Here is a 71,336-nt window from a genome sequence, read left to right on the forward strand (position 1 = left end):
AGGACCCTTCCCCTGTGTCACTTGAGCCGCAGCTCCACTTCCAGCTTTTTGTGGTTAATAAGAGATAAGAGGTTCATGAATTTTCTTGCTTGAGGTGGCTTTGAACTGTAATCCATACATCCCAACCCCCTGAATAGCTGGAATTACAGACATGAGCCACTAGTGCCTGGCTTTGAGTCATTTATTTATTTATTTGATTATTTATTTATTTATTTATTTATTTTTTGCTGGTTCTGGGTCTTGGACTCGGTGCCTGGGCACTGCCCCTGAGCTTTGTGTTCAAGGCTGTGTGCTCTACCACTTCGAACCACAGTGTCATTTCAGGCTTTTTTTTTTTTTTGGTGTGGGGGGGTAGTTAATTGGTGATAAGAGTCTCATAGACTTTTCTGCCATTCTGGCTTTGAGCCATAACTCTCAGATTTCAGTCTCCTGAGTAGCTAGAATTACAAGTGTGAGCCATGGATGCCCAGTTCTTATTTACTTTTTGCTTCTAGTTTTCTACTGCTGTATTTTATCTCCGTGCCAATCCCCTCCTCACCCTCTGTGTGTGTGTGTGTGTGTGTGTGTGTGTGTGTGTGTGTGTGTGTGTTGGTACTGAATCATGAGCTCAGGGCCTCACTTGGGCTTTTTGCTGGTTAATTGTAATTAGAGTCTCACAGACCATCCTGCCTGAGCTAGGTTTGAACTGTTATCCCCAGATCTCAGCCTTCTGAAAGTTAGGATTACAGGTATTGTCCACCAGTGCTCATCTTTATAAAATCTTTTCCTCATGGACACTAAACTCCATGGATGTTTATGAAGTTGTACTGAATTTGTGTAAGAAACTGTGCATGTTCTCCTGTGACTTTTAGCTATCTAATGACACCAAATACGATGTAAATACCATGTAAGAATTGTTTACCTGATAGGGACAAGAAAAGCCTGCACTTGGCACTGATGTAATTTTCTTTCTGAGCATTTCTCAGAAACATTTCTGTGTCTCTGGGCATGAGATTGAATTCTTGAATACAGAACCATGGATACTAGTGGATGTCGGTGGCTCACGTTTGTCATCCTAGCTACAGAGGAGGCTGAGATCTGTGGAACAGAGTTAGAAGCCAGCTCAGGCAAACAAATCTGTGAGATTCTAATATTCAATTTATCAGCAAAAAGCCAGAAGTAGAGCGATAGTTCAAATGGTAGAGTACCAGCAAGAGTGTGAGGCCCTGAGTTCAAACCCTAGTACCAGCACACACACACACACACACACACACACACACACACACACACACACAGAGTCAATGTTAAGCTGGAAATAACAAGTTAAACATGTTACCTGCTGGGGATAGAGGCATTTCCCTAAGTAGTGAATTTCTCAAATGTTGAAAGACTCTACTGCAAAATAAGCCTCCTGTTTCAGTTAGGGAGGAAATAAAAACAACAAAGCTGTGCTGTGTAACCTCCTCCATTTCTCCAAGAATCTTCTTTTGTTTTGCTTTGGGGGGGGGGAGGGATGGCTGTAGAATTTGCATTCAGGGCTCAGACTGCCATTTGATGTTCTTACTGGATGAAGTGGGACCAGAAACTCTCTATGTCCCTTGAAGACAAATTTAATTTCCTGCTTATTCAAGATTCACTTTATTTGATGTGCAGGGTTAGTTGTGTTTACAAGTGGTTAGTGATGATTAAGAATTTAGAAGGAGCGGGGTGCGGTGGCTCACACCTGTAATCCTAGCTACTCAGAAGACTGAGACCTGAGGTTCAAAGCCAGCCGGGGCACAAAAGAACCAGACTCTTGTCTCCAATTAACCTCTAGATAATGGGAAGTGGGGCTTGGTTCAAGGGTAGGGTGGTAACCTTGAGCTGAAGAGCTCAGGGACAGTGCCTAGTCCAAGTTCAAATAAACAAAAAAAGACCCCCTCACACACAAAAAAAGAATTTAGAAGGGTTTCATTTTCCTTACAGATAAGAGCATCCAACGCTCTTGTCACTTTCTAGTAGGATTCCTCTGTGGAGTGCCCAGGGCACAAACACAAATGGAAAAGTCCCATATATGTAGATTTCAGTTTACAAACACCAGAATACCTCCTCCTTCTTCCTTTTTCTCCTCCTCCTCCTCCTCCTCCTCCTCCCCGTTTTCTTCTCCTCCTTCTCCTTCTTCTTCTTCCTTCTCCCTCCTCTTCCTCCTCCTCTTTTATTATTATAGTGTGCTGGTATTAAGGCTTGAATTAGGGCTTCATGCTCTCACATGCTTTTTTGTTTTGTTTTCAAGGCTGGCACACTACCATTTAAGCCACACTTCCAAATTCAGCTTTTTGCTGGGTAATTGGAGATGAGTCATACAATCTTTTCTACCCCAGCTGGTTTCTAAAGAAGATTCTCATATCTCAGGTTCCTGAGTAGTTAGGATTATATATGTGAACCACCAGCACCTGGCAACTAGTTTATAATCCATCAATGTGAATAAATACCTAACCATCACCATCAATTCACTAAATAACCAGTGGGCAGAAGACCTTGACTTTTCCATGGGATTTATAGTCAAGAAGACATTTGTTGGGACTTGAACTCTGGGCCTGGGAAGTGTCCATGAGTTCTTCAGCTCAACGCTATTGTTCTACCACTTGAGCCATAAGCCACTTCCGGTTTTCTGATGGTTAATTAGAAATAAGAGTCTCAGAGACTTTAGTGCTTGGTCTGGCTTTGAACTGAGATCCTCAGATCTCAGCCTCCTGAGTAGCAAGAATTATAGCTGTGAGCCACTGGCGCCCAGTGGTGGCTAACTTTGTAATCTTAGCTTCTCAGAAGGCTGATATTTGAGGATCTAGATTTGAGCACAGGAAGGAAAGACTGGGAGATTATATCTCCAGTTAACCACCAAAAAGTCAGAAGTGGAGATGTGGCTCAAGTATTAAAGCACACACACACACACACACACACACAGAGGTCCAGAGGTAAATACACAATGAAAGATGAGGTTAGAGTACAGATTGGGGATTATGGCCCTTAAATGACAAGCCAGTAAAAAATAAATTTATTTTCTGGGTAGCTGAAGATTCTTGAAGGATCTTCTTCATCATGAATATCCAGTCTCTAGGTGTTGGCCTTCTCTCTGAAGATGAATTAGTTCTGTCTTTTTTCCTGGGGTCTAGAAGCAATAAAAAAAGGACACTAGCTGGTTGCTGGTGGCTCAAATCTGTACTAAGATCTGAGGATCCAGGTTCAAAGCCAGCCTGGGCAGAAAAATCCATGAGACTACTATTTCAAATTAATCGGTAAAAAGCCAGAAGTCTCCACTTTTGGCTGTGACTCCATTGGTGTGACTCCAGTGGTAGAGTACCAGTCTTGAGCAAAAAGCTACAGCAGTGTTTAGGATAGACCTTGAGTTCAAGCCCCAGGAGTGGCATGAAAAGAAAGAGTGAACGAAAGAAAGAAAGAAAGAAAAGGAAGAAAGAAAGAAAGAAAAGGAAGAAAGAAAGAAAGATCTTGCTCTGTCACCAAGGCACAAACATTCGAGAGAGTGAGGATGAGTCAATGTTCTGCTATGTAACTTGGAGGTGAGCTCAGGCAGAGGCTTGCGGCAGTCTTAGATGGGCCGTAGAAAATATGCATGATTTGTATAGATTTCCTGGGAGGGGCAGGTACAGCAAGATGGAGTGGTGAGTAATGTAGTAAGAGGAGAGGAATGGACTTGCAGAAGTTTATGAAGGTTACTGAGGTGAGTCCGGATCAAGCAAAGACGGGCCAACAGATGGGAAGAATGGGCTCAAAGGTGCTAGGTAAGGAGCTGAAGCTCATAGTCCCCTTTCTATTGCTTTCATAGACTATTTGGGGCTGGATGACTTAGGAAGTAAAATATTTCTATTGACTCATGTTTCTGGAGCCCGGAGAGTTCAAGTTGAGACACTGAAATCTGATGGCCTCATGTTTCTCCATGCATGGTAGGCCGGATATGGAAGGAAAAGCAGGTGATTAGAAGAGAAGGAAAGTGGACCAAACTCTTGAGATAGAGGAGAGAAACTTAATCTATGCACAAGAATAGAGTTCTCATGCCCCCAGTCCAAATGATTTATTTATTTATTTATTTATTTATTTATTTATTTATTTATTTATTTGCTGGCAGTGGGGCTTGAACTCAGGCCTTGTCCTCTCACTTGGCTTTTTCCACTCCAGGTTGGTCCTCTACCATTCAGCCATACTCCACTTCTGGCTTTTTGCTAGTTAACTGGAGGTGAGTCTCATGGCTTTTCGGCCTAGGGCTGGCTTTAAACCTAGATTTTTCAGATCTCAGCCTTTGAGTAGTTAGAATTACATACATTGGTTCTTGGCTCCAAATGACACTGTTACACTGGGAATGAAGCTTCAACATGAGCATTGATGAGACAAACCATATCCAAACTGTAGTACCTTCTTCGGTCAGAATGAAACAAGAGGAAGACAGATGACAGGTAAAAAGAAATCAGAATCCAAGCTTAAAAAAATCCAAGTTAAGGTGACTTTTGCTTATGCTTTGAGGTAGGACCTTGCCATCTAGCCAGCACTTCTGAGTGCTGGGATTAGAGCTGTGCATTGCCAATTCCTGGCCACAAGATGACTTTTGAAACTACCCCCACCTCTCCCAAACAGATACTGCCTGCTCAGGAGTGCTGGCCTCTTCTGAAGGGCAGACCAGATCTACTTTTTTTGTGTGTATGTGTTTGTAGGACTTGAACTCTGGGCCTGGGTGCTGTCCCTGAGCTGTTCATCTCAAGGCTACTGCCCTATTCTTTGAGCAACAGTGCCACTTCTGGTTTTCTGGTGGTTAATTGGAGATGAGAGTCTCACAGACTTTAGTGCCTGGGCTGGCTTTGAACCACCATCCTCATAGTTCAGCCTCGTGAATAGCTAGGATTATAGGCATGAGCCATCAGAGCCCAGCCACTTCTTTGTGTGTGTGTGTGTGTGTGTGTGTGTGTGTGTGTGTGTGTGTGTTCCAGTACTGAGGTTGAACTTGGGGCCTTGTACTCTTTCTTGGCTTTTTTTGCTTAAGGCTGGCACTCTTACCACACTTGAGCCACTATATATATACACACACATATATTTACATGTAAGTATTTATATGTAAATATCTAATATATACTTATATATAAATATATTTTTATTTTATTGTTGGGGTTATGTATAGAGGGGTTACAGGTACATTCATCAGATAGTGGGTGCATTACTTCTTGAACATTGATACCCCTTCTCATGTTTTTGTCTTCCTTCCCCTCCCAATCATCTTGTTTTCCCTGATTCCCTTCCCTATTTCAAATAAACAAATAAATGTATATACAATACACCAGGTAACAAAGTCAGATACAGTTATTTGGATGTAAGAGTCTCCACAGATTTTCCTGCCCAGGTTGGCTTTGAACTTTGTTCCTCAGATCTCAGCCTCCTGAGTAAGCCTGGCTACTCAGCCACCAGTGCCTGAGAGATACACCTCTTAATCTTCACACAGTGCTATACTGGGACAACACTGAGTCTTGTAGGGCCCATTCTATCTCCTGGACTCAGCATGAGTGTAGTCTTTCCTCTTCTTGTAGAAGAGAAGGAATGATGGATTTGGATTCTGGTGGAGGAAGATACACAAGGTAGTGACTGGGTACTTTTCAATCATGGAACCCTTATAGAAGGATGAATGTAGAGATGAAGCCACTTGGGGTTAAGTGCTTAGCGCTTAGTAGATGTTAAATTAAGTGGAGTGGGAAGGGGACAGGAAGGTCTCTTTCTACATTGGAGGATCCTGAGAAAATCACAACCAGCCTAATTTTCTCACATCTGGAGCATTCTGATAGGTATATTTCTGTCTTCCTGCTCACTGGCCATCTCATCTACCCCGTATGTTTGCTCCTAGCAGCAGGTCCCCCTCAGCTCATGCTAATCCCCTTTGGCCATGCTTCCCTGTGGTCTGGACCACACCTGAAATCTGGGTTTGTTGTCTTGCCTGGCTCCTCATTCACTTCCTGGCCTAGTTGGAGGACTCAATGTTATTTGCCAGGGCTCTTCTTCCTCCTTGAATGTTGAAGATGCTGCCCCCACGCCCTTAAAAAAAAACAAAAACCTGTCCTGACCTGGTTTTGGCACTGAATCAGAGAGAAGTCAAAGGCTTGCAAACCATCCCCACTCCTTGGCAATTTTATTAATTATGGCCTCCCTTCTACAGATTGAATTCCTGAAGTCTCAGATCTAAAATTAGGGGTGCCAGGTGCCAAGTGGTATTTAAGAACAGGACCGAGTCCTCTTCCCCTGGGGCTCACAGCTGAGGGCCTTGACTGGTTATGACAGTGTCTGCACAAGGACGAGGAAGTAACTGAATGGAATTAATGTACAATCACTGTTTGTTTTGGCCTAACTATTTCAGAATTCAAACACTTGAGTGGTTGCGTGTTTTCATTCTACTTCAGTCTGACTGCTTAAATACTTTCTCTCTTCAAGAAGTTTTGGTTAAAGTTACTGACCTGATACTATTTTATTTTAAACTATTTTTGCCCATCTACCACTCCCCTACCCTCAACGCCATTTTGAAAACAAAGAATGCATTTACCTAAGATTGAGGGCCAGCTGTTGAAATACTAGGGAAGTTTGAAATAATTTACTAGTTATATAAAAGCTTTCTTAGGCACAACTTGAACTGTGAAATTAATAATATGTTCAATTTTATTAAATAGAAAAGGTTTTCAAACTCCCTAGCTTGGAGCTTGGAGCTCATAGCTATAATCCTAGCTATTTAAGACACTAAGATCTGAGAACTGTAGTTTGAAGCTAGCCCCTAGGTAAAAACATTTATGAGATTTTGTATGTAATTAACCAGCAGAAATGTCACACTGGTCTCAGGTAGTAGAGTACTATCAATAAATGAAAGTTTATGGAAGAATTTGAGGCCCTGAGTTCAAATCCTAGTATGAAGAAATTACCCATGTGCTGGGGAAACTGCCAGGCTTTCTTGTTTTTTCTCAAAGCTGCCACTCTACCATTTGGCCACATCTCTACTTCTGGCTTTTTGCTGGTTAGTTGGAGATAGAGTCTCTTGGATTTATTTTTCTGGACTGACTTCAAAGCACGATTCTTAGATCTTAGCCCCTTGAGTAGCTAGGATTATAGACATGAGCCACTGGTACCAAGCTCTGATATCTTTGTTCCTGTGTGTGCGTGCATGTCTGCCCTGAGGTTTGAATACTGAGTTTGGATACTGTCTCTGAGTTTCCTTTTTGCTCAAGGCTAACACTTGACCAGTTGAGCCATATCTCTACTTTAGGCTCTGTTTTTTTTTTTTTTTTTTTTTTGGTAGTTTAGTGGAGATAAGAGACTCAAGACCTTTCCACTCCAGGCTTGCATTGAACTGGGATCCTCAGATCTCAGCCTTCTGAGTAGCTACGATTACAAGCATGAGTATAAACATTTTATTTATTTATTTATTTTTTTGCCAGTCCTGGGCTTGAGCTCAGGGCCTGAGCACTGTCCTTGGACTTTCTCAAGGCTAGAGCTCTACCACTTGAGCCTCAGCACCACTTCCAGCTTTTTTTCTATGTATGTGGTGCCAAGGAATCGAACCCGGGTCTTCATGCATGCTAGGCAAGCACTTTAACCACTAGGCCAAACTCCCGGCCCCGAGTATAAACATTTTAAAATTTGTACAAATGTTGTTTTTCTGGTGTAGTAAGTCAGAAATCTTGATGGATATAAAAGCTCTTTGAACTCAGTTTATAACTGGAAATTTGGAATAATATCACCAAAGAGTTATTATGAAACTTCGAGAGCTGAAAGGAATAAGCAAGAGTGAGAAGGCAGATTACAAGCTTTAGATGTTCTTGTTGACAAGGATGACACATTCTTTAAATTGCTGCTTGATAATCATTTCCAGACTTTTTGACAAGAATCTCGCTTTCCAACCTGGACTGGCTGTAGAATTAAAGATAATTTGCTAAGATACTTTTGGGCCCTTCCATTTTTCCCCCCCTGATCCAGTAAGTACAATCCTTGATTAGACTGTGCTGTCAATTTCAAAAAGGGCTCAGAATCAAAGCCCACAGAGCGTGTTGATTATCCTGACAGCTTCTAATTCAAATTCTGGAAGGAGTTTGCTATTCTGTGCAAAATGGTTTGATTGGTTTTTAGTTTATGTAATACTAGCTACTCAGAAGGCTAAAATTGGAAAATCAATCTTCAAAGCCAATCCCGGGCATGAAACTTTGTGAGACTTTTGTCTCAAATTAACTACCAAAAAGCTGGAAGTGAAGCTGTGGCTCAGGTGGTAGAGCAACTGCCTTGAGTGACAAAGCTAAGAGAATGTAGCACTCAGGTCCTGAGTGCAAGCCCCAGCATAGGCCCCCAAAGCTAAACAACAGTGACAATAAACAAACAAACGAAAACTAAAAAGGCTTTGGGACCTTTTTCCCCCATCAAGATTCCTTTTTTTCCCCCCCCAGTCCTGGGCTTGAGCTCAGGGCCTGAGCACTGTCCTTGGACTTTGTCAAGGCTAGAGCTCTACCACTTGAGTCTCAGCACCACTTCCAGCTTTTTTCTATGTAGGTGGTACCGAGGAATTGAACCCAGATCTTTGTGCATGCTAGGCAAGCACTCTATCACTAGGCCAAACTCCTGCACCTCCCCACCCCCGCCAAGATTCTTAATGCTTGTGAGTGTAAAGCAAGCAGTGGTGAGGTGATTTCACTCTATTGTGATTTATACCATATGAAAATTATCTGAAGATCACAAAGCTCTTGGGTATACCTGAGATCTGGCAAATAAGCACAGAAAGGAGGGGGTGAAGAGTCGAGTAGGGTCACACAAGCCACAGGTTCCTTAGGACTCAGTGAAAGCGATTACTGGTGGCAAACCTCACCTGATTTCCTGCTTGAACGTTTGGGGAGAAAAGCTAGGCACATTCCTGCTCTAGAGACTCATTCTTGAAAATCTGAGAAGAGACAATACTGTGTTCTGGTTTCTGGCATCTTCTTTGTCTTCAAGGGTGACCCCAAGCAGATGTTGTGTACATGGCCTAGACCCTTCCCTGACCCTGTCCAGGTGGTAAGTGTGGTTGAACAAAGCAAGTCCAGGCAATCATAATGGTAAATAGTATGGGCTTTGGTCACAAAGAAAAGGTTTCTTTTTGGGTACAAACTCACCATGCTTTGGGTAGCAGATTAAGAAGTTATAGGTATTTCTGACGCCCAATTGTAATTCTAGCTAGTTAAGAGACCAAGATCTGAGGATCCTGGTTTAAAGCCAGCCAGGGCAGGCAAATCCCAGAGATTCTTATCTCCAATTAGCCAGCGAAAATCCCAAAATGAAGCTATTTGCTCAAGAGAGAAAGCCAAGTGAGAATGTGAGGCCCTGAGTTCTAGCCCTACCACCAGCATACATACACACACACAGATACAGAGTTGTAGATGTCATTGAATGAGTTGACATCAGTATCCCTTGGCTTAAAACAGCTGTCTAATTTTTATATGCTTCTTTGAACAGCTGTTACTTTTTCTAGGCTGGTGAAATCAATGTTGTTATTTTTTTGTGTGTGTGTGTCCCAAGTTCTGTGACTTGAACTCAGGGCCTGGATGTCCTTCCTGAGCTTTTTCCACTCAAGGCCGATGCACTACTACTTGAGCTCCTTCCTGAGCTTTTTCCACTCAAGGCCGATGCACTACTACTTGAGCTACAGCTTCACTTCTGTTTTTTTGGTACTCAGTTGGAGAAAAAAGTCTCATAGTCTTTTCTGCCTGGGCCTGCAGAGCTCAGTTTCCTAAGCAATGAGGGTTATAGGTGCTTAGCTAAATGTTACTTTTCCCCAGAATGGTGAGATCATTGTTATTATACTGTAATACATATCTATATATATATATATATTTTTTTCTTTTGGCTGGTTATGGGACTTGAACTCTGGGCCTGGGCGTTATCCCTGAGCTCTTCAGCTCAAGGCTACCACCCTACCCCTTGAGCCACTTCTGGTTTTCTGGTGGTTAATCAGAGATAAGAGTCTCATACAGACTTTAGTGCTAGCGCTGGTTTTGAACCATGATCCACAGATCTCAGCGTCCTGAGTAACTAGGATTACAAGTGTGAGGCACTGTGCCTGGCTTGTATTATATTTTTTAAAGTGTACTATGTAGCCCCGTCTGGCCTCCAAATGGGAATCCTCTGCATCAGTCTCCCAAGTGCTGGCATTGTAGGCTAAGTGCCAGTTTGTGATCAGATGTGACAGGGTCTGTGTGTTTCTCTGAAACATCCAGGACTGCAGCTTGGGGAGAGCTGCCCTCAGGGTCAAACAAGCTCCCTCCAGAAGTGCCTAGACAAGCTGGGAAGCAGGTAACCCTGTGTCTGACTTGCACAGGTTCCTGCTCCTCCCCTCTCCCTCTTCCCACAAGAATGTCCTAATAAGTAGCCTTATTGGCTGGCTCAACTAGAAATAGAACCTCCCTTTGATAATCAGAATCAGATGTGGCTGTCCTGTATACTCAAGTCAATAAAGGGCCTCTCCCTGGGCCTGTGGTCACTTCACTCACCTGGCACAGGAGCTTGCATCTGTGGGCCTTGACAAACTTAACAGAGCAGAAAAAAAACAGGTAGAGCCAGGTCATGGGGCAGCCAGGCTGCCGGAGGGACCAAAGAACTTAGAGTGCAATCTGGATGCTCACAACAAACACACGCAGCTGCCAGGACCTTGGCTCCCACCTTCAGCCGCCAAAAACTACTTGTTTTTTTTTGCTTCCCAAAGTCTTTCTCTTTGTGTTGGTCCTGAGGCTTAAACTCTGAGCCTGGGCTTTTGTGCTCAAGGATAGTGCTCTACAACTTGAGCCATAACTCCACTTCTGGCTCTTTGCGTGGTTAACTGGATATAAGAGCCTCATAAGGTTTACTTCCTAGGCTGGCTTTGAGCCGTGATCCTCAGCTCTCAGCCCCTGAAGTAGCTAGGATTCCAGGTATGAGCCGCTGGTGCCTAGCTCCCAAAGTTATCTTTTCTAAAAAGGGTACTAATGGCTTTTCTTTAGGTACTCAGTGGTAGGATTGCTGAATCCCATGGCTGTTCTGCTTTTGCTTGAAGGGCTCTGCTGGTTTCCATAATAATTACATTGGTTTACATTGGTTTACATTCTTCTCTCACTTCCTCCTCAGCCTGGTGGCTTTTGTATGGACCTACCCTTTTTTATTTCTGGTCATGGGGCTTGAACTCTGAGCACTGTCCTTGGGCCTTCTTAAAGCTAGAGCCCTACTGCTTGAGTCAAAGCAGCACTTCTGGCCTTTTCTATGTATGTGGTACCAAAGAATCAAACCCGGGTCTTGTTGCATGCTAAGCAAGCACTCTATCACTAGGCCAAACTCCCAGCCCCCTTCCTTCTTTCTTTGAACTTGCTGCCTAGTGCTCTACCACTTGGGCTGCTGGAGCCAGCTGGCAGCAAGGTGGGATTCCTGATTTAGGGGGTGAGGATGAGAAAAAAAGAAAAAGACAAGTAACAGATGGGATTGGGAGGGCTACAGCCGAAGACCACAGCCTAAGGCTGTAAGCTTAGGACTGCAGCTCCCATTTATTTCTAGCTCCAGTCTTAGATAGTCTCTTCAAAGCAAGGAACGGTCAGGTGTTACATTTGTAATCAAATCTCAGCAGAAAGTGATAAAGAATAACACATTTGTACCTAATGGTAATCAAGTCTCAGAAGAAAGTGATCCACAATACCGATGATATAGCTCAAAGTTCATAGGCAAGGCGTCATACAAGACAGCTCATTTCTTTGTGTGGTTGTCTTACTCAGTGATGCAGATCCATGGGCCAGCCTGACCCCGCACTTGGCTCCCAACATTTAGGCAACACCTCTGTTCTGCTTTTTGCTGGTTCTTTATGGAAATGGAGTCTAGTAAATTTTTCTGCCTGGGCTGGCCTCTAATCCTGAGCCTTCAGATCTTAATCACTTGAGTAGCTAGTGTTACAAATGTGAACCACTAATTCCTGGATGCCTAGAATCATTCCTCTCTCTCCCTCTCCCTCTCTCTCTCCTTCCTTCCCTCCCTCTTGTTCTCTCTTTCTCCCTTTCTCTCTCCCCCCCCCTCTATTAAGCCATCCTTAGATTCAACTGAGTTTTCTTATAAACTTTCTTGACTTTCCTGTTTTGTTCATCCAGAGATTAGAACAGAAAAGGTCAGAAGGTAAATTAGGCCATTTTACAAATTCCTGAACTCATATAAGTAACTCACTTCTAATATGTTGTTTTTTGAGAGAGGAACATAGCTTCAATCTCTAAAGACACAGACCTATGAATATATTTATTTATTTTCCTATTAAGAATGCAGAATGAGCAAAGAGGAAATCATTTTTTAAAAAGGTATCCACTTCCTTTTCTTAATAGACTTAATTGGCCACTTCCTGGAGCATAGGAGTGTGTTTTTATAAACTTAAAGTTAGTCGATCTGTGTGTGTGTTTGTGTGCCACTAGTAGAGCTTGTACTCAATGCTCTGTGCTCTCCCTTAGCTTTTATTTTGCTCAAGACTTATGTACTACTTGAGCCACAATTCCACTCCTGGCTTTTTGTTGGTTAACTGGAGATAAGCCTCTCACAGAATTTTCTGCCTGGACAGGCTTCCAACTTTTATCTTCAGAACTCAATCTCGAGTAGCTTGCCTGGGACACCAGCACCGGCTTGTAATGAATTGTAACTGGAAATGAAGTCTCTTAGACATTCCTGCTCAAATTATGATCTCCACAGTTTCAGCCTCTTGAGTAGCTAGAATTACAGGCGTGAGATACTGGCACCTAGCCAATGTTTTACAATGCCATTTACACAGTTGATAGTTTGCTGTTTGGAAAATTCTGCTAATAATTTATATGCTTCTCTATATATAGGGTTTTTTTTTGTTTCTGAGTAGGGTATAAATAAAAAATCCTTAAATAAGATAACTGAAAAATTTGTGAATTTATACCAGTGTTGGGAACTCAGTTTCCAAGGGGATTAACAACCCTGGAACTTAAAGAAATATAAAATTTGAGGAACTTTCCACAGTTGCCATTTTTTCCCCAGTCCTGGGCTTGAGCTCAGGGCCTGAGCACTGTCCTTGGACTTTCTCAAGGCTAGAGCTCTACCACTTGAGCCTCAGCACCACTTCTGGCTTTTTTCTATGTATATAGTACCGAGGAATTGAACCTGGGTCTTTGTGCATGCTAGGTAAGCACTCTACCACTAGGCCAAACCCCAGCCGTTGCAAAGACTTTTTTTTTTCCATATATTTTTTATTGTAATTAATAGAAGGGTTACATGATATTTGCCAGATAGATGGTGCATTAATTCCCATACATTGATACCCTTTCACATGTCTTGGTCCCCATTTCCCTCCCCCCAACCCCCACCCCTCATCTTGTTTTCCCCTGTTCCCTATCCAATTTCAGATAACCAAATACAAATATATCCGATATATCAGGTAACAAAGTGAGATAGCGTAACAATATGAGATAACCAAGGAACAGCAAAAGTGATCAGAGATAACATAGTACCTTAAGAACAGCAATCATTCATTATATGGCTTATGTTTACATCATATTTTAAATGACAAGTTTAACAAACAAGTGTTCAAGGAGGAAATCTCTAATTACAATCTCTGGAACTTAGTATTTAGAACTTAATCAAAATTAGGCTAATGGTTGATATGTCATAGAAATATATCAATTTATGAAATAAAACATTATGTCTATAGAGTCATAGGTTTTTATGTCTATATAGTTATGTTTGTATTTTCATTACCATGTCCATTGCTTTGGGTATGCAGTTATTGAGTCCTCGCTCTTGTACTCTTTGGATTTAATAGCCGCATATTAAGGATACCATGCACCTTTTGTTCCTTAGGTCTTGACTTGTCTCACTCAACGTGATTCGCTCTAGATTCATCCACTTCCCTGCGAATGCCATTATTTTATCTTGTCTGTTGGCTATGTAGAATTCCATTGTGTATATATACCACATTTTCTGTATCCATTCATCTGCAGTAGGGCATCTGGGTTGTTTCCATCGCCTGGCTATTGTGAATAGTGCAGAAATGAACATAGCTGAGCAGGTGTCTTTATAATATCCTGGGTCATGCTGTTCAGGATAGATGCCCAGAAGTGGTATGGCGGGATCATAGGGAAGGTCTATTTTCAGTTCTTTAAGGAACCTCCACACTGCTTTCCAGAGTGGCTGAACTAGTCTACATTCCCACCAGCAGTGTAGTAGGGTTCTTTTTTCTCCACAACCCTGCCAGCAACTGTCATTGTCTGAGTTCAAAATCTTGGCCATTCTTGTTGGGGTAAGGTGGTATCTTAGGGTTGTTTTTATTTGCATTTCCTTTATGACCATAGATGAACATTTTCTCATATGCTTTTCTGCCATTTTAATCTCTTCTTCTGATAGGTCTCTCTTTAGTTCCCTTGCCCATTTAGTGAATGGTTTATTGGGTTTTCAGGGGATTAGTTTCTTGAGTTCCCTGTAGATACTGGATATTAAGCATTTGTCAGATGTATTGTTGGTGAATATCTTTTCCCAGTTGGTTGGCTGTCTCTCTACTTTTGCAACTATGTTTTTATCTGTACAGAAACTTTTTATTTTTAGGTAGTCCCATTTATTGAGTCTCTCTCCAATCTGTTGTGACTCTGGGATTCTGTTCAGGAATCTTTTGCCTGTGCCTATGAGTTCCAGTGTCTCTCCTACTTTATCATGTAGCAGTTTCACGGTTTCCGGTCTGACGTTGAGGTCTTTGATCCACTTTGAGTTAATGCTTGTGCATGGCGAAAGGCTAGGGTCAATTTTTAGTTTTCTGCATGTGGCTGCCCAGTTTTGCCAGCACCAATAATTGAATAGACTGTGTTTGTTCCATTGTATATCTTTGGCTCCTTTGTCAAATACAAGTTGCCTATAGGTATGTGGTTCTATTTCTGGGTCTTCTATTCTGTTCCACTGATCTTCTAGTCTGTTTTTGTGCCAGTACCAAGCAGTTTTTGTTATTATGGCTCTATAGTAGAGTTTGAAGTCTGGTATTGTAATACCACCAGCATTGCTCTTTTTGCCTAAATCACCTTCCTTTTTTCTAGTACTTGGCCTTGAACTCAGGGTTCATGTGGTGTCCTTTAGATTTTTTGCTCAAGGATGGTATTTTATCATTTGAGCTATATCTCTGCTTCCAGCTTTTTATGCTTAGTTGGATACAAGTCTCATGGACTTTTATGCCTGAGCTGGCTTTGAACTGTGATCTTCAGATCTCAGGCTCTTGAGTAGTTAGGATTATAGATGTGAGCCACCAAGGTACTGTTTTATCATCTTTCTTGAGAATAAGTTTTATTTCTAATATTTTATTTGGACTATCCTCAATATTTTTGAAATTAGGAAAGATCATGTCTGGAATGCCCTGTGAATGTGAAACAGATAATTCTCTGGTATTTCTCTTCTAAATAACTTGACCAAACTTGAACATGGTTGTTTTTCAAGAGGCAGGGTAAAATTCAACTCTATGCTTAGACTTGTCTTATTAGTTTCATGTTTATGGGTAATTTATATGGGCTTTGGAATTTATTTAGGTGCATCATAGTGCTAATAAAAAAGACAGAGATGTTAACAGTGTTTGATGTGTGTCTAAGTTCAAAATACATACTATGACGAGAAACACAGTTAGTGTCTTCCAAAGCATACCCTTTTGGTCTCTTGTGTTGAGAAAAGAGATCCTTCTTTCTCTATTAAAAAATTATGCAATAGTTAGTCAGGAGACTGAGATCTGGGATCATGGTTTGAAGCAAGCTGGAGCAGAGAAGGCTTTGAGACTCATCTCCAATTAACCACCAGAAAACTGGGAGCGGCACTGTGGATAGTGGTAGAGCATTAGCCTTGAGCAAAAAAGCTCAGGGAGGGCTGGAAGTGTGGCATAGTGGTAGCATTCTGGCTTAGCATGTATGAGTTCGATTCCCCAGACCACATACACAGAAAAAGCCAGAAGTGGCTCAAGTGGCAGAATGCCAGCCTTGAGCAAAAGGTGTTCAAGGACAGTGCCTAGGCCCTGAGTTTAAGCCCCAGGACTGGAAAAAAAATGCTCAGGGACAGTGCCTAGGCTCTGAGTTCAAGTCCAATGACTGACCTAAAAAATTATGCAAGGGGCCGGGCATGGTGGCTCAAGCTACTCAGGAGGCTGAGACCTGAGGATCAAGGTTTAAAGACAGCCTGGGCACAAAAGGACCTGAGACTCTTATCTCCAATTAACCTCTAGAGAACAGGAAGTGGGGCTTGGCTCAAGGGTAGATTGGTAGCCTGGAGCTAAAGAGCACAGGGATACTGCCCAGGCCCAGGGGTAGGGTGGTAGCCTTGAGCTCAAGAGCTCAGGAATAGTGCCCACCCAGGCCAAGTTCAAGCCCCATTACACACACACACACACACACACACACACACACACACACTCAAAATTATGCAAGGAGGGGTGGGGGGAGGGGGGAATTGGGACAAAAACATGAGAAGGGGTATTAATGTGCGAGAAGAAAGGCACCTAACTACTTGACGATTATCCCGGCAATAAAAAAAAATATAAAAAATTGGGCCAGAGTTTAGCATAGTGGTACAGTGCCTGTGTAGCATGCATGAAGACCCAGGTTCGATTCCTTGGTACCACATACATAGAAAAAAGCCGGAAGTGGTGCTGAGGCTCAAGTGGTAGAGCTCTAGCCTTGAGAAAGTCCAAGGACAGTGCTCAGGCCCTGAGCTCAAGCCCAGGACTGGCAAAAATAATATATATATATATAAATTATGCAAAAATATACATAAAAAGGGTCAAGAGTTTGACCTAGTGATAGAGTGCTTCCTTAACATGCACGAAGACTAGGTTCGATTCCTCAGTACCACATACATAGAAAAAGCTGGAAGTGGTGCTATGGCTCAAGTGGTAGAGTTCTAGCCTTGAGAAAGCCCAAGGATATGGCTCAGGCCCTGGGTTCAAGCTCCAGGACTGGCAAAAATAATATATATATATATAAACATAAAATATAAAATTTTCTATCTTAGGTATTTTAAGTAAACAGTTTAGTTCACATTATCACCGTGCAGTCATCATCATTATCAACAACTTCCAGAACTTTTTGTTCTTCCCAAACTGAACTAAAACTTTACCAGAACCAGTATTCTCCCATGGAGTGCAGGTGGCTCACAGCTATAATTCTTGTGACTTGGGTGGCTGAGATGTGAGTTTGTGATTTGATGCCAGCTGGACTACACAAATCTGAAAGATTCTTATGTCCAATTAACCACCAAAAGGCTGGAATTAAGGTGTGATTCAACTGGTAGAGCACTAATGCTTAGCAAAAAAGGTGAGTGTGAGACTCTCAGTTCAAGCCTTAGTTCTGCCACACATATACACAAAATTAAAACAAAAAAAATCTCTTTTCCTCTAGTCCTTGCAACCATTCAGTTTTCTATCTGTAATTTGGACAATTTTAGTTTCCTTTCCTCCTGTCTGACTTATTTCATTCAGCATAGTGGCCTCAAGGTTCCAGCATGACATAGCATGTGCCATAATATCTATCTATCTATCTATCATCTATCTATCTATCTATCTATCTATCTATCTATCTATCTATCTGTCATCTATCTACCTACCTGCTTACCTACCTACCTATTTATTGCTGGCGTAAGAGTTGGACTCAGAGCTCTTGCTCTCACTCAGCTTTCTTTATTCATGGCTGGTAGTCTACCACTTAAGCCACTCCTCTAGTCTAGCTCTTTTGTTAATCTGAGATATACTATTGGGAGTTTTTCTGCCCTGGCTGGCCTCACACAATGATCCACCAGCTTAAAAGTGTGAGCCATTTGTGCCTTCTTTGATATTCCATTTTATGGATAGAATGAACTTCATTTTTCCCTCTATCCATTGTGGACATATAGGCTATGGTGAATCAGGCTGCAAAATTGGGCTTAGAAAACTGTTCAAATATATTTTAGAAAATCCTATTGTCTGGAAAATGTACAGCAAGTAGAAAAAAATGCCTTCTTGAACTATTGTAATTCAAACTTTCCCCCAGTTCACCTTTAAGTTTTGAAAACCAGGGGTCAGAATTTGTACAATCTGACAAAAGATCTGATAAATTAAAACCAAAATAACTGAGTCTTTAAAGAGTGCAACATTAATGTTGGATAACAATTTTTGTGTGTGCTGGTTCTGTAGTAACCTGTTGGGAATAGTTGTCTAATTCTTTTTTTGTGTGTGTGAAAATACTTAAACTGCTTGACCACCTGTGTGTGGTGTTTTCCAGTAATCAGGACCACCTGTGTGTGTTGCTCTTCTTTAAAAGCTCAGCCCATGGAAGGTGGGGGCTGTTCTCTCTCAGCCCGAAGGTGGACAGTAGCTGCTGTGTTGCTATTAAACTGACTCCTAGCTCCGTTCCCTGAGTGCTGGTGATTCTATTGCTGGGGCTGGGATATTACAGTACTAAAACTTGAACTAAGAGCTTTGAGCTCTCCCTTAGATTTTTCCTTCAAGGCTGGTGAGCCAAAACTACTTTCAGATTTTTGCAAGGTGAATGGGAGATAAGTGTCTCATAAGCTATTCTGCCTGGCCTGGCTTTACTTGTAATCCTCAGATTTTAGTTTGCTGAGTAATTAGGATTACAGGTATGAGCTGCTCTCACCTGCCTAACTTTTTTTTGGCATGGGGTTTGAATTCTGGCCTGGGCGCTGCCCCTGAACTCTTCAGCTCAAGGCTACTGCCCTACCCTTGAGCCATAGCCCCACTTCCTGTTTTCTAGTGATTAATTGGAGATAAGAGTTTCTCTGCTTTATATTGCCCGGGGTCCTCAGATCTCAGCCTCCTGAGTAGCTAGGATTACAGTTGTGAGCCACCGTGCTAGGCTACTTTTTTTTTTAAAGAGATTTTTTCCCACATGGAAGTCACTTGACCTTATGGAATTTATGGTCTGAGATGGCAAGATTTCAAACAAGCAACAGAATTGTTAGTGAAGTCCAAAGAAAAGCCCAAATAAGATCCTGTAGAAAGCCACTAAATATAGCCCTGAAAGCCACTAAATATAGCCCCGAGATTATTTGCATATGCTACTGTATTGTTTGTGACAGGAAATGGTGTACGTTTGTGTTTTCTTTTATATCCTTGCTCTGATAAAACAAGAATGGAAGTACAAACCCCAAAGTAATTGGAGGTTTTTATGGAGTGATAAATTGGTTGTTCAGCTGAAGAAACTGAAGTTGTTGGTTGTTGGCTAATGCCCCAGGGGATTAGAAGAGGCACTGCCCTGAAGTTACTCGTCTAGACAGCAGATGGCAGAAGAGTGGCTTTCTAGGTCACTGGCTAGAGGGACAAAGGTCTTTCATGAAACTCTATCTGGTTACAATATCAGGTGTCCAAAAGGATATTTGGCAAGTCATTTCGATTTTTAAAGAAACAGAAAAGAGTAAACAGTAGTCTCAGATCTTTTCCTGGCATGGATTTACTTTTATGAAGTTCCTGAAGACTAAATATTTAAAAACAAACCAAAACAAAAACTGTATTTCATGGGCCAGGAGTTTGGCCTAGTGGTAAGAGTGCTTACCTAGCATGCACAAAGACCCAGGTTCAATTCTTTGGTACCACATATATAGAAAAAAGCTGGAAATGGTGCTGTGGCTCTAGTGGTAGAGTGCTAGCCTTGAGAAAGCCCAAGGACAGTGCTCAGGCCCTGAGTTCAAGACCCAGGACTGGAAAAAAAAAAAAAAAGAACACGAGGAAGTAATGCACCTACTATCTGGCCAATGTAACTTTAACCCCTCTATACATTGCAATAAAAATAAATTTTAAAAAAGTGGGAGTAGATGTGTGGCTCAAGTAGTAGAGCACCAGGCTTGAGCAGAAAAAGCCATGGAGGGATGGAAGGCCCTGAGTTCAAGTTCCAGTATCAGCATGCACACACACAATTAAAACAATGAACAAAATAGTACAGTGTGAAGCATCTGGATATAACAGGTACACTGAACCTTATAAGAGACTAGCACATGAAATACAGTTTTATTTTTCTTTTTTTTGCCAGTTCTGGGCTTGAGCTCAGGGCCTGAGCACTGTCCTTGGACTTTCTCAAGGCTAGAGCTCTACCACTTGAGCCATAGCACCACTTCCAGCTTTTTTTTTTTTTCTATGTATGTGGTACCAAGGAATCAAACCTAAGTCTTCATGCATGCTAGGCAAGCACTCTTACCACTAGGCCAAACTCCTGGCCTCACTCCTCATGGTTTTGTCACCATTTCCCTCTCTCCACTCCCTCTACTCCCACTTTTTACTAGTTAATTTAACAGTCTCATGGCCTTTCTGCTCTGACTGGCTATATGACCCATGTTCCTAAGATCTCAGCTTCCTGAGTAGCTAGGAGAATTACAGTGTGAGGTGTTTTGTATAATGATCATTTTATATATATTTACCCTCTGCATGGTAACCTTTCAAAATTGTCTGTGTTCTAGTGGCACATATGACAATTTCGTTAAAGAATGGCTAATGAGGCTGGGCTCTGGTGGCTCACCCCTGTAATTCTACCTACTCAGGAGGCTGAGACCTGAGGATCACCGTTCCAATCCAGCCTGAGCACATATATCCATGAGACTGTTATCTCTAGTCAACCACCAGAAAACTCGACGTGGAGCTGTGGCTCAAACTGGCAAGAGTGCTAGCCTTGAGCTGAAGAGCTCAGGGACAGAGTTCAAGCCCCATGACTGAAATGGCTAATGAAATGGCATGTAGGCTTAGATCTTTTCACAAGATACTTGGTCAAATTTGCAACAATCTCCTTATATGAAAATGGAAACTTGAAAATTAGATGTGACTGAACACATTGATCCTTAGAAATCTAAAATTGTATCTTGTGAATAAAAGAGTAGAGGTGAAGCTAGAAGGAAGTCTTTGGTTTCATTCCATATTCAACTTTTGGGTGTGTATGAGTTGTGGGGTTTTAATTCACTGTCTGGGCACTTTCCTTTAGTTCTGTTGCTCTCTACCATGCCTCCAATTCCAGCTTTTTGCTGGTATATTGAAGATGAGTCTCATGGGCTTTTCTGCCCAGGCTGGCTTTGAACCTTGATCCTCAGATCTCAGCCTCCTAAGTAGCTAGGATTACAGGTGTGAGCTACCTTGCCAGCTTATAGTCAACATTTTTTTTTTTTTGCCAGTCCTGGGCTTGAGCTCAGGGCCTGAGCACTGTCCTTGGACTTTCTCAAGGCTAGAGCTCTACCACTTGAGCCTCAGCACCACTTCCGGCTTTTTTCTATGTATGTGGTACTGAGGAATTGAACCCGGGTCTTCGTGCATGCTAGGCAAGCACTTTAACCACTAGGCCAAACTCCCGGCCCTATAGTCAACATTTTTATTGACTGATATGACCATAGAGAAATAATACTCAGTAAACAGATGCTATAAAGTTGTAAGGAAATGCTGAAAAATTAAGTACAGGGGTTGAAAAGACCTGTGTGAGGGGCTAGGAGCCTAGCCTAGTGGTAGAGTGTTTGCCTAGCATGCATGAAGACCTGCATTTGTGGTTCAAAGCCAGCTTAGGGAGAAAAGTCTGAGACTCATCTTCAATAATCCAGCAAAGGGCCGGGCCTGGAGTTTGGCCTAGTGGTAGAATGCTTGCCTAGCGTGCATGAAGACCTGGGTTTGATTCCTCGGTACCACATACATAGAAGTGGTGCTGTGGCTCAAGTGGTAGAGTGCTAGCCTTGAAGAAAAAGCCCAAGAATAGTGCTCAGGCCCTGAGTTCAAGGCCCAGGACTGGCAAAAAAAATAATCCAGCAAAAAGCTGGAATTGGAGGTGTGGCTCAAGTGGTAGATTGCCAGCCTTGAAAAAAAAAAAAGCTAAAGGACAGTGTCTAGGTCCTGAATTCAAGCTTTAGGACTGGCACACACACACACTACATACCACCTGGATAAGCCAGGAGGCTAAACCAGAACTGAAGAGATGAGCCCAGACTTGCAAGGTGAGACTAACCAGGGATAATGGACAGCCCTTCATATAGAATAGAAAAATCTATTTGAGATGGGTGCTAATTCATGCCTGTAAATCCTAGCTACTCAAGAAGCTGAACTTTGAGAATCCTGGCTCAAAGCAGCCTGGGGAAGACAAATCCAAGAAACTCTTATTTTCTATTAACCAGCAGTAAGCTGGAAGTGCAGCTGTGACTTGAGTGGCAGAGCACCAGCTGTGCACAAAATAGCTAAGGAGAATGAAAGACCCTGAGTTCAAGTCTCAGTAGCTGCACAAAGAAAAAGAAAAAAGTTTATTCTTTTATACATATCAAATCATCTATGAAAAATTAGAGACAACAAATTGTCTCTTAACAAAGAGGTGGTTATTGACACAGACAAATATGTATACTGACCTTGAAAGATTTCCAAGGCATATTGCTAAGTAGAAAACTATCACAGAAAAAATAAGGTAAGAAATGCAAACAGCCAGGTACCAGTGTGTCGGGGTCCTTCGTCCCCGGTCCCTCTCAATTAGTAGCAGGGATGGGGAAAACACTCCCCGATCAGGGCAAGCCTCGAGAGGAGAGGGCCCACTGTCCTCCCGCACTCAGCCTTCCTTCCCCGGAGCATGAACAGAGACGCCATGCAGCTTCATCAAGGCAGGAAAATCTCTCTTTCCAATAAACCCCCCTCTTGAGGAAGTCCCTCCAGCTAATATCCCCTCACTCTAGGTCCCAGCAGAGAGTGATCAACAATAACACATCTGTAACCAATGGGAATCAAGTCTTGCGCCCTGCCTCTTGCACCTTGCCTCATCTCAGCAGAAAGTTATTAGACATGGCCCCCAACACCAGTGGTTCATTCCTGTGATCCTAGCTGCTTAGCAGGCTGATATCTAAGGATTTTGGGTTGAAGCCAGTCTGGGCAGACAAATCTGAAATTCTTATTTCCAATTACTTAGCAGAAAGTTGGAAGTGGAGCTGTGGCTCATGTGGTAGAGCACCAACCAAGAGAAGAAAAACCAAGCAAGAGCTTGAGGGCCTGAGTTCAAGCTCCAGTACTAGCATACAAAACAAGAAATAAAACCAAAGAGAAACACAAATAACTGTTGTGTATGCTTGTGAGCATATATTAGAGAACCACGGATGCTTCCTGATTTATGATGGGGTTACCTCTTACAACCCCTTGTAAATTGACAACATCTTGGATTGACAGTCTACCCAATCTATGATAGTTTTCTCTTGTGGGATTTGCCAACAGCCTTCTCCAATGTAAAGGCTAAAATGTTGTTTGGTTCTCAGCTCCTGCTCTGTTAGGTAATAGTTGCAGGAGCTTAGTAATTGTTGGTGTTCCATAAATACTGGTTAAAGAAAGAAACCAGAGATGTGCAAGAATGGGAATGAAATTACAAGCTACAGGATGCTAGAGGTGCAAGCCCACATTCCATGTGGGGCAGGAACAGCTGCTATTAGCCTTTGAGCTTGAAATCTCCCTCAGCTCGGCCTTCCACGGCTACTTCATAGGAAAGGCCTTGTAGCAGCATACTCATTTTCATCTTTTGCTTTTTCCTCTCCCCTCCCTCCTTCCCTCCTTCCTTCCCCCTTCTTTTTTGTCTGTCATGGGGCTTGAACTCTAGGCCTGGGCACTGTCTCTGAGCTCTTCAGTTCAAGGCTACCATCATACCCCTTGAGGCACAGCGCCACGTCTGGTTTTCTGGTGGTTTATTGGAGATAAGAGTCTCACAGTCTTTAGTGCCCAGGCTGGGTTTGAACTGTGATCCGCAGATCTCAGCCTCCTGAGCAGCTGGGATTACAGGTGTGAGCCACAGCGCTCAACACCTCCACCCCGTCTCTTTTCATGTTACTGGGATTTAAACTCAGGACTATGTTTGCTAGGCAGGTACTCTGCCCATTGAGTCATGTCTCCAATTCTTTTGTTTTGGGGACAGGGTCTATTTGTGCATCTCAGGCTAGCCTTGAACTCATGATCTTTCTGAATGCTGGGATTATAGTGTGTACCACCCCCACTCAGCTTCAGCCAGTAGTTTCTAGTGTTGCAAAGGTTAAAATAAGAAAGAGCTGTGAAGGACAGCTGTGGTACCCTAACCACCCAAACATATAGCTTTCTTTGTTACAATACTTTCTTTTTCTGTTCTTTTTCTTTAATTACTTATCTCTTTTCTGTGGTGCTGGCTACAGCACTCAAGGCCTTGTGCATATCCAGCACTGAGTTACAAGGAACACAGCTGCCACTTCTTTCTGCTTCTGAGTTTACACTCAGCCATTCTTTCCTGGCTGATATGGCCAATTTCTCCTTCCTATCTCATGCTTCTTTCAAACTTCATATTAACATTCAGTTTCTCAGTCTTCTAGTTAGTTGAGTTTTGCTGGAGTCATCACTATGAAAGATGTCATCCATCATCTTCCCAGCTTGGGATTTATTAAGCAGTAACAGGCCCTAATGATAGCTTCAGTGTTGTCCTAGGTGGAGAACTGGTACACAAATTACCTCACTGGATTGTGCCAAGCTGGGGAACTATTTAGCAACCCCATTAAAGGTTAGGAAACCGAAGTTGGGATCAGCAAGGGGGCTCTCATCTATCCACTTTGACTCTCTGCATTTGCTGGAGGATCTGTAATGATGAGGGGCATCAGAGGATCAGGTCCCCTGTGGGACATTCCATGAGTTCTCCAAGTGGCTCTGATCTACTCCCAGTGGTGTTGGCCAGCTTTCAACAGCTGCGCATGCACATGTGCGTTCCTGCGCCCCCCGGCTCCTGGGTTAGTCAGCAAAGACCTTCCCCACCTCGACTCTGTTCAGCGGGCAGCTGAGCTTCCCGGCAGGCCTGCGCCTCCTTTTACAAACTGCCAATTGCCGCTTCAGAACAATCATTTCCAGACCCGAAGCCCTCATTTTCACGCATGCAGCCAGACTGTCCTCTGAGTCCTATGAAGTGGTTGTGGGTCGTCTGTAATTACTTCAAGCCTGTCTTTTTAATACCTCGAGAATGGTAATCTTCATGGCTAGTAGCAGTAAGTTCTTTTTTACGGGTGATGAGCAGGGTCACCTGGGAAAGCAGATGGTGACTCTGTAGGTGTTTTGTATTTTCTGGGTGAGTGGCTTTTTCTCATTTCAGGGTGGCATCCAGGAAAGAGCAGCGTACAAGCAGTCACTCAGACATGAGCTGACCTTGCCAGGTCTGTACCCCTTGGACCTGGACTCTGCGCACTTGTCTCCTGTATTTAGCCTTACTTACATACAAAGATACCCGAAGAAGTACCATGGGAAAGACACCAGGTAGGACTTTTGTCATGCACCAGTCAGTCTTTCACCATTTCTTAATTAAAAAAATTAAGTGGGAAGAACATTTTATTTTGCAGTATGTTTGGGACCAGACTTAAGATCTTATGTGCGCCTAACAACTACTTGGCCAACGACTTACACCCCCAGCCCAAGAACATTTTAATTTCTTCAAATTTATCATGCTGCCTCAAGGGTGCCAACCAGGGGTCTTGCACTCTCACTTAGCTTTTTTTCTGCTCAAGACTGACACTCTACTGCTTGAGCCACATCTCCACTTCTGCCTTTTTCCTTAGTAATTGGAGGTAAGAGTCTCATGGACTTTTCTTCCCAGGTTAGCACTGAACTGTCATACTTAGATTTCAGCCTCCTGAATAGCTAGGTTCCAGGTGTGAGCTACTGGCACCCCGCCCAAGAACATCTAAAAATACCAATTTCTGTGATCACTCGGGATTCCAACTCCAACAGACCATGTAGCCCTAGCTTACATTTCGTAGAGAATATGCCAAACCACACACCACACTTTTTAGAATGCTTTTCTTTCAAACCTATTTATGCTATGGATTTGGGAAGAAATCATCTTTTATTCTCCAGTCTCTATCAATTTTTCCAGTCACAGAAACTTCTGTAACTAAGTAGCAAACGAATTTCAAAATATAAAATATGGATATACACATATGTTCATATAAGTCACACTAGAGGAATTTAAGATCTGCTATTAAAAGGTATTAGATTTTTCATCGGGTGCTATTGGTTCATGCTTGTAGTATTAGCTGTTAAAAGAGGCTGAGATCCCAAGATCTCCATTCAAAGCCAGCCCAGGCAGACAAATCTGAAAGACTCCTTAACACCAATCAAGCAGCAAAAGGCTTCCGGCCTTGAGCAAAAGAGCCAAGCCAGATTGTAAGGTTCTGAGCTTAGCCTAAAACCGGCACATAAAAATATATTCATTTTTAGGGGGTATTAAGGTGTGAGAAGTAATGCAAGTACTACCTGGCGAATGGAACTGTAACCCCTCTATACATTATCCTGACAATAAAAAAAACTTTAAAAAGTATTCATTTTAAAGAATTATGATATGAGCTATTGATATTTTAATTGATATTTGAGATTTTATGAAAATGTTTAGCATGCAATGAAAGCTGTGATTTATTTACAAAATAACTTTGCAGTGCTGTTTGTGGCCAGGAACAAGTTCATTTTCACAGTGAAGTTTGTTGAGCACCATGTTTTAGAAACCACCCAAGCATGACAGTAATATTAAAGTTCTTTCCTCAAGCTGCTATTGATCTAAGTTCTACCTTTTTTTTTTTTATACCAGTACTGGGGCTTGAAGTCAGGGCTTAGGCACTGTCCCTGAGCTCTTTTGCTCAAGGATGATACTCTACCACTTAAGCTATGGCTCTACTTCAGGAGTTTTGCTAGTCAATCAGAGACAAGAGCCCTATGGACTTTTCTGCCTGATCTGGCTTCAAGCTGTGATCCTCAGATCTCAGCCTCCTAAGTAGGTAGAATTACAGGAGTGAGACACCAGTAACCCTTCTGTACATCATCTTTAGAATAGCAATAAAATATAAAAATAAAAAGGTATATTAGTTTTAGTTCCAGTTTAGAAATCGGACGCTGATGAAGGAGGTCAAGAAACTTTCAAGGAGGGGATGAGGGGAGGGAAACAGAGAAAAACAGGGGATGGGGTATCAATGTTCATGAAATAATGTACCCATTACCTGATGAATGTAACTATAACCCCTCTCTACATCATACAGACGATAAAATACAATGAAAAAGAAACATTCAGAGCAGGAAAAATCCCCCTAATTTTTAATTAACTGAATTAACAGTCTATTTTTCCATCAGTTCTTTGAAAACAGGAAGTCCCCTGCCCCCCAGTCCACTTTTGTTTCCAAACTATTAAAGTGAACAATGGCACTCAGATTCTCAAGCAGCCCCTTTGAGTCACGTACTACAGGGTATTTTATTGTTGTGTAGATGGCAGTTGGTGGTATATCCAATCTATTTCTAATGAAGGATTACACTTAATTTTTTTTGGGGGGGTGCCAGTAGTGGCACCCCCCCTTTTTTCCCTCAAGGCTGGTTTGCTACCTACCACTTGAGCTATATCTCCACTTCTGGTTTTTGCTGGTTCACTGACGATAAGAGTGTCATGAAATTTTCTGCCTGGGCTGGCTCTGAACTGTAATCCTCAGGTCCTAGCCTCCTGAGTAGCTAGGATTATAAATTAGACATGGGCTCTTGGCCTAAGCGTAAATTTTTGAAGTGAGGTCTTCTAGTTTGTCTCATTTGAGAGGCCATAATATCTTGCAGACAACACATCACAGTTAATATGGTGGGCTACCTTTCAGCCATACCAGTGATTCTAATAACCAAGGGGCCACCTTTTATATTAAGTTAGAAGATCTAATTACACATTATTTACATATCACAATCTGAAATAGGAATCATACATAAAGGTTTCTAGAACATCTTGTGATCAAAAGAATCTATTTTAGTTTTCATTAAAAAAAAAAAAAAAAGGAAAACAGCCCTCGAAGCATTAGGTCCATTGTTACAGAGTAAAACTTTCAAAGCAAATAAAAGAAACATTCTCTAGGTTTACACCAAAAAATTTAGCAAAGTGTAGCCCAAGGGAGGCACTTGAACTTTCTCAACATCCTCTCTTGGGGGTTGGGGAGAGGGGAGAAAGAGAGAGAGACAGAGAAAAAGAAAGAACAAATGCATGCTACGGTCTTGGTCTTGTGTTTAAAATATGAAAGTGTCATACAGGAATAACCCCTACCAGCACAGCACAGGGGTTGGTGGAACTAACTTTAGTGCAGACTAATAAGGCATAGAATGAGGCCTTTGTTTTGGAGTTTTGTGGAAGGAAGCCCCATGGAGACATCTGGCGACTCATGTGAGATCCACGGGACTTCAAAATGGTTGCATTTAAGATAAGAATCTTTGTCTTAGGAAATGCTGGTGACTGAGCTTTGACAGCTAAGCCCAAGTTCCCTCATCTTGTCATGCAATCTTCTAGCTGAGAGCCTGGCAAGACATTAAACTGGCTTTCTGGACTTTCCTGAACAATATCTAATGAACAAATAGCATAATTCTGTGATATTTAGCAAAATGCAAATTCCAGACACTGTAATCATGAATATAGTAAAGACAGTCTTTTCTGTGGGTCTGGAGATAAAGCAATCCACCGTATTGGGACACGGCCAGGCATTACATTTCACCAGACGTTGCATAAAGAAGCCATTGTACATGACGTAAAAGACATACATGAAGACTGCTTCAAAGATGACCCGGAAGAAGACACTGCTTGTATATGTCCACCACAGGGACCCTTCAATGCGGACCTTCTGGGTTTTGATCTCTTCAATGTCCTTATATTCATTCTTTATCTCTCCCTTTATAAACTTCCTTTTCTTCTCATGTCTCCGGTAAGCCACGTGCATGGCCACCAGAAGTGCCGGCGTGGACACGAAGATCAGCTGAAGGGCCCACAGTCGGATGTGAGAGATGGGAAAATGGTGGTCGTAGCAGACATTTTTGCATCCAGGTTGAAGGGTATTGCAAATAAAATCAGCTTGCTCATCTCCCCACACTTCCTTGGCAGCAACCACAAGGATCATGATCCGGAAAATGAAGAGGACTGTGAGCCAGATCTTCCCAATACTGGTGGAGTGCTTGTTGACTCCCCCCAGGATAGTCTGTAGTGCGCCCCAATCCATCCTGCCTTCTGTGTGGTGGACGCTGGAGAAGACAAATGAACAGAACATAGGAGTCACTGGTCTAGACAGAAGTTGGGGAATTCCTCTGGTCTGGGCCAGTAAGTACTCTTAACTCTCTTCCTGAGCAAAAACTGATACAACTCTTTGAAATAGCAAAAACCCATTTAACTTACTACCCAAATCATCTGGAACTTGCTTCTATGTGTATTCTAATAAAGATTAGCTTATTCACTGGAGTCCCTGAGTAGTGCACCCAATTTCTGTGTGTGTGTGCCTGTGCTCCTGTGCTTGGGCTTGAACTCAGGGCTTCAGTGTTCTTGCTTCACTTTTTCTGCTCACGGCTGGTGTTCTGCCACTAGAGCCATTCTCCACGCTGGCCTTCTGGTGGCTAACTGGAGATAAAAGTCTCATGGACTTTTCTGCTCAAGCTGGCTTCAAATTGGGATCCTCAGATTTTAGGTCCTGAGTAGCTAGGATTACAAGTGTGAGCCAGTGGTTCAAGGCTAATCTTTAGGACATGAGAAATGTGGGGTTCGAGGTGTACCACAGCAAGGTTCTTAACTGAAAAGTTGATGTGGCCCAAAAGCTATATGCCTTAGTGGTAGAGTGCTTACCTAGTACATACAAAGACCGGGGTTTGATTCCTCAGTACCACATACATAGAAAAACAGAAGTGGTGCTGTGCCTCAAGTGGTAGAACTCTAGCCTTGAAGAAAGCCCAAGGACAGTGCTCAGGCCCTGAGTTCAAGTCCCAGGACTGGCAAAAATAAAAGTTGTTAACTTAAAAGCATGAGAAGTCTTGATCAAAATTACTGAGTCCTGTTGATCCAATTGCTTCCAATTCCACCAGAGATTACTAGCAATTTAGAAATTTACTAAAAATTTAGAAAACTAAATTTGACATTGTTGGGTCTGCCATGAGAAGCCAAGTTCCAGGTGATAGAATTTGTTACAATGTTGTGTCAAGTCTCTCTACAGAGATTCTTCCTTAAAATTTCAATTAATTTTTTAAAATATAATTTTGTTATTCATTTTTTAGTATGCTGGGACTTGAACTCAGGATCTTACACCCTTATTTAGCTTTCTTGTTCAAGGCTGGCACTCTACTTGAGTCATACCTCCAGTTCCCCTTTTTTTTTTTTTGGATATAAGGGTCTCATGGACTTTTTTGTCTGTCTATTCAAACAAGGATCCTCAGCGCGTAATCTCCTGAGTAGCCAGAACTACATTTATCAGCCACCAGCACCCAGCTTTTATTTTTAGGCTGTCTTAGTCTTCAGAGTGCTGGAATTGCAGGCTGAGACTAGAGCAGTGAAATGGTTATTACCATTGGTTACACTTGAGTTTGGTCCTCAAGTTCCCCTTTCACAAGGGCTTTGTTTCCTTCCTCTGCATGAAAGTTGCAGACTGGATCTACTACCATCTTTCCGTGGAGAAAGGTCAGAGTGCGTGGGTTTTATGTGTGGGTTTTAAAGTATCTATTGTAAGTGCTGTAAATTGAGAATTATTGTTGTAGGCTATGGTTATAATTTAGCTTTTTTTTTGTCAGTGGTGGGGCTTGAACATAGGGCCTCAGTGATGTCCTTGAGCTTTTTCACTCAAGACTAGGGCTCTACCACTTTGAGGCATTGTTCCATTCTACCACTTTGGGTAGAATGTTCCACATTGTTCCATTTCTGGCTTTCTGGTGGTAAAGTGGAGATAAGAATCTCATGGTCTTTTCTGCCTGGGTTGGCTTCAACTCAAGAAAGACGCTCAGATTTCTGAGTAGCTAGGAATAAGACATGAACCACCAGCACCCTCTAGAAGCCTTTTAAAAAAAGAAGACACATTGTTGCACTGGTGGCTCACAAATGAATCCTAGCTACTCAGAAAGTGGAGATTTGAAGCTTGTGGTTCAAAGCCAGTCCCAGAAGAAAAGTCTTGGAGCCTTTTATCACCAATTAATCAGCAAAAAGCCAGAAGTGGAGGTGTGGTTCAGGTGGTAGAATGTCAACCTTAAGTAAAAAAGCTATGTGGGAGCTTGAGGTCTCCACTTAAGTTCAAGTTCAGTACAGACCAAAAAGAAAAAGAAAAGAGGCCCATTATTTAAAAAAATGACAGAAAGTCTGTCCAGTGGTTCCCAGTTGCTGGTGCAATGAAACACCTTCATGGGTTGTAGCTGAGAGCCCAGGCTTGCTGAACAAGTCACAAAGTCTGTATTTGAAGTGGGTGTAGGGAAGCCCAGGGAAGATCTTCCGTGAGCCAATGGCCTTGTGTTTCAAGCCAGGGTTTGAACTGTCCTCACTGATTCATAGCTGTGCCCTTCTGTCACAATCAGCCCCTCTTCTAGACAAGGCCCGGCCTCTCTGAGTCACCTACTACCCACCCCTTCAAGCTGTAATGAATCTTCTTTCTCTAGCTTAAAAGCATCCTGCTCCTCTCCTTTTAGGCAAGTTGCATCCTGTTTGCCACTGGACTCCTGGGTAGGCTTGGGATAAAGGTCTCTCATTACCTATCGGAGGCTCCATATGGGTGAGCCAAACCCACTCAATGCCACCTTGGGGAGAAGTACCCGAAAGTTAAGTCCAACTTACTTCCCTTCCTCCTATTCAGCTTGAAAACTCAAACCACTACTGGAAAAAACAGTGGTTTAGCAGGTTCAGCCTTGACCCATTTAAATCCAGACTGTTCTTGAAGCCCTTAGGGAAACTGGTTGTCCTGAGAAAGGTCTTACAACTCAATTCTAGTACTGTCCTCAAAGCCACCCAAAATAACAGACTTTAACACAACCATCTCATGGAATCAAACTTTTTCCTTCTTCTTGGGCATTTACAAAGTAGACAAGTTACTGAAAGGTGAAGGAAAAGTAAGGCTGTGCCTCTAGCCTTCTTTACTCATCAAAGGCAGTTGGGTTCTGGTGGCTCAAACTTGTAATCTTACCTACTCAGGAAGGAGGATCACTCGTGGTTCAAAGCAAACAAATCTAAGAGACTCTTTTCCCCAATTAACCAACAAAATCGCTGGAAGTGGAAAGTGGCTCAAGTGATAGATAGTATGCCAGCCATGAGTGAAACAGCAAGCCTTCTAGAACTTCAAGTTAAGCTCAAGATGCAGTCCTAGCACATCAAAAACAAAACCAACTGTAACAACCAAAAACATATTCTCACACTTTTCCACAGACCACCAGTTGAGAAAAAAAATCAGTTTCAAGTAAGCCCTCCATTGTTGTTTTTTATCTTTAATTTTGATCTGGGTCTTCTGTGTTTTCCAGGCTGGCTTTATACAGCTGGGGCTCAAGCAATTCTCCTGCCTCAGCCTCTGGAGTAGCTAGGGCTCCAGGACTACCCCAAGATTCCCTGTGTCCATTCACCTGCTCTATCCTTCCAGGAAAAGAACCAAATTAAAAATTGGCTTCTTAAAGGGATAGGGTAATAGGCTAAGATGGGCTAGGCAAGCGATTTGACCCCGGGGAGAAGGGTCAGGCAAAGATCCCTACCAGCCCCAGGGGAGAAGGGGGAGTGTAATTGCTTGGAACATTGTCCTGGTGTGGTTAAAGAGCTGGTTCTTTAGGAAAGGCGCCCGTGAATCACTCCACTCCGGAAACTGAAAAGGATCTTTTATAATCCTTCCTTCCCCACCCCTTCCCCAACGGATGGGCCACCTCCACTAGCTGGTCCCCCACCTTTATCACAAATGCCTGAAACTCCGACTGACTTCCCCACACTTTCAAAACCAAGTCCTGGGGGCAAAGGGGCTGAATGCTCTCACTCCACCCCCAAGGTCTCTGCAGAAAGATTCCAGCCCATCTTCTGAAGTTCAGCTTTCAGGACAGCTGGAAAATGTGCTTGGTGTGTGTGTGTGGGGAGGGGGGTCGCGCTTATTCCCGTCCTCCACCGAGGACCTCGTTTCTCCGCCACGCACCGCCTCACCTGTCCCACGCAGGCACCCACTTTCCAGCTGGCGCCTGGAAGGCAATTCTTTCAAAGTGCCCAGGAAAAAGGAAAAAGGGGAAAAAAACCCCCCAAACCCCAACAAATCAACCAACCCAAATCTTGTCCCAGATGGAAGCTACCCTCCCCCACGCTGGACACCCCATACCACCCAGGTAGCGAGAGGAGGTAAAGGTCGCCTTCCTCCCGTGGACGTGGACCTCTGCTTAACCAGCGAGCCGGTTTCCTTTCTAAGCTTTCGGTTAATTTAAAACTTTTTTCTGGTGGTGGCAGAGAAAGCACGGAGGTGACTGTGGGACAATCACCCCCCTCCCCCCAAAAAAGAATGAAGGCAACAGGTAAGTTCCATCGCACTGCCTGGCTGGACCCCCGTTTTCGGTTCCCACCAGGGCGTGCGCGAGGGGTGCACCGAACCCCCATTTTCAGTCCGGAGTTTGTGCTTCATGTCCCTTCCCCTGCGCCCCATGGGCATTCCCCCTCCCCTAGCCCGGGCGGGGTGTTGGAGGGCCGGGCACCCCCTCGCCTGATCTCCGCTCAGGATCTCCCCCCACCCGAGTCTCCCAGCCACGGCCGCCTCGGCGCTGGACACCCCGCGGGGCGCCGGCGCACGGACTAGGGGGCTCACCTGTGTCAGGAGGGAGTGCGCGGCGGGGCCGGAGCGCGGCGCGGGGGCGCGGGCGGCGGCGCAGGGCGCAGGGCGCAGGGCTGGGGCCCGGGCCGGGGCTGCTGCGGGCTGGAGCGCCGCCGACTGGCCTGCGATTTCGGGACAGCGGAGCGCGCCGGGCGCTGCGGGTCGTCCACACCTGTGTGGGCCAGAGGCGCCTTTTAACCGCACCCCGCACCCCGCCTCCCCTCCCCCGAGCGATTGAGAAAGTCACCGAGGGGCGGCTCCCCAAGCGCCGCGGGCGGGGCGCCCGGCCTCCCAGCCCGCCGAGCCTCGGGCCTCCAACCTCCCGAGTCCCGGGGGTGGGATGGGGGGGCTCCCTCCTGAACGCCCCGTCCAGCCGCGGGGGTCGAGCTTGCGAGGACACTGGGCCCGGGGCTCGGGATGTTTGCGTTTTGGAGGCGGTGGGGGGGGGGGAGCCTGGACGATTTCGTTATTTCTACTACTTTTCAGCGCTTGGCTGAGGTAGCACTAATGGACTTGGCTCAGGACCAGGGTCCTGGGCAGGCTGTGGGACTCAAGGTCGCCCCGTGGTGCAGGGGCGCAGGACAGCTGGAGCATGAGTTAAGGACTGGCAGGGTTAAGAAGGGGGCGACATTAATGCTGGCAGCTCCGTGCCCCCCCCCCGCTCCGTCCCCACTTGGATCTCACTGCTCTCCCCACTGAACTCATTAGCAGGTGCCCAGAGCTAAGGCTGGACCCTGTGGAGGGGGCACGTCTGGTCGCCGCCTGTCCTGGACTTGGCCGGCCACGTGCGGGAAGGGCCAGGGCCCGGCCTGCCTCCTTCCCCAGGGGGAATTGCCAAGGCAGGTTTGTTTTCTGGAGGGGAGGGGGATAGGTTGGGGTGGGGGAGGGTGGACGGCATGTGCCACCTCCCTGTGCGCGCGCCAGGAGGGGACACCCTGGCGGGAGGGGACGTGGGGCAGCAGGCGCCGGGCACCTTGCTCTGGAGAGCTGGCTGCTGGGGGGCGAGGTCTCCAGACTTCCTGGGTGGGGTACTTTGATGTCTCGGGGTGCCAGTGACACAAAGTGGATCTCCACAGAGCAATGGATGGGGAATCCACAGGAGAAGAGGAAGCCGTGTTTGGGGACATGGTGTCCAGCCGCGCCCCACTCTGCTCACCAGATCCACGAGTCCCACAACGGGGAACGTGCAGGCCGTGTCAGGAGCCAGAGTGGGTTTTAGGTGAGCGAAAGATGGTGATTCATCCTGACACGGCAGAGCCGGCCTTCCTTCTTGAAATGACCGTTTCATGGGTATAAGCACAAATGCGAAGATAACGACTTTTCCTGGCGAGGCTGGCGTGTTCACTGGTCAGCCTTGATTGCAGGAAGGAACGTGAGTTGCTCCCCCATCTCCTAGCTCAGAGTCTTAGGCGAAGAACGAGAGTCTGTTCCCCAGAGTCCCAGGAGCCGGCCCCTGGGGACAAAGGTGCTGAATCAGCTTGGGAGAAATTACCAGGCTGGAGCTGGGCGGTGTGGAGACAACTCCCCTGGCCTGCCTGCCCTCTGCTTGAGGTGTGCGGTCAGGCCCGTGCACTCTCCATTTAGTTTTGGCTTTAGGCTTTGCTGCTCAGGAGCCTGTTGGCATTTTGGTTGGGTTACATGAGGATTCTTGAACATTGTGAGTTGCTAGCTGGTAAAGATAACTTGAAAATTAGAAATTGACTCACATTCCCCCCATGGGGGGAGGGAGCCCCTTAAGTTTTAGTGCCCATGTTATGATAATAGATTCATCTCCCCCTTTTTTTGTGAGCTCTCTGGCTTAGTGCTACAGGTTTGCATAATAATTGTGGGTTGGGAACTAATTCTCATCGCCCTTTTACAAAAATTATAGTTAGAATAGCAGCTTTTAATTCTTATCATCCAGCACTTGATTTTATTTGGTCTCAGATGCTTTTTATTGCTCTCCTTTGGTGGTGTTTTCTTTCCAGTCACACTTGGAGGTATCTTTAGCACTAGAAGGCCCACCCCATATTACTTAATGAATCAATCAATTTAACTGTTTTAATACATTTGTGTCCTTCATAGTAGGGCAAGGTTCGGTTATTTAACATGAACTCTAGGGTCTGGAGATTTAGCTTGATGGTAGAATGCTTATCTAGCATGTTCCATGCTCTGGCTTCAATCCTCAGTGCCACAATAAATAAATAAAGCAAGTTTAAGAAATAAAACTATCTCCAAATGAGCTTAGTAAGTAGGCCACACCACAAAATTAATGTTAAAAATAAATCCTGCTTTCAAAATAAATCATTTTGTAGCCTGCACACATACACGCCTATATATTTTGTTAAAAAGATTCATTTTGTATATATATATATACATATATATATATATATGTATGGGAAATGAACCATTACTTTTCTCTCTTTGTTTTTACCTTCTAACACATGGGTTTCCTACAAGTTCAGTCCTGGTCTGCCTTCTCTCCTCCCTGCCTTCCCAATACAACAGTGAGGAGAGTCTGAGCTTGGAACAAAGTTGGAGTGTGGGTTGTAACTGATGGGCTTCCTTTGTCTCATTTATCTTTCGGGACTAACCACAAATTAAATAGTTCTTGATTCAGCTTTATGGAACAAGACAAAATAACCAAACAGGAGAGGCAAGAGGAGGGGCCTATGGGAAACTATTAATGATTAACTAATAAGGAGCCTGACAACCACCCCTCATCAAGTCTAAGTATCAGAGACAGGAGTGACTGCTACTTGTAAAAGTGTGGTTAGCACCAAGGAGGTACATCCCTGGTGATTGCACCGAAGTGAACTTTTTCTTTTTCATTTTTATTTTTTTACCAGTCCTGGGCTTGAGCTTAGGGCGTGAACACTGTCCTTGGGCTCTACCACTTGAGCCACAGCACCATTTCTGGCTTTTCTATGTATGTGGTATGGAGAAATAGATCCCAGGTCTTTGTGCATACTAGGTAAGCACTTTACCACTAGGCCAAACTCCTGGCCCCTGAACTGAACTTTTAGTGTCAATGTTGATATGATGTGCTTGGAAGGTCAGAAGATTAAAATGTTAATGTTTCAAGCCATTTGATATTTTAATTAGACAGTTATTTTAAACATAATCTGAAAAAGAAAGAACTGGCAAGAAATCAGGGCAAGAGAAATGATATTTCTTAACATTTTGATAAACGATTGTCAGCTGCCTATTTGGGGGAGCCTCTCAAATTCCCCTGGGGGAGACTGCTCCGAATGCACATTAAAATGCCTTGGTAACATTTTTGACTCACAAATCATAGGGAGATGACATTGTAAGACCAGAAGAGACTTGTGGGCATTAAGCTGCTATCCTATTACTTGGCAGTTTTAGGGCAAGTAAGATTCATTGAATGTCTCAACAACCATTAATTACTGGGCCACATCCTATTTTCTCCATTATACCGCTGAAATATCAATCATATACTTGACAAAAAAGAGAAAATGTAGCCCTTCTCAAAATAGCAGCTAGAAACTGAAGAGCCTCTGGCATTATTAGATAATTAATAATAAACTTACATATGATAATGTGATTGCAGAGGTGTGGTTCTGCTGTATTTTTTTAAACTGCTGTGGGTAATTCTTAGCAGGATCATTGTACTTCACCGCAATTTTACCCTCACCATTCAATCAGACCTTTACTATGGTTCCTAAAAAATGTGAATGCCAAATCATGTAGGGAGAAAAAACCAATTGTTACATTTCAAGGAGAAAAAAAAAGAATTCAGACTTCATGGATTTAATTGTTCTTTTCTTCTTTTTCAAACTAAAGACATCTCCTTTAAAATTCCAAGTTTTACATAGTGACAGCTGTAAGAACTTTGTTTTCCCATCCTGTTGGAATTTTCACACATAAACGATTGTAGGAAAACTGAAATTGCTTCGTGTGTCTCAGTTACAAGCTGGTGGTAAGATGAACTTAAGTCTCTTACTTGCAAATACACACTTGTAGCTCTTTTATCATTTTTTAGAGTACTAAAAGGCCTGACTTAGATTAATTAATTAAACGCTTAAATAAATTTGTGTCTTTCAGAGTAGGGCAAGATTTGGTTATTGAAGCAGTAGTGGAGAAATTTCAACGATACTTGCAAGTGTATCAAAAGCACATTTTGAGGCAGGCTGGTAGTTGATAACTATAATCCTAGCTACTCAGGAGGCTGAGCTCTGAGGATCATAGTTTGAAGCTTACCCATGAAGAAAAACTTTGGGGGGATTCTTGCTCTTCAATTGACTAGCAAAAAGCAGGAAGTGGGGGTGTTGCCAAAGAGGTATAGCACCAGGCTTGAGCAAATAAACCAAGCAAGAACGTAAGAACCTGAGTTCTGGTACCAAAAAACCTCCCCTAAATCCAAAAGCACATTTTGATCTGAGATGAATTCAGAGCTATAACTCCCTAGGTTGAGTGGTAAGGGAGGTTTACTTCTATTAAATATAAAACTTAAGTCCTTCAAGTTATAGTCGCCTGTCAACCTGAAAACTGAATCATTCACAAAAGAGCAATAGAGATTTCGACATACTAATTTGTCTTACACCAGTATAGTGTCTTAAATTGTTTTGGACTTTTTTGGAAAGTCGTGGGGCTTGAAATCAGGGTCTGGGTGCTGTCTTGTCATTTTTTTGCTCAAGGGTAGTGGTCTACCACTTTAAGCCACAGCTCCAATTCTGGTTTTGAGGTGGTTAATTGGAGACATGGGCATTCATTCTCCCAGCTGGCTTTGAATCATGATCCCTGGCTCTCAGACTCCTAAGTAGTTTGGATCACAGGTATAGGTCATGAGTGCCTGGCTTGTTTGAACTTTTTTGAACACTCAAAAATCATTCATATTACATACTGTTGTAGGGAAAAAATACATTTTAGTCACAGGTTTGACAAAGGACTATTGATTCCCTGACTATATTTGCTAGACTACACTAGCATATGTGAAATGCTCATCTATAATGTCCTGAATTAAAAATTCTAGAAACCAGTGATTTAGTGGTCCGTTTAGCTTTTAGGATTTGAGTTTGGGAATGTTCTGTAATTTGCAAAACCTTCTGGTTATGACATTTGGACTTGGATTCACAATAGGATTTGTGTGTCAGCTATTAATTTTAGCTTCTCCATAAATTGTTTGAAAACTATTTCCACCTTGAGAGAAATGTTGTCTAATTTAATGTTATTCTTAAACAACAGCAACAAAATAAGCCAACCAGTGTCAAAAAAAAAAAAAAAAGAAAAAGAAAAAGAAAAAAGAAGCCCTTGCAATACCAAGAGTGATCGGTAGATGGCACCAGAAAAACTTGTAGGATGCATACAGTTGATCCTTCTGATCTCATTAGAGGGCTTGGATACAAATTTCTTTCATTTAAAAAATGACATAAGACAGGATATAAGGCAGAATATTTGGATGTGTTGCTTTTAGTAAGGATAAGTAAAGTTTTGTGACATATTTATTTCCTATGTGTGCTTTCCTAAATGTCTATCCAACTCAAAAAATGTTTTACTTGCTGTAGTTTTCTTTTATAAATAAATAAACCCATGGCTGGAATCCAGTGGCTCATGTCTGTAATCCTAGCCTTTGATTATCTTTAGACTCCTTCAGAAGACTCACTTAGAAGTCTGGTAAGTAGGAAGCCCTTTTCTAACCTGAGAAGGATTCCTAATCAGTCCCCAACAAATAACGTGAGATGCATTGGTGTGTGCCAGGATTGCTGGACTGTGACCTTTACATAAGGCACAGCAGTCAGGATGCTGTTGTTGGGTCTCAATGTCCCCCTTCTTCCTAGTGGCATTTCACCTGTGACCAGGTGATGTCTTATTGCCCTGAAAATGGAATAGACCATTGCGTTCCATAGCTTTGTAGCTATTATTGTTGTAGTTGTTATTGTTGTTTGATGCCAATAATAGGGCTTGAACTAAGTGCTTGGGTGCTTTCCCTTAATATTTTTCCTTTTCTCTAAGCTAGTGCTTAGAGCCATGGCTCCACTTCCGGCCTTTTGGTGGTTCATGGACTTGCCTGGCCTTTCCTGTCAGGGCTGGAACTTGGATCCTTAGATCTTGGCCTTCTGAGTAGTTAGGATTACAGATGTGAGCCACTGGTTCCTGCTTGAAACTCACATTTTGTACTGGCTACATGACATTTTTATGATAGGCTTTGGAAAGACATGTGGCTGCTTGAAATTCATACTGGAGGCGGGATACAACATATTGAGTGACTGAATTTAGGTTATATAATGGATGTATAAGAAACCATATAAATTAAGGAGTCTCTAAGTGTAATCTAGCGTAAATTTTTCTATGCCAAATTCTTTGTCTCACTTTTTAAAAATTTGTTTGGCAGAGGAGTTTGAACTGAGGCACTCTGCTTGCCCACTGAACTCTCTACCACTTAAGCTATACACCTCCAGCCCCAAGTGTTTTATGTTTCTCTGAAAAAAACATTATTGTTATTATTTTGCTGGTACTGGGGATTGAATTCAGAGCTTTGCTTATGTTCAACTTGCTCACAGCTGGTGCTTGATTGCTTGAGGCATGCTTCCCACCAGGCTTTTCGCTGTGTCTTTTGGAGATAAAGTCTCAGACTTTTCTGCCCAAGTTCGCTTTAATCCTTGATCCTTTGGCACACATCAAAACAAAACAAAACAAACAATGTGGTACTGAGGATTGAACTCAGGGCATTGTGCTGCTAAGCAGACATTCTACTGTCCAGTCATGTCATCAGCCCAAAACTTGATCCCGAGTAGCTAGGCTTATAAGAATGAGCCATCAGTGCCCAGCTTAAGAAAGTATTCCTTTTATTTGTGCCAGTAGTAAGGCTTGAAATCAGGGCCTGGACACTAACCCTATCCCTGAGCTTTTTTTTTTACTCAAGGGAGGCACTCTACCGTTTGAACCAGAGCTCTACTTCCAGCGATTCTTTTTCTTTTTTAGTGTAAAGGTGATGAACAGGGGGGTTACAACTGCATAAGTAAGGAAATGGCACATTTTTTTTGTCAGCCCTGGGCTTGAGCTCAGGGCCTGAGCCCTGTCCTTGGGCTTTCTCAAGGCTAGAGCTCTACCACTTGAGCCTCAGCACCAGTTCCGGCTTTTTTTTCTATGTATGTGGTACTGAGGAATCGAACCCGGGTCTTCGTGCATTCTAGGCAAGCACTTTAACCACTAGGCCAAACTCCTGGCCCATGAGTACATTCTTTTTAAACACTGTTGCCCCCTCCCTCATTTTCTCTGGCCTACCACTTGTTACTCTCCTCCTCCTGCCCAGCTTGTAAAGTTCATTTCCAACATAATGTTTAGTGGGTATCATTGTTGCATTAGTTCATCCTTTCTTATTTTTCATGGTCAATTGAAGATAAGAGTCTTACAGATTTTCCCTGCCCAGTCTGGTTTCCTCAGATCTCATCCTCTGCAATAGCTAGTATTACAGGCGTGAGCCATTGGCCCCTGGCTGAAGAAAGTATTCTTAATATCATCCTAACACAAGTAGAAATGGAGTCTTTGTATCAAAAAATGATATAGAAACACACACATACATATATGCAATATACATATATACCTAAATGAACATACGTAAATATATATATACATATACACTCTATATCAAATATGTATGATGCATAGGGTTTAGCTCAGTGGTTCAGCATTTGCCTAGCTTGTGCCAGTACCTTGATTTAACACTGAAAAATACATACGCATACATACATATATATGGATACACATGACGATATATTTGTATGTATGCATGAACACATACAAAGAAGCAACAACTTTTACTTTTTTTTTTTTTTAGAATTCTTAGATGTAAATTTGTCCTAACTTTTCATGGTTCAATAAATGAGTTGTTGAGTCAGTACATGAGGAAGCATCAGAGTCCGTAGATATACTCACTATACTGAATCATCTTTCCAACACTTGAAAGACTTCTTAAAAATATGAGACTCAGAACTGGGCTCTGCCAGCTCAGCCCTGTAATCCTAACCTGAGTGACTCAGGAGGCTGAGATCTGAGGATTTGGAATGGTTCAAATCCAGCCTAGGCAGGAAAAAACTCCATGAGACTCATGTCGCCAATTAACTAGCAAAGAGAAGTGAATCACTGCTCAAATGGGAGCGAGCTAGTCTTGAATAAAAATGCTAAGGGACAGTACTGAAGGCCCTGAATTCAAACCCTAGAACTGGCATGAAAAAAATGGGGCTTAACAGTGTTACAAGGCAATAGTTTACAGAATATACAGAAGCCACTCTTTGCCATTTCGAATCTTGGGGTCTTCATTAAATTGCCAGTGACTGAACAGCAGACTTGAGTCTCAAAGGCCAGCAGGCAAAAAACACACTCAAAACAGTCAGGAAACAGGCCAGAGATGGCAGAAACAACCCATGCAAAACAAACAAAGCAAAACCCCCCAAGGGCTGGGAGTTTGGCCTAGTGATAGAGTGCTTGCCTGGCATGCATGAAGACCAGGGTTTGATTCCTCAGTACTACAGAAAAAGCCAGAAGTGGTGCTGTGGCTCAAATGGCAGACCATTAGCCTTGAGAAAGTCTAAGGACAGTGCTCAGGCCCTGAGTTCAAGGCCCAGGACTAGCAAAAACAAAACAAAACAAAACCCAACACAAACAAAACCCAAAAAACTCAGCATACAATTAAACGGGACCCTCATCCCTTTCAGCCTCTTCCTCCATCACACACACACACACACACACACACACACACACACACACACAGTGTGTGTATATACACACAGGATCGGATATCCCAGAAAATCGGTATGTCCAGAACTATCAGTTCAACTATCTTTGGTTTAACAGGTTCCCTACGGAATGTGAGAAAATTCTTCCAAAGGAATCAGTACAAACTAGCTTCACTGAGGGGGAATTGGCAAGAGGAGCAGACCTGGCACAGAGACAGCCTGACTTACAGATCCTGAAGGAAGACCCAAACGTTGTGGGGAAGACAAAGAAAACTCAAAGAAAAATTTAAAAATGATTCCTTGTTTTCATAAGGGAGCATCCTTTTCTTTCTTATATAAATTGCTTGCAAAAAATAAAAAATAAATAAATTACTTTTCCCTCTTTATTCATAATAGTCAATTTTTTGTTTTTGCTCATGGGTCTTGAACTCTGAGTCTGGGCAATGTCCCTGAGCTCTTCAGGTCAAGGATAGCACTCCACTTGACTTCTGGTGGTTAGAGATAAGAGTCTCATGGACATTTTGTGCCCAGACTGGCTTTGAACCATGATCCTCAGATCTCAGCCTTTCTGAGCAGCTAGGATTACAGCGTGAGCCATTGGTGTCCATCCTCCTGCCTACATTCCCATTTCCTACTGGAAATAGGGTGGGGGAGAAGATGCTTCTCTCCTTCACAATCTTGCCTACAGCAGAACCTCTGTGTGTGCTTCCTCTTCCACAATGCCTGGAATGACATCTGGTTTATGGTGGATGTTTGAGAAACACAGGTCTCAATAAGATCCCCCTTGGTATAAAAGGGGGAGGCTAATTATGTGGTGGTGGCTCATTACTGTAATCTGAGCTCCTCAGGAGGTTGAGATCTGAAGATCTTGGTTCAAAGCTAGCCCAGAGAGGAAAATCTATGAGACTCTTATCTCTGGTTAACCACTAAAAAGCCAGAGGTATAGGCATTGCAAACCACTCTGGGCACTAATCCCGCTGTGCCTGGGAGCAACGTAGAGGAGGAGACTGGACCATCGAGATGGTTTTTGGGGCAGCTGGGGGCCTGTACCTCTTGCTGGCAACAGACTGCCAAAAGTCTCGTTAATAGGGTTATCTATCTATCTGTCTATTTATCATCAATCTATCTATATTTATTTATTTGCCTTTTCTGAGGCTTGAACTCCGGGCCTGGGCATTATCCTTGGATAGTTTTTTGCTCAAGGCTAGTGCTCTGTCACTTGAGTCACAGTGCCACTTCCTGACTTTTTCTGTGTTCAGAGGAATTGAACCCAGGGCTTCATACATGCTAGGCGAGCACTCTACCACTAGGCCTCACTCCTGGCCCACAGGGTATGTATTGATTATCAAACAGTTAACAATCTTCTTCTTACAAATACAGGCAAGTGGCACAATCTCAGGATGGGTGACTTTCTTATCTTAGGAAGGTGAGGTAAACAGCAAACAACTGCAACTTGTTTAGGACTTCACCTGCCTCCAAGTTCCAAGGAAGTTTGGATTCTGATTAACTCACATTTAGGGCAGAATCTCCATCATGCCAAGAGAGCAATTCCGGCCACTCCCAGCTTCCTGGGAATCAGAGAATGGCATTCCAATTCTCTGTTGGACCTATGGCTCAGTATTTACAGGTGCCCACAATTCCCCCTTCTTTATTATTTGTAATAGCGTGATTTTTATTTCTGTCTGAGCTAGATATGCTGGATGTTAGAGGACAAACATTGAAACAAGCAAGGTGCCAGCAGAATGATTCCTACTATGGAAGCTATGGGGCCCAGAAGGGGCCAAAGCCAGCAAAGCCAGTCTGGAAGGCCTCAGTTGTTACTGATTTTTAACTTGTCTAACTCTTTCTTGAGTTGTTACATATCACAGCACAATTTAAATATAAAGGTCTACCCAGCTTAGAACCTCCCTCCCAAGCAGAGGCTAGCGTATAACAAGAGACACTAGCAGTGTGAATAAGAGACATCACATTACAAAGACACTGTATTGATCTCCTGTACATTGTCCTTTGTCTCTCAGTTTCTTGAGAAAGCTTTTTTCCTTTATTGTGGGAATGGCTGCAGATCTGGCTTGCAGTTTTCCCTAGCACTTTAGCTATCCTCATCTTCTTGAAGGTTTCAGAGGTTCCTCCTCTATGTTGGATGATTTTCTCTTCATCTCTGGGTTTTAGTTTTCAGGCTGGGAGCCACACATTTGTGGATCCTGTGGAAACACAAGTACAGCCACGGCCCCATACTTGAACAATTTCAGCTTTCCGGTTACTATCGGTGTCATCCTTCCACCATACAGGTTGACATGAGAACTGAGATTTTTCTAAATCCTTTCAATGTTTATCTGCTGCTGAAGCATTGGATGGAAAATTAAAAAAAATTTAAATTAAGGGTATATGATGTCATTGTTATTTGTTCTTCAGTGGTCCTGTGACCTACACCTATTTCTTCCCCCCTCTTTTTTTCCTTGGGGCTTGAACTCTGGGCCTGGGCATTGTCCTTGAGCTCTTCAGATCAAGGCTAGCACCACTTCCATTTTTCTGGTGGTTAACGGGAGATAAGAGTCTCATGGACTTTAGTGCCCGGGCTGGCTTTGAACCACGATCCTCAGATCTCAGTCTTCTGAGTAGCTAGGATTACAGGCGTGAGCCACCAGTGCCTGCTTCTGCCCCTCCCCCCTCCTTAAAAATAATAAAAGTGTAACGTTACTGTGTTCTCACAATGAAGAGGCAGCACTTGAGATTGACAAAGTTATTGCCCTAAGACAAAGGATAGGGCAATTAGAAATGAGATCAATTAAGCATATATTAAACTCATATGAAGACATATTAAGCACTATTCCATCCCTGCTGTGGTTTTTGAGAGGCTAAAGATTTGTGTCTTTCTGCCTTTAGGAGCTGGTAAAGAACTTACCAAATTGGTTGTAAAGAAGAGCCTTAGCATTTTAGTAAAAAGATGCTTATTTGAATACTTGAGTGAACTTGAGAAGTCCTCGTCCGAATTTTTTTTTTTGCTTCAATTTGAAACAAATAATGTGGATGATTAAGGCCACTCCCGTTAATAATTTGCATTTAAGTAACCTCTTTGAAACCTAGAGCCACTAGACAACACCTATTTCTCTCATGGAAGCTTGGAAGCTTTCTGCAGTCTGGGTTAGCTAGAAGACCTTATCTGAATCACAGCAAACGTTATCAACTTTATTGATAAGTTTTTTTAACCTTATAAATTTAAGACATAGTATTAGCCATTTGCTTGAACCTTCAGTCACTGATCCTTTTCCTCTGGTTATTTTGAAACACTTAAGACAATTCTTACCTCTCAAATCCTTTTCTCATCTAAAGCAAACCATTTTCTACACCATAATTACATATTTTGAGCATTAAAACATCAGAGTATTTTGAACATGTTCATACATTTGTGCACAAGAATTAAGGCACACCTTCTTTTTTCTTTCTTTCTTTTTCTTTTTTTAAAAGATGAAAAAACTGGCAGTAAATACTTTAGGATTTCCAATGATAAAATGATACTTTTTCCAATATGATAAAACCATATGGTCAGTGTTAGACAAGCAGACAACATAAAACAAACCATGAGACAAGATACAAGAAGGACAAATAGCATTTTTTTTTTTTGCCAATCCTGGGACTTGAACTTAGGGGCTGAGCACTGTCCTTGGGCTTTCTCAAGGCTATAGTTCTACCACTTCAGCCACAGTACCATTTCCTATGTATGTGGAACCAAGGAATTGAACCTAGGTTCATGCATGCTAGGCAACCATTCTACTAGGCCAAACTCCTGGCCCAACAAACAGCAAGACCTGGAAGGCAAAGAGTATGTTTAGACAACTTTGTTGGCAAAGCATGTTAGTATACAAATTGATCTTTGAACATTTTTTAGGCTTCTAGTCTTCAGGGCCTGGAAAGAGAATTGGGGAAACAGAGGGCATTCTTTCTAAATTAATTTGTGCATATCATATAAGTTTACAGAAGAGGGACTCAGAGTGTGGCCTAGTGGTAGAGTGCTTGCCTAGAATACATGAAATTCTGGATTTGATTCCTCTATACCATAACTTGTACAGGGCTCTGATTTTTGCTAGAAGTTTTTATTATTTGAATAATTTATTTTTCTGTACCCCATTTTTCACATCTGAAACAATTTCAAAGTTTTTTTTTTGCCAGTCCTGGGCTTGAGCTCAGGGCCTGAACACTGTCCTTGGACTTTCTCAAAGCTAGAGCTCTACCACTTGAGCCTCAGCACCACTTCCAGCTTTTTTTCTATGTATGTGGTACCGAGGAATCGAACCTGGGTCTTCGTGCATGTTAGGCAAACACTCTACCACTAGGCCAAACTCCCAGCCCCACAATTTAAAAGTTTTTATTTCTGACTTCAATTATGGCTGTAGCTGAGAAGCCAATAGCATTACAAGCTTTAATATATTGGGTAAGATTGCCATTTGCAGCATAAAGGCATAAAGCCTTTTGACACTGAATTAGCATTATTAAACAATAAATATTAGGAGAAGTCAGTCTCTTAAGTTAGTTTGTAATACAATATTAAGAAGATTGTCCTTTAACCTGGCTTTGAAATTACCATAAAGTTTCAGGCCTCCCTGCCTGATTTTTGCAGAAGAGCTAGCTGTTTACCCCGGCTGTTACCTCTTCCCCTGCTCTGAACACCTGATAAATTACTATTTTTGTAAGGTACCTGTGAAACCACTCCCAGCCAAGCTCCCTGTCTGATAAGCTGGTCTGTCTCAATTTCAATGGGAAGCTGGACCTGTAGATTTTTAAAAGTTTGGCTGTGAGCTTCCTCACTCCACCACTTTTTATTTATTTATTGTCATAATGATGTATAGAGGGGTTACAGTTACATTCATCAGGTAGGTGCATTACTTCTCCCACATTGATACCCCTTCTCATGATTTTGTCCCTGTGTCCCCCACCCTCTCCCAATCATCTTGTTTCCCCCTCTTACCTTCCCTATTTCAAATACCACCACATTTTAAACTGCAGATATTGACTGGGTTTTAGGAAGGTTTTGTAGGTACATTTGCCCAATTTCAGGTTGTCCTTCAACCATTCATAGGCCAGGCCCGGCCACAGCACCCTTTTCCACCCATAACTGAACATACCCCCAGCCCCAACTGCGACAGTGACATGCTGTCACCACAGTTTAGGTGCCCATTCCCGGTCACACACTATTTCTCGCATCCAAATGCAAGGTGCTCAGACTTGACTATGTGTCCCCAGTATAGAATGTTTTTCCCGGCTATGGGCTAGCTATAGAATGTATTGTCTTGGCTACATTCCAGATATAGGATGTTTTCCTGGCGATAAACCAGCTCTAGGATGTTTGGGCCTGGTGGGCTAATATCTCCTGGGTCCAGCTGTAATTACAAAGATTTCCTGCTCCCAGTCCCTTCTCTGATCTTCAACCCCCTACACTTTATAACTGCTCTCCCGAGGGAGATTAGCCTATCGGCTTTGGACATTACATCTTGTTTTCTTCTATGTGACCTGTGTCTGAGTGGTTTTCTGGGATAATGCTTACAGGATTTGGCCAAGTTTTCCCAGTTGTGGGAAATTAGACATTCATCCTCTGCCAATCCTGTGAGAATGTCCATAGTGTGAGGGGCCTAAGTAGAAGCTGTTTAAACTCCAGAAGAGTTTCAGAAGGCAGTGCTCCATACTCAGCATATAAGCGGCCTTTTGGTGGAATTTTGTCCTCTTCTGGGGTAGCTGGTTGTAATTTAACAGGGGTCACCAAAGGCACATCAATATAAGCTTCCAGTTCCCCTTGTTGTTGAACTACAAGTGTGGCAGAGGCTATGCGGGGGTGGGGGAGCTGAGGGGTCCGGGGGCAGTTAGGCCTCTTATCCCCACAAGGTCTTACATTTATTATGCTCCCATCCCCCCTTTAAAAAATCAGATCTAGAACCTTCTGTGACATTTTTTCTGCCCCTTTCCCCAAAGTTCAAGGTTTTTAATCCCATCTTTTTGATCTTTGCTGCAAGTTTCAGAATTCCTAGTTATATCTCCTTGCTCTCTGTTGCAAGGTCCAAAACTTTAGGCCACATCCTTGTGCTCTTTGTTGGAAGACTCAGGGCATGCAGCCAAATCTCCTCGCTGCCTGCGTGCTTTCCGCACAGGCCCATACTTTGTGGGCTGAAGAATTGAAAAATATTCCAACACCATCATAACAGAATTACATAAAGACAAGACTTTTGATGGGATTTTTCTTTGTTCTTCTTTTTGGTGGGTTGTGAGAATTGAACTCTGGGCCTGGGCCTTGTCCCTGAGCTCTTTAGCTTAAGGCTACCTACCGCCTTATCCCTGGAGGCACAGCACCACTTCCGGTTTCTGGTGTTCATTGCAGGTAAGAATCTCATGGACTCTAGTGCCTGGGCTGGCTTTGAACTGTGATCCTCAGATCTCAGCCTCCTGAGTAGCCAGGATTACAGCGTGAGACATCAGGAATATTTCTTCCCAAGCTTTAGGCCAAACAAAAAGACCTTACAATCTCTCTCCATCATTGCACACACAGCACCTCTTGTGAAGGCAACATGACCATTCTTTTCTACATTTTGAGCCAATTTCTCCATATTCTTTCCTTTACCTTTACTTCTGACTTAATTGGCAACAAGCTCACTGGTTCAAGATAGCTAGACTTTTTGCTCTGATTTAATCTCATAGTTTACCCTGGTGGTCCTGTTGTGTATTTCTGGATCACCAACTCTTTAGCATTCCACCGCTGGCCTCCTAATTCTTCATTTTCCCTTCTCCTCATGGCCCACGTTGGGCGCCAGATGTTGCAAAACGCAGCAGGTGCCTTATCTGGGCAGGAATGCAAAGAAGGAGACAGGGCTCTGGAGATGGCATTTCGGGGAGCCAGGGGTCCTGTACCTCTTGCTGGCAACAGACTGCCAAAGGTCCCATTAACAGGGTGTTTATTGAGTACATGCAGGAAACAAGTTAACAATCTTCTGTGAAGTTACAAATATAGACAAGTTATACAATCTCAGGATGGGTGACTTCCATATTTTAGGAAGCAGAGGTAGACGGCAAACAACCACAACTTGTTTAGGCCTTCACCTGACTCCTAGGTCCAAGGAAATGTGGATTCTGATTAACTTACATTTAGGGTAGAATCGCGATTCTCTGCAATGATAAGGGCAATTCCGGCCACTCCCAACTTCCTGGGAATCCGAGAATGGCATTCCAATTCTGTTAGGCCTTATGGCTCAGCTTTTTACAGGTTCCCACATAGAGATATGGCACAAGCCATCTATAGCCAAGTGATAGATCACAAGCCTGGAGTAAAAGCCAAGTAAGTTTGCAAGGCCCTGGGTTCAAGCTCCAGTGTCCCCTTATCCACCATGTAAATAATAAAAGGGGAAGGCTTGGTTGGGGACAGAGGTCTTTCTACCTCTATCAAGGTAAAGAGAGGTGACTGGATTTACCACCCTTACTTAAACAGTTGTACTGTCAGCCAAACATTGGTGGCTCACCCCTGTAATCCTAGCCACTCAGGAGGCTGAGTTCTGAGGATCCTGGTTCAATGCCAGCCCAGTTAGGAAAATCCATAAAACTCTTATCTCTAATTAACCACTAAAATACCAGAAATGGAGCTGTGGTTCAAGTGGTAGAGCCTTAGTCTTTAATGAACAAGCTAAGAGGTAGCATATAGGCCCTGAGTTCAAGTCTCACCATCAGTACACAGAAAACATTGTACAGAATCCCCATTCAAGGCACTCAATACATCTGAGAGGCACAGAGCACATGAGGACATTTGGTTCTCACCTTGTGATGGGCTTGGCTCTTTACCCTTTGCCAGGATCAGAGACGATAAAGGAGAACATTTTGAAAGCAAAGGGAAAGAAGATAGCCCAGTGAAAACAAGGCAAAGCAGCTGGCAGGAAGCAGAATGGATAAAGGAGATCTGAAAAGAATTATCAGAGGTCTTTTATGTGGCTTCACTTGTGAGAAGAGAAATGTCTGATGGGTGGATGTTTGAAAGAATGACTTTTTAAAAGAAAAAAAAAATGCTGGCATTGGGGCCTGAACTCAGAGCCATGTTCATTTGCTTGGCCTTTTCCCCTCAGGACTGCCACTCTATCAGCTGAGCCACACTTCTACTTCTGGCTTTTATTCTGGTTAATTAGAGGTAAGTGACTCACGGACTTTCCTGCCCAGAGTGGCCTCAAATTGACCCTCAGATCTCAGCCTTCCGAGTAGCTAGGATTACAGGTATAAGCCACTGGTGCCTGGCAAAGAATGATTTCCTGATTCACAGAAACTTGCAGGCCACACAGATGTTGGGGAAACCTTAGAGATGCTCAAGGTAGGGTATATACAAGGGGAAAAGACTCAACAGTTGTTTTCAATCCACTGGGCTGAAAAGATTTGGATTAATCTAGGGTGTTTAAAAACTCACTTTTAGGGGCCAGGAGTTTGGCCTAGTGGTAGAGTGCTTGCCTAGCATGCACGAAGACCTGGGTTCGATTCCCTGGTACCACATACATAGAAAAAAAAAAGCCAGAAATGGTGCTGAGGCTCAAGTGATAAAGCTCTAGCCTTGAGAAAAAGTCCAAGGGCAGTGCTCAGGCCCTGAGCTCAAGCCCAGGACTGGCAAAAAAAAAAAACCCAAAAACTCACTTTTAAATTATCATTATTATATAAAGGGTTTCAAGTCAACATATCAGTATATAAACATCTGGATCAATGTTACTTTTTCCATTGGCCTCCTCTCTATCTGCCCCAACTTTACCCTCTTTTACCCTTATCATAATGGAGTTGAACATGACACAAATTGTATAATGAGTTATAAAACTGTTTCAGAGAGACACAACTACTTGAAGGAACTTGCTTGAAGTGACTGACACGTGCTTGTGATTGTTTGTGGAGGTGAATGTGAGGATGGCCCAAGAAACTGAATGGGACTCTTTCTTCATGTGTGGCTCTGGGGTATATGAAATGATTGTTCTTGTGTGAATACGTGTGTGTATGTACGTGCGTGCACATGTGTTCTAGGGCTTGAACTCAGAGCCTCATGCTCTTAACTATTGTACTCAAGGCGGGCACTCTTACCACTTAAGTCACATCTCCCCTTCTTGTTTTTTCCTGACTAATTGAGTCTCTTGAATTTGTCTGCTCAGGCTGGGCTCATTTCTCAGCCTCCTGGGTAGCTAGGATTACAGGTGTGAACCATGGGTGCCTGGCTATTAATACGTTTTGCATAGGACACTAATCTTTTAGTGAGAGACATGGGTAAAATGAGCTACAAAATTCCTTATAGCTTGGTGCTCGAAGGATTGTCCCCTACTTTTTCCTAAGTGCATACAGATATACAAATACCAGGTAAGCCTTAAGTATGAACTGCCTGACTCCAGTACAGCTGTAAAAATTCCATTGTGGGCCTAGCTCCAAAGCCCCCACCTCTTAATCTAATGGCTTTTGCATTATCCTTTGCTTCCTTGCTCAGACCCCATAAAACCCAGCTCCTTTCCCAGCAAGCTCACCTTCCCTTGATGCTCTAGCTCAATAAATAGTCCTTGCCTGTGGAAGATTGAGTCTGGCCTGTTTCCCTCCTTTTTCCTAACAGTGCTCACTATAATTTAAAATATCCGATTCTACTGAATTCATAATTTAAAACATAAGTTAGAAAAAAAAGGTTGAAACACATTGCTTTAGTGCTAAGCCAATAAATCATCCCTGCGAATATGTTGGGCTGACAATTGCATTCATATTTCTGAGCCTCAGGAATGATGGAGTCTCTGACTATGGCTTTATCTTTCAAGAGGTTCTTGTTGTCATTTCCCAGTTAATGTGATTCCTCATCTTGGTGAATTTTTCCTTCTGGGATCTGCCCTCTGAATAGTTTTCAGGCATTCTATTACTTTACCAACTTTTCTCCTCTATGGAAGTGACCTGAAAAGGCCCTGTTCTGTTCATTGATCAGCATTCACCTACATGCTCCTTGTTGTGGGAGAAACCATGGTAACAACAAAGCTGGTGGAGAAGGAAGTTGTCCCCTGGGCTTCTTGTCCCTTACATAGGGAGGTTAAGAAGCTGTCTTTTTAGGAGCCATGCCACACAAATGGGAGAGAAAGCACTATAATCTACACCCCAAGTAGTTTAAAATGCATTTGTTGGTTGTTGGTGCTCACTATTTGAAGGAACATCGCATTGGGGTGCAAAGAGTGTGAGATTGGCTCTTAACTGACCAAGAGTCCTGTGCCTTATGAGAGGAGCAGAAAAAACTCAGGAAATCACAAAGCATGCCAGGGGAGGCCAGCCAAGAAAGAATGGTTCTGCTGGCTCCTGGGAGCAGTGCGAATCAACAAAGACTTTGAACTGACCAGAACAGGCTCAGGAGGGGATGAGGAGAGGAGAGAGCTGGTTCAGTGACAAGAGGTGAGGATAAGTAAATGACCCTCGGGAAACAGTAGGTGCCCTGGGGGAGCTGGGGGATCAGGAGTGCAGAGGTGGGAAGAAATAGCAGGGAGGCAGAAGGGCTTGGGAGGACAGGATTCACAAACACAACAACAAACACCCCCCAAAAGCCTCTGTCTTTAGTCAAAGGAACAGTAAGAGGGAACACTGGTGAACAGAAAATTTTCAGACAATTGCAACTGTATTTCAGCCAAATATCTCAGAAAAAAACCCAAACAACTCTTGTCAGGTTGCAAGCATGGCCTAGTGGTAGAGTTTCTGTCTAGCATGCATGAAGCCCTGAGTTTGATTCCTTGGTGTCACATACACAGAAAAAGCCAAAAGTGATGCTGTGGCTTAAGCGTGACAGTGTCCAGGCTTTGAGTTCAAGCCCCAGGACTGGCAAACAAACAAACAAACAAATAAAAATCCAACCCCAACTCTGTTGTTCTCAGGAGCAAAGGGATGAACTTAACAGAAAGCCAACATTGTATCAGGTGAGGCTGTGATGGGGTACCCAAGAACCCCCCAGGGTGATGTCAGAGAACTTATGTGGGGAGTCTGGACTCTACTTCCCCTCCTTGGGTTGTGTCAAGGGAAGTCTAGGAGGAGGAGAAGTGAAGTGCCCAGTGGTAATGATGAGATAACCTGTGAGCACGTAATTCATGACATATTCGTGACAAAAGGATTCTCTTACTCAATCTGCGACTGCCTGAGAACTGCTGCAACTTCTAAAGGGGTGAGTTTGAAATAAGAGAACTGAGGCAGCCATACCAGTGCCAGGCTAGGTGTTGGGGGGCTGCTAGTTTCTGAGACATCCTGGTACCTCCCTGGAAGTAGGGGTTGATCCACTCAGGGCTGGATGGGCCAGAGGTGAGACAAGCAGACCTGTGAATGCAGATGAGGACTCTGCTTATGAGAAAACACAGCCTCAGGAAAACCTTACCTGTGGAGATGGAGGGTCTAGCCTCTCGTCCTCATGGGGGAGGAAGGTGAAGCCCTGGCCCCCAGGTGATGGGTGTGCTTGCATCCCTGGAGACAGGCGTGGGAACTTGGCAGTCATTAGGCTTGTCAGTCCTGTACACTGTCCGGAGTCTATTTAAGTCCGGACCAGCTTAGGTGCCATTATTCCATACCATGTGTCTCTATGTTCCTGTCCTGTGTCCCGTCTCCTGGCTATTCTCCCATCACCCAGTTCAGCTTTCCATCAGATGGAATTGCTGAATTGCCTTGTTGGTATTGCGTTTGTTGTTTCTGTCATCTCTAGTCTGTTTCCTAACAGTACTGAGTGTGTTTTCTGGCTGCTTGGTCTTTGAGAAAAAAGTCAGCCATGCAGCCATTGGCCTTTTAATGAAGACTCCAAGATTTGAACCTGCAGAACATGGCTTCTGTATGTACTCACTGTGTTTCAGGTGTTTTAAGTGTCATTTCCACTGGCCGGTCACCGTGTACTGACTCTTCTCTTTGGTGCTCTTCTTTCATCTCCAGCTCTCTATACCGCTCTACTTTCTGTCTCTCTTTCTGCTTGTTTTGGTACTCCTCTGCCTCCAGGAGCTTCCCCTCCAGCCAGCAGTCCTCCCCCTGGAACCCCCACCCCTATATCTACTGGGTCCCCTGTGCCAGGGCAGGACCTCCTTCCCTCCTAATTTCTCCCAATATATTTAATCTGCTGGTTTTGTTCAGCTGCACACCATTTACCTTTTCCATTTGATTGGATTACGGGCATGTGTCACTATACTTGGCCCAGCCCCCAGTGGTGACATCCTCTTGGGGCAAGATTTCCAGATTCCTCTGGATATTACAATAAGATGACCGCCACCATGGCTGTGGTGGAGATTACAACAGGAGTGGAAACTCCATCCAGCAATTGGGACCGCCCCTCCCCCCCATTCCCACCCCCCCATAGACACTTGTGCGAAAGGTGCATAGGAAACCTCTGTGCGAAGTCAGAGAGAGCAGAACTAAGCTAGTGGACTTAAATGAGCCCCAGAGTTTCATAACATAAGCCTACAATGTCCATGCTTCAGGTGAAAATCCTTTGTTATATCAAGAACCCAGAAGATCTCAACATGAATAGAAAAGAAATCATCATGATATACCAATGCTGATAGAATAGAATGATCTAATATGGACTTTAAAAGCGATTAAGATAAAAATGCTTTGGTGAACAATTGTCAATGTTTGAAACACCAAAAAAGGAGAACGTTTCCCTAAAGAAATAAATAGAAGTAGAAAAAAAAATTAGATGATCTGGGGCTGGGAGTTTGCCCTAGTGGTAGAGTGCTTGCCTAGCATGCATGAAGACCCTGGTTCGATTCCTTGGTACCCCACATATATAGCAAAAGGCTGGAAGTGGTGCTGAGGCTCAAGTGGTAGAGCTCTAGCCTTGAGAAAGTCCAAGGACAGTGCTCAAGCCCTGAGTTCAAGCCCAGGACTGACAAAAAAAAATTAGATGACATGAGAGCTGGAGATGTATTTCAGTGGTAGACTGCTTGCCTAGCAAGTGAGAAGCTCTATGTTTAAATCTCGGTACCTCCAAAACATTGTAACACTGATGTGGCTCTAATATGGAGAAAATAATAAAGACAATTGTAAATAGAGAAAGATAATGGTAGATAAGGTAAAATGTCACTCAAAATGGCAAAATAGTGACATCAGTGTGATATAATCGAGTGGTAGAGTGCTAGCCTTGAGCAAAAGAAGCTCAAGCACAGTATCCAGGTCCTGAGTTCAAGCTCCAGGACCTGCACAAAGAAAGAGATGGAGAGAGGAGAGAGAGGAGAGAAAGAGAGAGAGAGAGAGAGAGAGAGAGAGAGAGAGAGAGAGAGAGAGAGAGAGAGAGAGAGAAAGGAGAGAAAGTGAGAGAAGTGATTTTCAAACTCACTTCCAATGTAATGAAATAGGTTAAAAGTAAAAGAATGGAAAAATCTATGTTATGCATGCATTAATCAAAGGAAAGCCAAAACAGCTAATGTAACCCTTCAGAGCAAAGAGAATTACCAGATACAAAAAGGAATATCATCTAATGTTGAAAGTATCAATTTACCCAAAAGATGTAATAATCATAAATGTGTATGGAACCAAATGATAAGGCTGAAAAAATACAAACAAAAATTGTCCTAATAACAATCTGAACAATTTTTGGGAATGACGAAGTTGCTCATTTTATGGCCCTAGTTCATATTCCTAAAGGAGTCATACCAAAATATTTACAAATGAGGTAATAAGTTTGGATTTTTTCCTTGGAAAGCCCCGAAGTAAAAGAGAAGTAGGTGAGAATTGGAAGATGAATGACTATAGAAAACTGTCCAAGTCAGTGGATAGACATGTGATTCTTTTATAATTTTTGGAAAAATTGTTATTATAAAGGTGATGCACAGAGGAGGTATAGTTACATAAGCCAGATAAAAAGTTCATTTCCTTTAGGACAATGTCACTCTTCCCTTAGACCCAGGGGTTCTTTTTTTGTTTTTTGTTTTTGCCAGTCCTGGGCTTGAACTCAGAGCCTGAGCACTGTCCTTGGGCTTTTCTCAAGGCTAGAGCTCTACCATTTGAGCCTCAGCACCACTTCTGGCTTTTTTCTATGTATGTGGTACTGAGGAAGCTAACCCAAGTCATTGTGCATGCTAGGCAAGCACTCTACTACTAGGCCAAACTCCTGGCCCCACGTGTGGGTTCTTAACATTACAGTTGCAGAGCATGGAGCCATGGGAGATAGGAAGGCTACTGATTAAGTTCTGGACTTGGCAGGCACTGAAACATGTGAATCTTGTCTTTTCTATTTATTAGCTTTATGACACTGGATGAGTTAGCTAGCGTGTTCACCTATATGACTAACACCTCATAGGGTAACTGCATAGGTAAGTCAGGTTGCAAAGGAAGAGTTTTCAGGTGAGGAAAGGGTGGTTCTTGGGTGACTTTATTCAAGGATGGGAGAGGAAGAGAAGACAGCTAGAGGCAGAGGCACAGTGAGAGGTGGGCCAAGAGACTGGTGATGTTAAGAATCCAAAAAAAGATTGAAGAGCTGTTCATGTGGGTTCATGATGCCATTGGTCCTGTAATGGCTTTGGCTCAAAGCAGAGGAGAGCCTAGATTCAGTGTTGAGGAACAGGTGGGGAGAGAGGCAGTGATGCCCACTTCTTCCAAACATTGAGGAAACGGTGGGGTGATAGGGCGCTGTAGCTCAAAGAAAAAAGCAGCTAATGAGGTTAAGGAAAAGAAAGAACCGTAAGAGGAAGAGGTTGAAGAGAAGAAACAAGAAGAGTTGTTTTCATCTTTTGTCGCTACTTTAAACATCTGTGTACTTGTTTCCAATATCTTGGCTTATCCCTAAAAGCAATTACTGGATCATATCCTGTGGTAGATCTATATTTTGAGGACAAGCCATACATTTTTCCACAGCTGCCCTATTTTACATTTCTACCAGTAGTGTACAAGGGTTCCATCTTAACCTCTCACCAGCACTTTTTTTGGGCAGTCCTGGAGCTTGAATTCAGGGACTGAGTACTGCCCTTGGGCTTTCCTCAAAGCTAGCATTCTACCACCTGTGCCACAGCACCATTTCCAGCCTTTTCTATTTATATGGTACTGAGGAATCAAACCCAGGTCTTCGTGTATGCTAGGCAAGCACTCTACCATTAGTCCAAACTCCTGACCCCAAACTTATGGAATTTGTGTTCAATTAATTAATTACTTAATTTTGCTAGTCCTGGGGCTTGAACTCAGGGCCTGGGCACTGTCCTTGGGCTTTCTCAAGATTAGCACTCTACCACTTGAGCCACAGCACCATTTCTGGCTTTTTCTATGTATGTGGTACCGAGAAATTAAACCCAGGTCTTCATGCATGCTAGGCAAGCACTAGCCAAACTCCCGGCCCAACCAGCTATTTTTAAAGAAGGAACATTGTAAGAAAATTATGAATTATGAAGACCCACGAGGCGCATTTTTGGTGTGATATAGGAATTGTGATTTTCTTTTAAACATTAGCTCTTGGTATTTATTTATTTAATGTGGATACTGGGGCTTGAGCTCTGGGCCTAGGCATTGTCCCTTAGCTTTTGTGCTCAAGGCTGGCACTTTGTCACTTGAACCACAGTTCTACTTCCAGCTTTTTGTGGGTAATGGAAGATAAGGGTCTCATGGGCTTTCCTGCCCAAGCAAGTTTGAACCAAGATCCTCAGATATCAACCTCCTGAGTAGATGAGATTACAGACCTAAGGCATCTGGCTAGTTCTTCAATTTATAGAACCAAAACATTTACAGATGAAATGATGTATTTGAAATTTACTGTGCATGGTGAAGAAAATGAGAGTTGCTTTTCTTTTCTTTAAGAAAGGTTGTGAAACATGTCCTTTAGCAATCACTAGGCTAAACAAACCTTTCTGTGTTCCTTATTAACGGAGATCCTGCCTTCTGCTAACCATCCTTTACCACAGCGACTGTGTCATATGTGTCTCATTATTTAAGAGCGACCAGTCTGTACCCACTCATGCAAACTCACACAGGAGATGTTGATGTTCAAGCTGGAAATTCCTGAAGAGAAAGAGGTCTCCCCATCTCTAAGCTTGTCAGTCACCATCAGCTGAAAGGCTCATTGGGGCAAATCATTGGAGGCCAGCTTTGTCTGAGGCTCCTGCCTAGATACAGTTTGGGTGTGTTGCCCAAAGCCTTGTAAGCAGGAAGTCTGATGCTTCTGTGATGATGTTGAGATAGTTTCCTTTAAGAGGGGAAGCTTTGTTGGAGTCCAGGAGCTCATGTCTATAATCCTAGCTACTCAGGAGACTGAGAGTTGAGGATCATGGTTCAAACCTGCCCAAGTAGGTAGGTCCACTTGGATTAATCACTAAAAAGTGGAAAGCAGATCTGTGATTCAAGTGGGCACCAATATTGATTGCCACTTCCCCCAAATCACTTGCTTACTTCCTGCTTGCCAAATGTCTTTTCCCTCTCTCATGTGACCCACCACAGAGCCATTCACTGTGTTAGAAAGACTCAGGGATCTTCCTTAGAATCCATACAAAGGTGTAAGCTTTAAAATTGTGAGCTAAACAAATCTATTTATGTTACTCAGTTTCAAAGATTTTATTAGCAACGCAAATGGCCTAGACAGGCCTTTAAGACTTTCCTAACAATTCCTCCCCCCTCCCTTTCCCTTACTCTTCCCTTTTCTTCCCTTCCTCCTTCCAACTTCTCTTCTTCCTCCTCTTCTTCCTTCTTCAAGACAGAGTCTCACTGTGTAATACAATTGGCCTTCAACTTGCAATTCTACTGCCTCAGCCTCTAGAAGGTTGCGACCCATAGCAGGATGTACCACCATGGCTGCTCCTCATCTATTAACACTGACCTGACCCTGGAGTTGTACAGGTGGCCTACTCTTCTCCAAGCCATGGGCCTAGGAGGCTACTGAAGGGTTTCTGCTCATTTGACTTGGCAGTGAAAGAATTCCTGTTGAAGTCCAGATAATTCATCCCCAGTAACTGGGGCCTCCCCAGCAAAATTACCCAACCTGTTTATGGAGCCCCTGGAGCTATGGTAGGCAGGGGCCCAGAAGGAGCAGAAACTCAATGCACAGGGAAGGTGAAGCAGTGGGAGATGAGCTTTATTAAGGTGGTCACTTCATGTTCCAAATATTCATAAGAACTTGTACAATCGGCCAGTTCTAAAACACATGCCCTTCTGTTATAGCACCATCTACATCCAGAAAGCAGTAAAAATAGATTGTACAATGAACACATTCCACCTTAAGAGTTGTATCAATAGACAATGCAAAACCAATATTTATCAGCTCGACCCTTTATGTTAAAATTTTAGATACTCAAGGTTTACTTATAAAACGAATATTTATCTAGACTTTTTTTCTTCAGGTAAGAAAGGCCAGTCATTATAAAAATACTTTGTATAAATTCAGTCAGAACTAAAATATTTAATTCTATTATTATACCTTTTGCTATAAAAAAGTATTGATTTCTAAATAAGTTGCTTTCTATTTTGTTTTGCTGGTGGTGGGGCTTGCACTAAGGGCCTGAATGTTGTCCCTTAGCTTTTTTGCTCAAGGATAGTACTTTACCACTTGAGCCATAGCTCCATTTCCAGCTTTCTGCTGGTTAATCAAAGATTAGAGTGTCACAGACTTGGCTGCCCAGGCTGGCTTTAAACCATGATCTTCAGATCTCAGCCTCCTCAGTAGTTAGGATTACAGGAGTGAGCCACCAGGCTCAGCTTAATACATTATTTTTCACAACAACATTTGCCAATATGTTCAGGGAGAACCCATTCAGGGAGACCACAACACACAAGGAATTTGTTAAAGGGACCTCTGGCCTTGGTCATGATTTTAGAGCTGGTCCACGTGTTTGACTATGTTTCATGTGAACAATACAGTTTTCTATAAGAAGTGAACTCACGTAGTCTATCTATGACAGCCAGCTCTCCAGCTTAGAGAGAGAATTGTCTCCATGGGAAATCACCTTTGTTTAGGACTTAACTACTTGAACTGTTTAACTTGGGAAACTTGTGATGGCATTGTGGCCACTATCTGAAATCAGCTCATTCATTTCATTCTGCTTGCTCTCTTTGAGAGCATGGTTGGGGTGAGCTTGCTGTGCCTGGACTCTTTTGGATCTTCTAAAGCATACTTTCAGTAGTAGATAACACAACTCAGCCACATTGAGTAACATGCAAATCACAGATGCAGAGATCATAAAAATGGTGAAGACAGTTTTCTCAGTTGGCCTGGAAATGAAGCAGTCAACAAGATTGGGGCAGGGCTCAATGCCACATTTCAGCACCCAGGGCAGGTGATACCCATTGTAGAGAAAATAGAACACATACATGAAAGCAGCTTCGAAGACAATTCGGAAAAAGATGCTGCTGGTGTAAGTCCACCACAGAGATCCCTCGATCCGCACTTTTTGTCTTTTAATGTCCTCTAAGTCTTTGAATTCATCCTTCTTCTCTCCACGCTTGAACTTACGAGTAGTTTTTTGTCTGTAGTAGGCCACGTGCATGGCCACTAGCAATGCAGGGGTGGACACGAAGATGAGTTGCAAAGCCCAGAGACGAATGTGAGACACAGGGAAGAAATGGTCGTAGCACACGTTCTTACAGCCTGGCTGCAGTGTGTTGCAAACAAAGTCCTCTTGCTCATCACCCCATACTTCTTGGGCAGCCACCACGAGGATCATAACTCGGAAAATGAAGATGACCGTGATCCATACCTTGCCGATGCTGGTAGAGTGCTTGTTCACACCCCCAATAAAAGTGTGCAGGGTTCCCCAATCCATGGCACCAGCTTATTCCTAGACAGGCAATAGGAGCAAAGAAATCAGTGGAGTCTCTGAATTGGTGAGATAATGTTACAATGAACACTACATTACAGATATAGAGGAGTAAATTCAAGACCTAGACTATTAGTAGGAGTTTTGTTTTCTTTCTTTCTTTTTTTTCTATAAAGAAAGCCTGTTCCAAACATATTCAGTTGTTTTGCCGGGAGGCTTAAAATGTCTTGAGTCAACCCAAGGCAGAGTCCATATTAGGTTGCTGATCCCATTAGCAGAAATCCAGGTAAACAAAGATGTGTTTAAGCTCCCTTTCAAGTCCCTATCTAAGCTGAGTATTGTAAGCTTGGCTTTACGAAATCAAGGGCTCATATAATCCTGTTATAATCCTCATGTAATCCTAGCTAGTCTGGAGGCTGAAATTTGAGGATGTCAGTTTGAGAACAGTCTGGGCAGAATAGTCTATGAGACTTATCTCCAATTGACCAGCAGAAAGCTAGAAATGGAGCTAGGACTCAAGTGGTAGAGGACCAGCTTTGAGTGCTAGCCAAGGGACAGTTCACCGGCTCTGAGTTCAAATCCTAGTACCTGAACAAAAACAAACAAACGAATAAGAAAGTAAGGGCTCACAGAACTTCCACACTGTAGATTTTATTCATTGAATGGCTTAACCACGAAAAGATTTAGTAGAATGATTTAACTAGTTTTACTCAGTAGAAATGGGAAGAAACCAAATAATTCTTAGCTTACTTTATATATTATACTCATGCCTATTTCTTTTTTATTTTATTTCTTTCTCAAATTTCCTTTAGCTGTATAAAGGAGTTTCAGTTCAACATGCCAGTTTGAGAACACAATGCACCTTCATCAATGTCATCCCTTCCAGCATTCTTCCCCATCTTTCTCAAACTCACCCAGCCCCTCAAATTACCTGGTTCCATTTTCACATATATACATGGAATATTACGACTGTCCCCTGCCACCATTTCTCTCTCCACTCATTTACCACTCTCTTTGATCTCACCTCCAGCTCCTGGTATTCATTTTGTTAAACTGTAAGTTAGTTATTTACTCATACTCATGTCTAAGCTTGAATTATACCATTGTCTATAATCATGTGTTATTAGGAAAGCTAATATTGTCAACTATACTGTTCAGAAAGAGAATCACAAGGTTTTATATAAATTATTTCTTTGTTCTCCAATTTAGCCAAGCCCTGGGATGGCCCTCCATTAAAACTTGGGTCCCTTTTACAGTGGGAGCCACTGCAAATGGGGAGCAGCTGCCACCAAAACCCAGGTCACCTTCTCTGCTAAGGACTGATCTAGCATCACTAAAGAAAAAGGATTTTTTGGAAACTTTTGCTGCAATCCAAACAGTTGTTTTCTTGTCCTACAAAAAGATTCACCTTTAGTTAAGAAGACTAAAAACTTTTTGGGCGCTCACACCCCTTATCCTATCTACTCAGGAGACTGAGATCCTCAGATCATGGTCTAAAGCTAGTCTGGGCAAAAACGGTGCATGAGACTTTTATGTCCAATTAACTAGCAAAAAGCAAAACAAAGCAGGAAAACAAACAAAAACAGACGTGGAGCAACAAACAAACAAACAAATAACATTAGCCAACATTCATACACTGAATTTAATAGCCTAGACTTGAGGGAAGCCTATTAATTGTTAAATTAAAAAAAAAAAGAGGAGTTGAATTTTGCAGCTGAATTTTTTCACAGGCAGGCAATAAAGGCTTCTCAAAGAAGACGTCCATTGTTAGAAGGGTCAGGTAAAATGGGAGTTTGAGGAAGGAGTTTGAAAGCCATAGAAAAGTGGGAGATGACTCAGATCCTTACACTAATAGAGTGGCCCCAACTGGTAACAATACCAGGAATTTAAAACAGAATATGACCTCAACCTTATAAAACCAAAAGCAGAACATACAAAGGGATACGTGTCAGGAAGTAAAAAAAAATAAGATACGTGAGCCCAGTTCGGTGCTGATGGCTCATGGGAGTCTGAGACCTGAGGATCCCAATTCAAAGCCAGGTCAGGTAGAAAAATCTTTCTGACTCTTATCTACAATTAGCCACTAAAACACTGGAAGTGGAGCTGTGGCTTAAGTGGGAGAGAATAAGCTTTGAATGAAAAGCTAAGGAAAAGTACCCAGGCCCTGAGTTTAAGCCTTGATACTGACATTCATATACACCAAAAAAGTCTGAAATATTCTCTTTTATAAGTCTCTTAGTACATGGCCAAAAGAGGTTTTCAGTATCCACAATAACATCCAAATAGCCTTTGGATGTTAAAAACTAATCCTAATTCATAAGAATTATACAATTAAGTTTTAATTCCTGCTTAAAGACATGATAATGTCTGTCCTGGAGTCATTTCAGAATGTTTTCAGTGGGGAGAGAAGAGTTTAACCCTCTTGAACTTTAGACCTAGTTTACAGCACCTGTTCTCTTATAGGGTCAGCCTGTGTATTTATAAACTGATATTCTCTCATTAGTCAATAAATATAAACATGTTCTATAATGTACCTAATTAGTCAGTTTTTTTGGTTTGTTTTTCATTTTTGGTGCCAGTACTGGCGTTTGAACCTAGTGCCTGGGCACTGTCCCTTAGCCTTTTTGCTTCAAGACTACTTGTGCCACAGCTCCACTTCTGGCTTATTAGAAACAATAATCTTATAGTCTTTCCTACCCCCACTGGCTTTGATTTGGGATCCTAAGATCTTAGCTTCCTGTGTAGCTAAGAATACAGATGTGAGTTACTAGCACCTGCCCCCCCCCCCGCCCCTTTTCTGGTATTAAAAAATACATTAAGGGCCAGGAATTTGGCCTAGTAGTAGAGTGCTTGCCTAGCATTCCCGGAGACCAGGGTTTGATTCTTCAGTACCACATACATAGAAAAAGCTGGAAGTGGTGCTGTGGCTCAAGTGGTAGAGGTCTAGTCTTGAGAAAGCCCAGTGCCAGTGCTCAGGCCCTGAGTTCAAGCTCCAAGACTGGCAACAAAAAATATACTTTTACTTTTACAAAGGGGTTTCATAAATTTCATAGCAATTTATGAGGACAGTGCATCTTGATTAATGTCACCCCTTTCATCATTCTCTCCACATTTTTTTTAAAGAAAAAAAGGGTTATCCGAATCATTAGGAAAAATGAGGTTAAACCCCAATACAGACATATTTAGCCTGCTAGTCACTGAAGACAATCAGGCAAGAAGCAAGTCACCTGATTCAAAGGATCTTCTTGCAAGAGCAACAAAGGCCCTGTTATTTATAGTAGAAGAAAAGATCCGAAAGGACTAGTGTTTTCTGCTCTTTGTAATTTATCCTTGTTGGGTTCAGCAAAGCAAGTGCTTTTAGTGAGGAGGAAGCAAATTTCCTAGCAGTGAAAAATGTCTTTTGAAATTCTTTTGTCTTGATCTCATTGTTCCTAAGGGTCTCACAACAAATCCTTACTGGGCACCTGTCCTGCTCAGCATTCTCTACAGGACCAAGAGTGAGGAAGGGAGGGTCACCTCACCAGCATTACAAGACAGGCCAAGATCGTGGCCCTTTGGGGGTTTACAGAGCCCTAAATTTTCAGGTTTGCAGTCCCTGGGAAGGTCTGAATAACTTCTGGAGACTTGTCCCACCAGAGAGCTATGTGAGATACAAGTGACAGGCAGCTGAAGATGTAGCCAGGTCAACACTGAGCTCCTTCTGCCTGTCCTGTCAGTAGGTCGAGGCACTCAGGCCAGAGTGTATGCAAGGAGAGAGGATACAACACCCCAATTTTTAGACTTCTCTTACAGAAATATATGAGCTGCTGGATGCCAGTAGCTCATATCTGTAATCCTATCTACTCAGGAGGCTGAGATTTGAGGACCAACATTTGAAGCCAATTGGGGAAAGAAAGTCTGTGAGACTTCCAATTATCCAGCAAAAAGCTAAAAATGGAGTTATGACTCAAGTGGTAGAGCACCAACTTTGAGCAAAAAAACCAAGTAAGAGTGTGAGGTCTTGAGTTCAAGCCCCAAATACTGGCACAAAAGAAAAAATAAAAAATAAATGCATGGTCTGGGTATATCTTTCATTAGTACTTTGATTGAAGAGTAGAAAGCCCAATATTTGTTTGAAAATTGTGATTAAATTAGAATTTATAAAATTACTGTATTCACTTGAACCCTCTGTAATCTAACCAAACCATTCTTTCCTTTCATGGAAAGCTGATGGAGGAGCTTCTTTGAAAATAAACACACATCTAACTCTCTGTAAAGCCCACTTGTGTTTTAACTTCTCTGACTCTTACAAGGAACAAGTAAAATGGGCCTGGTTTAGTGATATATCTAATTATACTGCCCAATTCTACACTCTTTCTTGATACTAAAACTCCAGCCCTACATATTTAGCTTCAAAATCTAGTACACACGGTGACTTCTCCTTCTCCTTCTCCTTCTCCTTCTCCTTCTCCTTCTCCTTCTCCTTCTCCTTCTCCTTCTCCTTCTCCTTCTCCTTCTCCTTCTCCTTCTCCTTCTCCTTCTTCTTCTTCTTCTTCTTCTTCTTCTTCTTCTTCTTCTTCTTCCTCCTCCTCTTTCTCTTCCTCTTCTTCTTTGCCAGTCCTGGGGCTTGAACTCACAGCCTGAGAACTGTCCTTGACCTTTCTCAAGGCTGGCACTCTACCATTTGAGCCACAGCACCACTTCTGGCTTTTTCTGTGTATGTAACACCAAGGAATCAAACTCAGGGCTTCGTGCATTCTAGGCAAGCACTCTATCACTCTAGGCCACTCTCCTGGCCCCAGCGAGGAAACACACAGTGTTTTGATCCTTCCCTTTCACAATTCAAATCACTGAAGTTTATTGACATTGTAACAGCAGTGCCATCTCTCTTGATTATTTTATTCATTTTTTCATTTACTCGCACACACACACACACACACACACACACACACACACACACACACACACATCTAGAACCGGGGCTTAAGCTCAGGGCCTTGTACTCCTGTTTAACTTTTTAGCTGAAGGCTGGTACTCCACCACTTGAGCCACCTCTACTTTTGACTTTTGCTGTTTAGAAAACAATTGGAGAAAACAATCTCTCCTATTTGTCTGCCTGTGTTGGCTTTGAACCTCAATCATGAGATCTCAGTCTTCTGAGTAGCTAGGATTACAGACAAGAGCCGCTCACACCAGCTCTTGTTAACCCCTCATCCCAATACACCTTTTTATAAGGAGTTTAATCATAGCTGCTTGGACATACCATTTTAGACAGGACCTAAGCTAAAGTCCTAAACATGAGAGCATTATCTATCAGCATACAACAAGAGGTGGGAAAATTCTTTTTTTGTTGTTTGTTTGTTTTAAGAATAGCCTGGGGAAAAAAATCATTTGGCAAATATTTGTTAGATCTGAGAGGAGAACATACTCCTTACAAGGTCCATGTGAGTTCTGCAGAACATCAGATAAAAAGAAAATAAGGACTGAACTAAACAAACAAACCTGAGCCTTATTTCCACGGACTCCTGGTGTGGGGAGCTCCAAGCTCAGGGCAAAACCCTGCTTGATTGCTTCGAAGATAGCAGAGCCCAGTGACTGTAAGTGTAACTTTTTGCTGAGTTTCTTGCTGTCAGTGGGGAAGCTGCCTGTAGAACAAAAAATAGTAATTGCTGCCACACTCTTTTAAGTCTTCTAGCCCCCATTCATTGAATGAACTTTATGGGTACTTTTCCTTTATTACCAGAATGATTATGGCATAAGTTTGGATGGTCTCAGTTTCCTAATGCTTTATACTTAAAAAAAATCACAGTGAAAAATCAAAGGTACTCTTTGGAGTAGCTTTTTTTTCTGTCAAAATAATGACAATAAGAATAACTGTGATTCCCCCTATCCCAAATCTCCCATTCTTAAAAAAAAAATGGAATAAGAAAGAGTTTGGGAAACTGACTATCTCTTTACTTTCAAATCAAGGGAAAAAAAGCTGTCAAGGTCCTTCTTTAATTTAGAAAAATCAATATGTTTTGTCTCCAAAAATCTCTGGCAATCTGAGGGACAATCTGATAGCTGGTTTTTAAATTTTATGACACAAAACTTCAATGTTTTCAAAGTAACATTTAATGACAACAATGGACTTAGGTCTCCCAGATTTCTTAAAAAATTATTGAGTGAAACTATTTTTGGCTGTAAGTTAACAAATAAGATGGACCATCTATAGAATTACACATCTCTTACTCTACTTAAGAAATCATAGAGATTCAAATAGAATTTCCATTAAGTTTAAACTCTCTAGATCCATTAGTAGTATCTGTTCACTTGCAAACTTGACTTTCCAAACATTTAAGTTCTACCACATTTAAATGACTCTCGCAATACAAATGGAAAAGGTCCTTTGAGGCCCAGTTTCTGTGGATGGAACAGATGAACATAAATTTTAAACTATTAATTCCACTGGGAAGATTATGACTCTCAGTGGACCAAGAAACTTGAGCCAAAAATCATCTTACCCAAATTGTATTCCTCTTAATGTACATACAAATGACCTTTTGGTCATTTGAGCTTTTGGAATATTGAGACTGAATCAAAGGTGCATACTGGTCAGGTAGAAGTTGGAATTTTCTTTTAGCCTACTGAAATTGTTGGGCCAGATCTTATATAGTTCTTTTTCTTCCCAACTTACAATTCTAAAAAGAAAATGTAAGAAAAAAAGAGTATAGCTAGGTGCTGGTGGCTCAAGTCTCTAATTCTAGCTACTCAGGAGGCCGAGATCTGAAAACTGAGATATGAAGCAGTCTTGGGCAGAAAAGTTCATAAGATCTTATCTTCAATTAGCTAGCAAAAAGCTGAAAGTGGAGCTGTGGTTTAAGTGGTAGAATGCTAGCCTCAAGCAAAAGAGCTAAGCAAGATTCTGAGGCCCCAAATTCAAGTCCCGGTATTAGTACAAAAAGAAAGAAAGAAAGAAAGAAAGAAAGAAAGAAAGAAAGAAAGAAAGAAAGGGGGGAAAAGAGAACATGAAAAAGAGAATAAAATCTCCATTACCTGTCTCAGAATCTGTCTTAACTAGTGGAACAGATGAACAGAGACCAGCGTCTTCAGGGTCTTAAGAATCAGTAGTGATAGTGAACATCTCAGGAGGTGACAGACTAGGGTCTTGGGGTTCTCTCTTTATAACCCCCCCCACAGTGTTCAAACAACATCAGCAAAGCCTGCCCAATGGAAACAGCAAGACACAGCTGGCCCTTCACAGAAACAGTTCTGAGCAGCATTTTACAACTCTGAGGAAACTGCATTGGGGCATGATCGTTCTTATAGTACACTGGTTAGATTCTTCTAGAACTGGGGCAAGAAAAACAGAAAGCATACTTGAAGAAAAACAAAAAGATAGAGTGTTAAACTTAACCAGGCGCCAACTGACAGGCTGGGAGGGAACATGAAGCAGAGGGTATCAGGCATCTTGGACCAGGGGTCCATAGCTACCTGAAAGCCGCACTCACCCAGACCCTGTCCTGTTCTTTGGCGAAGGAAGGCCAGCCCAAGTCACAAAACAGAATGCCCAACACCTGGTATGGTTCCTGCAGGGCCATCTGACAGGTGACTGCATCTATTAATAGGAGGTGTCACCAGTTCCTTTTAATTACTGCTGTCCACACTATTGTCACCTACATGTCACAAGTTCCTTGGAGTTAAATTATGCAATCCAACCTGGTCAGCTCTCTCCTGAATTAAATCTGTTTGGCGCCAAGCCTCAGGATTTAACTGAATGAAGTTAACCATCATCTCTGGATCTGGCTTTTTGCTCCCCCAAACCAATTCGGGTGACCAGTCCCAAAGTCCAAATCAAAATCCCCAAACACAGTAAAGAAAATAGGAGGAAAGAGCACATACTTCTTGCACTGGTCACTTCCACACACAACGCATATACCTAGGAAACCTGTCCCACGAGTCAGAAGGGGCCCTGCCGTGGAAGTCAAACCAGTTCAGCCTCGTTCCTGGAAGCCAGCTTGCGGGAGAGGGGTGCCAGCGTGGCGCCCACTGCTCAGAGGACTTGGCCCGCCAGGGAACTCAGATCGAGGATGCGGATGGAGAGGCAGATAAGGATGCTTGGTGGCCCCAGGGTGGCGGGGCACCCACCCTAGGCCAGTCCCCCAGCTTGTGGGGAGTGGAGACAGTCACCAAGGGTCCCTATGGGGCGAGAAAGGGCTCAGATCTTCCACCTTACCTGCTGGGCTTCTCAGGGGAACTCCCCTTCCCGCTTTCCTAGAGCCAGGACTGCGCCCCTCGCTCGCGCCCCCACCGCGTACCTGCTGGGCCCGGGTCGGCCGGAGCAGGGAGCCCTCTGCTCTGGCTGGCTGGCTGGCGCGAGCCGCCGGATTCCAGCCGGTGACGAGTCTGCCTCGGTGCGGGGCAGTTCCTTCAGGGCCCCGGGCTCCCACCTGCTGCGCCTTTTTAACCGCGCCCCACCCCGCCTCTGCCCTGACGCGGCCCGGGCCGGCTGCAGGAGGCCATCGTGGTCCCGGGCGCGCACGCACCGGGGTGCAGCCTGGGGCCCTTCCCGGGGGGGGGGGCGGGGACGCACGGAGGGTCTTCCTGGGGAGGGGGGCTTCAGAGGAGCTTGGGGTGCAGGGCGTGATGTGTTCATGAGCATGATGGGAGCACCCCGCAAAGCCTGTGGCTAGGCTAGCCCGGCTGGGAAAGGGGCTGCCAGGAGCCCCAAGGCGACAGACTCTGGTGGTTGATCTCCTCCGCCTAGCAGGTTTGGAGGAAGCAGCAGGTGTTGGAACAGTGCTGGGAATAAGCTGGATGTCTTGGTCCTGGATCCTGTGGGGTTCGCTGTGGTTCTCTCTCCCAAGCTGGGAAGTTCTTCACGCATCACTGACCATTTGGAGAAACAACAGTTAATGTATTAGTTACCCCCATTCTTTGAGGGGTTATTCCAGGGAGCAGGGTGGCTATTCTCAGGCTTGCCTGAGACAGGGCACCCAACACCCCCCCCCCACCCGGCTGGTGATACAGCCTCTCTGGTGGCATTTAGGGACTCAGCTTTACAAGTTCTGACCTATCCTGCAAGAGATGTGGAACTTGCTTAGTGCACAAAATTGGTTAGTAATTAACCATATTCTACCAGTTGGGTCATTCTCTCATAAAACAGAATTAATGGGGGAGCCTAAAATATGTTTTTCAGGTCATGGAGATTGAGACTTTATTAATAACCCGCTTTTCCAAAGTATTTCAATACTAGTTTCCAGAGAATGAGTTCTGGGTCAAACAGATTTAGAAGATTTCTAGTATACCCTGAAATGGCTGAGAGCCAAGGATGGAAAGTCAGAGCCTGAGGCTTGGGTGTCGCTTGAGCATTGAATCTTTGCCCCTTCCTACCCTGTCTTTCACAGCCTGGCCACAGTAGACTTTCCAGTTTTCGTGTTTATCATACCTCTAGGCATACATTCCACACCGGCATCATTTGTTTACCCAGGAAAACAATTTTTCGAAGCATATGTTAATGTTGCTTGGGTGGGGGGAGTATTATAAACTGTTTGAACTCTTCTTGCTCTTCTCTCTTCTTTCCTTTCCTTCCCTCCCTTTTCCTTCTTCCCCCCTCTCTGCATCCCTACAGTAATAGGTAAAGTACTTTGTATTCAGTCAAGTGTCATTCTGTGAGTATTTGTGTATTATTAGCATAGCAGAAAGCTCAGAGACAGTGCTCAAGCCCTGATTTCAAGACCTAATACCAACACACCCCCACACCCCCACACCTCCCCCCCAACTCCACAACAAACAAAAATACCCCTTGTATTCCTGGTTAAGTGACAACATGAAAGTCATTTGGTAAATGTCCTCCTCTGCAGCTCAGTGGTCATTTCTGAGAACATAAGTTTAATGGACATAAAATATGTATAAAGTTTGAATTTTGCTATGTAAAGAGATGTGAAGGATGTAAAGGGATGATGGGTGAGAGGCTGTTGAAAATCTACAGATTCACTAGGTGGCCTCTTATATACAACTATATATATATATATATATATATATATATATATATATATATATGAATGATACTGGGGCTTGAACTCAGGGCCTAGACACTGATCCTGAGGTTTTTTTTTCTTACTCAAGGCTGGAACTCTACCATTTTTTTCTTTCATATATTTTTTATTGTAATTAATAGAAGGGTTACATTATATTCACCAGATGGAAGGTACATTACTTCACATACATTGATACACTTTCTCATGTCATGGTCCCTATTTCCCTCCCTCCCCCCCTCCCCCCCCTCCCCGCTCATCTTGATTTCCCCCCTTCCCTAGCCAATTTCAAATAACCAATTAAACATAAATATAACAAGGTGAAATATTGTAACAATATGAGATAACCAAGGGACAGCAAAAGAGATGAGAGATAACATAGTACATTAAGGACAACAATCACTCATTATATAGCTCTTTGTTTCTATATCCTGGAGGTCCTTACA

The 71,336-nt window shown here is 43.1% G+C and overlaps 2 protein-coding genes and 1 long non-coding RNA gene across 7 annotated transcripts; 1 reads left to right on the forward strand and 2 right to left on the reverse strand.

Annotated features, from left to right (window-relative positions):
* Positions 1-27,015: 27,015 nt before the first annotated feature.
* Positions 27,016-33,669, reverse strand: Gjb2 (gap junction protein beta 2). Its single transcript, XM_090342439.1, has 2 exons — positions 33,517-33,669; positions 27,016-28,981 (listed from the first exon to the last, which is right to left on the reverse strand). Exon 2 carries the CDS (start codon positions 28,957-28,959, stop codon positions 28,279-28,281), a length of 681 nt encoding a protein of 226 aa, XP_090198565.1. The 5' UTR covers positions 28,960-28,981; positions 33,517-33,669; the 3' UTR covers positions 27,016-28,278.
* On the forward strand, positions 33,077-42,574 carry LOC150057295 (uncharacterized). Of its 2 annotated transcripts, none has more exons than XR_016537174.1 (4): positions 33,077-33,229; positions 34,231-34,365; positions 34,599-34,741; positions 42,319-42,574. It is a non-coding gene; the product is annotated as an uncharacterized LOC150057295 (long non-coding RNA). The 2 variants fall into 2 exon arrangements; XR_016537173.1 differs by having other exon boundaries at positions 34,231-34,361.
* A 16,636-nt stretch (positions 42,575-59,210) lies between these two features.
* Positions 59,211-69,222, reverse strand: Gjb6 (gap junction protein beta 6). 4 transcript variants are annotated; one of them, XM_090341770.1, is made up of 3 exons: positions 69,090-69,162; positions 66,377-66,519; positions 59,211-60,916 (listed from the first exon to the last, which is right to left on the reverse strand). In XM_090341770.1, the coding sequence occupies exon 3, from the start codon at positions 60,899-60,901 to the stop codon at positions 60,116-60,118; it is 786 nt and encodes a 261-aa protein (XP_090197896.1). In that variant the 5' UTR covers positions 60,902-60,916; positions 66,377-66,519; positions 69,090-69,162; the 3' UTR covers positions 59,211-60,115. The 4 variants fall into 4 exon arrangements, with proteins under 4 accessions (XP_090197896.1, XP_090197898.1, XP_090197899.1 ...); XM_090341772.1 differs by lacking the exons at positions 66,377-66,519; positions 69,090-69,162 and adding an exon at positions 69,172-69,222; XM_090341773.1 differs by lacking the exon at positions 66,377-66,519.
* Between the last annotated feature and the right edge of the window lie 2,114 nt (positions 69,223-71,336).

This window comes from Megascapheus bottae, chromosome 11, assembly GCF_031878675.1.
Source record: "Megascapheus bottae isolate mThoBot1 chromosome 11, mThoBot2.hap1, whole genome shotgun sequence".
Lineage (NCBI taxonomy): Eukaryota > Metazoa > Chordata > Mammalia > Rodentia > Geomyidae > Megascapheus > Megascapheus bottae.

What these genes read in the sequence shown, in the direction of transcription:
- Gjb6 (XM_090341772.1), bottom strand. Translation starts at nt 60,901, where the DNA reads ATGGATTGGGGAACCCTGCACACTTTTATTGGGGGTGTGAACAAGCAC.
- Gjb2 (XM_090342439.1), bottom strand. Translation starts at nt 28,959, where the DNA reads ATGGATTGGGGCGCACTACAGACTATCCTGGGGGGAGTCAACAAGCAC.